Source organism: Pristis pectinata, chromosome 30 (genome assembly GCF_009764475.1).
Source record: "Pristis pectinata isolate sPriPec2 chromosome 30, sPriPec2.1.pri, whole genome shotgun sequence".
NCBI lineage: Eukaryota > Metazoa > Chordata > Chondrichthyes > Rhinopristiformes > Pristidae > Pristis > Pristis pectinata.
The window spans coordinates 6,501,640-6,573,728 of NC_067434.1; the positions used below are offsets into that span (position 1 = coordinate 6,501,640).

General features: G+C 45.4%; 1 protein-coding gene and 1 non-coding gene across 2 annotated transcripts; one reads left to right on the plus strand and one right to left on the minus strand.

Annotated features, from left to right (window-relative positions):
• The first annotated feature begins 7,134 nt into the window (after positions 1 to 7,134).
• si:ch1073-126c3.2 (uncharacterized protein LOC555816 homolog) lies at positions 7,135 to 25,545 on the plus strand. Its single transcript, XM_052041434.1, has 6 exons — positions 7,135 to 7,264; positions 9,077 to 9,159; positions 14,406 to 14,520; positions 17,569 to 17,681; positions 24,323 to 24,437; positions 24,891 to 25,545. The coding sequence occupies exons 1-6, from the start codon at positions 7,207 to 7,209 to the stop codon at positions 25,064 to 25,066; spliced, it is 660 nt and encodes a 219-aa protein (XP_051897394.1). The 5' UTR covers positions 7,135 to 7,206; the 3' UTR covers positions 25,067 to 25,545.
• Positions 25,546 to 37,056: 11,511 nt separating this feature from the next.
• Positions 37,057 to 37,129, minus strand: trnak-uuu (transfer RNA lysine (anticodon UUU)). Its single transcript has one exon. It is a non-coding gene; the product is annotated as a tRNA-Lys (tRNA).
• Between the last annotated feature and the right edge of the window lie 34,960 nt (positions 37,130 to 72,089).

Here is a 72,089-nt window from a genome sequence, read left to right on the forward strand (position 1 = left end):
CCAGGAGTCACACGTTGTATCAGCCTGGAGACTGGGGTTGGAGGGGTTCACACTCCAACCTCCTCTGAGTAGAAGACAACACTACTGAGCTTTGTTGGGTATGCAATCTTTCAGATGAGATATTAACTGGAATAGTCTTTCCACGGATGAAAAAGATAATGTTATCCCAGCTACCTGTTCCCCTCAACCACCAGGCTAAAACCAGATTACCTCATTATTATTTCATTGCTGCTGCTGGGAGTTTGCTCTGCACAAATTGATTGAAGTGTTTCCTAACTTTCAACAGAGGCTATGTTTCAAAACTCACTCAACTGGCTGTAAAGCAGTTCTGGTGACCCAAGGTTGTGAAAGCCACAGTCTAAATATAAATCTTTCATCCTTCTTCACTGGTTGTTCTGGGTGGATGCATGTTGGACTTCAGAGAATTGTTCAGGAGAAAACTCGGGTCCCAATTAATCCCACTCATTTTAAAAGAATGACCTGCTTTTCTATTCTTCCCAATAACATGAATAACCTCACACCTCCCTGATGTTTTAGTGCAGCTGGGACCTTCTTGCCTGTTTAACTGGTCTCTGTCCCCATGCAACCTCTTTGAACCCTGCTCATAGCTTACTCTCGCTGCTAGTGTTGTATCATCAGCAAACCTTAAATCAAACTTGTTCGCCTCATTAAGTCTTTGATAAAGATTGTAAAGGCCAAACATGTAAACCTGAAGGGAAAACAAAATCAATAAAAGATTATGGGATCAGACTGTAAACTGTCTGTCTGTCTCAATGACAATAATGTGTAAAGAAGCTTCACACATATCTCCAGGGGTACAGTAACATAACAATTCTGTTGCCGGACTGGAAATCAGAAGTCTAGACTAATTGAGTGAACATTGCTCTCATCCTGCAATGATAGGTTGAGAATTTGGATTCGGTTTAAAAGTTATAAAATTTTTGTAAAAGTGCACAATTCCTGTAAAAGCCAAATGGTCCTTGACTAGTCTGGATGAAATATGGAGTTCTGTAGACCTTTTATTCCCACTAAACCCCTGGTTTTTCATAAATTCGGTTATCATTTTATGTACTACTGTGAAGGCAGACAAAAAGTATTTATTTAATGGCCTTACCATTTTCTTATTCCCTTCCCTCCCTGACATATGCACCTGCTAACATAAGCTTTTGCCATCCGTTTTCATGACTCAGCCTAATTTACTCCCAAATTCTAGAATATTACTCCATTGATTTCTTGGTCATCTTTTTATTGAATTATAAAACTCACACAATCCTCAAGCTTCCCACTCTGATTTGGCAGGGATCCCAATGGCTAAAGGCAGCAGTTTAGAATGGAACTGATGGTGTTTAAACAGCAGCAAGTCTGGGATTTCTGCACAAGTGCTTTCAAACACAAAGTCCCAGGATTACTGACAGTCTCGGAATGTTGAATCCGTCGGTCCGCTCCACTGCTAGATCCCACATAGAGTTCGGAGACAGTGCCGGAATTCTCCTGCCTAATGGACTTACCGACTGGATCCTGTGCCAGATGTGACCCTTGATTCCGAGGAGGATCTCTGTGGAATGGAACATCGATCACCTGCTACGTTCCTTAAGGTAAGATGCCCTTCCCTAAAATTATTTTTCATTTGCTAAATATTTTTAATTATTGATAGGCAATTGTAGATGATTCAATTTACTTTTGCTATTTTTAAATTAGTGTATTAATATCTTTTTGGTGTATTTTATTTCAATATTAAAATTTTAAATGTCAGAAACCATTCGCAGCTTTGATAGTCATTGGAGACAGGGGTGGGGCTTTGCCACCAGTCACAGCTTTTAGTGTGTTTGGAGGTGGGGCTTGCTGACTGTGCTGCTCATCATGATGCCCTCCTGACCATGCCACTGGAGGACAGGATGCATGGAGCTAATGAGATTATCCCCCTGCATCAGGGCCAGTTATGTATGGTTATTGGGGGTTGGGTGGGGACGTGTGTGTGTGTGTGTGTGTGTGTGTGTGTGTGTGTGTGTGTGTGTGTGTGTGTGTGTGTGTGTGTGTGTGTGTGTGTGTGTGTGTGTGTGTGTGTACACAAATGGTGATTCTGGGCAAATGGTCAACACAATTTGGCCCATAAGTCCCATCCTTTAATCAATGCTGTCTTTAACTTCTCCAGTTTGCCACTGGAGACACAAGGGATCCTGCAGATGCTGGAATCTGGAGCAACACGCACAAAATGCTAGAGGAACTCAGCAGGTCAGACAGCATCTATGGAGGGAAATAAACAGTCAATGTTTCAGGTCGAGACCCTTCATCAGGACTAGTTTGCCACTTTCACACGGGGTTTTCATTCCTTCATGCAAATCATGAACTTATTCGTTGAGACTAATTTGAAGCAGGTACGGAAGTGTGGCGGTTAGCATAACACTATTATAACGCCAGTGACCCGGGTTCAATTCTGGCCACTGTCTGTAAGGAATTTGTACGTTCTCCCCATGTCTGCGTGGATTTCCTCTGGGTGCTCTGGTTTCCTCCCACATTCCAAAGACGTACGTGTTAGGAAGTTGTGGGCATGCTATGTTGGCACTGGAAATGTGGTGACACTTGCAGGCTGCCCCCAGAACACCCTACGGAAAAGATGCATTTCACTGTGTGTTTCGATGTACATGTGACTAATAAAGAAATCTTAATATTGAATATTTTCCATTCATTTTATCTTCTATTTTAAATCTAACTTCCCAATCCACTTTAGCTTTTTCAGCCCTTCTATCTACATGAACTCACAGAGGGGACACAAGAAAACAGGAGCAGGAATAGGCCACTCGGCCCCTCAAGCCTGGCTGATCAACCCCAGGCGTCACCTCCTCTTCTGTGCCAGTTCCCTCTTGTGCACCCAATCCCCTGATCTTTCAAAAAATTTATATACCTCCTCTTTAAATACCAACAATGACCTAGCCTCCACAATCCTCCCAGGTAGAGAATTCCAGGGATTCACCACCTTCTGTGAGAAGAAATTCTTACTCACCTCACTTTTCAATGACTGCCCCCTGTTTTGCTTAGTTCAGATCAAGTGCCAGGTTTAGAACTTTAAATCACTTCCAAACTCAGTATGAAAGTTCTTCCTAATAGGGCACTCCTATCCAAGGTCTTTGCTACAAGATAATTAATTAATTCTCTCATTGCGTAATACTGGGCCTAAAACATTGGTTCTTTAACATGTTGATCTAAAAAACTATCTTCAAAGACTTCCATTGAGTCTGCCCCGACACATTTGCTAAGCACAGGTAAGCAAGGTGCCCATGAATGCTGTCAACCCTCTTACATGCAGCTCCAATTTCCTGATTTATACTCTGCCCAATACCACCACTCCTACAGTTTAACCTGTAATGTCTCACATCAGTGTTTTCTGCATCTTATGTTTTCTTACCTCCAACCTAACCATCACTACACCATGATTTCCTATCCTCGCCATGTTTCCTGTATAGATATTATCAAAGCTCTCTCTCCCCAACACAGCCACAATCATCCAAACACAAACCCGTCTTTTCTGTCATGTTCCTCTCTCCTAAAACAAGAATATTTAGCTCCCAATCTGCAAACACAATTTATAATGGCAATCAGATCGAGCCCATTCATTTTCATCAGTGCTACCAATTCATCTGTTTTTTGTAACTGCTTCGCATACGTAGACACAATCTCTTCATCTTTAATCTATTAAAGAGACACAGGAGACTGCAGATGCTGGAATCTGGAGCAACGCAAAAGACGCTGGAGGAACCCAGCGGGTCAGGCAGCATCTATGGAAGGAAATGGACATTCCATGATTTGGGTGAAGACCCTTCATCTGATCCAAGATTTTAAATTTCTCAATATTGACTGGGATTGCTTTAGTGCAAGGGGCTTACATGAGGAAAGAGTTTGTAAAAAGCCTTCAAGAGGGTTGTCTGAAGCAGTATGTAGGGAGTCCTGCTAGGGAGGGGACTGTACTTGATCTTATCTTGGGGAATGAGGATGAGAAAATGATTGAAGTGTGTGAGGAACCCCTTGGGAACAGTGACCATAGTTCAGTAAGCTTCAGGATAGCCATGGAAACAGATGGAGTCGGTACTTGATTTAGGGCCATAAGCTGGGGGAAGGTGGATTTCTGTAGTGTAAGACAGGAGAGGTAGATCGGGAGCAGCTGTTAGAGGGGAAAACAGCAACTGATAAGTGGGAGTAAAAGCAAGACAGGAAGAGTTCAGAGTCAGCGTGACCCTGTAAGGGTAGGAGGTAAGTTTAAGGAACACTGTTTAACAAAAGACATTGATGGTTTGATCAGGGAAAAGAAGGAAGTATATGTCAGGGAAAGGAAATGGTTTATAGGGGATATAGGAGAAAATATATGAAAGAAATTTGGAGGGTAGAAAGGGGCCACAGAATGACCTTGGAAAGTAAGATTAAAGAGGAATAGGTCCTGTCAGGGACCTCACATTTACCAACATTGTACTCCATCTGCCAGACCCTTGCCCACTCACTTAACCTATCTATATCTCTCTGTAGACTCTCCGCATCCTCTGCTACATCTACTTCTTGGTTTATTGCCTGTGCCGCTGTAATGTTATTATGTGGCGGCCTGTAGACAACTCCCACCAGTGATTTTTTCCCTTTACTCTTCCTAAGGGCAGGCGCGGTAGTGTAGAGGCTGGCTTAGCACTACTACAGCACCAGCGATCCGGGTTCAGTTCTGGCTGCTGTCTGTGGAAAGTTTGTGCGTTCTCCCCACGTCCTCCGGGTGCTCCGGTTTCCTCCCACATTCCAGAGACACACAGGTTATGAAGTTGTAGGTGTGCTATGTTGGCGCCGGAAGCGTGGCGACACTTGCGGGCTGCCCCCAGAACACTCTACGTAAAAGATGCATTTCACTGTGTGTTTTGATGTACTTGTGACTAATAAAGAAATCTTGTCTTGTCTTGTCAAAGGGATAATTTGTGAATGGAGCCAAGAGAGCTGAACAAGATCCTTGTTGAATACTTCTCTGGTGTTCACCAGGAAGAAGGTTGTGGAGGCTGGAGATTTAAGGGAGGGGTACACTGATATTCTGGAGCATGACTGTATCAGGAAGGAGGACATTCTACAAATATTGGAGCACGTTAGAGTGGATAAATCCCCAGGGCCAGATAGGATCTTATCCGAGGATGTTAAGGAAAGCAAGGGTGAAGAATACTGGGGCTAGAGTGGATATTTTTACAACTTTGTTAGCCATGGTTGAGATATCAGAAGACTGGAGGATAGCGAATGTTGTCCCCTTATTCAGAAAGGGTAGTAAGGATAAGCCTGGAAACTACAGACCAACTACAGATGGAATTTAGTAAAGACAAGTGTGAGATAGTGCACTTTGGGAGGTCAAATTCTAGTAGGACATATAGAGTAAATGGCAGGGACCTTCAGAGTGTTGACGTACAGAGGGATCTAGAGGTGCAGCTTGCTAAAAGTGACGACACTGGTAGATAGGGTAGTGGAAATGGCATTTGGTAAGCTTGTCTTCATAGGTCGAGGCATTGAGAATTAGAGTTGGGACGTCATGTTGCAGTTTGCAAAACATTGGTTAGACCACACTTAAGAGTACTGTGTACAGCCTGGTCACCACACTATGGGAAGGATGCGGTAGAAACAGAGAGAGTACAGAAGAGATTCACCAGGGTGTTGCCTGGAACGGAGGGCTGCAGTTATAAGGAGAAATCGGACAGTCTGGGTTAGTTCTCACTGGTACTAGAATTTATTTATACTCACTAGATAATGAGAAGATAGAAATTGAAGGGAGATCTCAGAGATAAATTTTTCACCCAGAGGGTGGCGGTTATCTGGAATGAACTGCCAGAGGAGGTGGTGGGGGCAGACAAAATGACAACATTTAAAAGACAGGTACTTCGATAGGAAAGACATAGAGGGACATGGGCCTCATGCAGGCAAATGGGATTAGATAGGTGTCTGGTCCAACAATGTATCAAGGTCATGCCAACGTGGTGCACTTATTTTTAAGGTTTCTGTACTATAATTAGCCTGGAAATTCATTCTCACTGAGCCTTGTGTGGCAGATGGTGTGCTGCTCACATTGAGGACCAGATCTCCATTTTTACCAGGACTCATTTATAGGAACTGCAGGGAAGGGCTAGGCTTGAGTTATGAAACTCAGAAAAAAAACTGCAGATGCTAGGTATCTGAAATAAAAGCAGAAAGTTCTGGAAACACTCAGCAGGTCAACTTAGATTCATAGATCCACAGCACGGAAACAGGCACTCCAACCCAACTCATCCCTGTCAACCAAGATGCTTATCAATGCAAATCCCACTTGCCTGCGCTTGGCCCATATCCCTCTAAACCCTTCCTATCCATGTACCTGTCCAAATGTCTTTTAAACTGAGCAATTATACCTACCTCTACCACTTCCTCTGGCAGCTCGTTCCACATACCTGCCACTCTCTGTGTGAAAAACGTGCACCTCAGGTCCCCTTTAAAGTTTCCTCTCTCACCTTAAACCTATGCTGTCTAGTTTTAGACTCCCCTACCCTGGAAAAAGGACTGTGACCATCCATCTTATCTATGCCTCTCATGGGCTCATCCCTCAGCCTCCTTCACTCCACAGAAAACAGTCCCAGCCTGTCCAGTCTCTCCTTAGAGTTCAAACTCTCCGTAGGACGAGAAACAGTTAAGGTGAAGCCGGCTGAAGGGAATTGAGGGAGAGGTTGTTTTAGACGCCCCCTTTGCTTTCCATAATAACCACAGTGACTTGCCCGTGCAGGGTCAATAGATGATTGAGAGGCTTTTTCCAAAACTGTACTGTTCTGATTAGTCACAGTGGAGGCACATCCCACAGTCACAAGGTAACAACAAGTCTTTCTCTCTCCCATTGGGTCTTCTTTCCTACCACTTAATCAACCCAAAATTGCTTTCTCCTTTACAGACCTGCACTGTTACACTTTCGCAGCTTGGCCATCTCTTCCACGGTAGATCTCTGCCCTTGAGCAATGTGTGTGATCTTCCAGAAGTGAAAACCTCCCCCTCGAAATCAAAGACCACATGGACTTTCCAAATCCATTTTCCTGCATCGAACAATCAATTGTTGAAGGGATTTCTCAACCTGTTTAATGATTAACAGTTTCTTTGCTCTGTCTGTCTCCCAGCCCTGTACAATATAAACGCCAGCCCCCAGAACAAGTCAGGGGTCAGTGAGCGGGAATCAGACAAGCAGACATGGCTCGCACACCTGCCGTCCTCAGACTGGTCGGCTTCATCTGCATTCTCACCCCAGGTACAGTGCGTTTAAACTGGGTCGCTGCAAGCAGCCCTGCAACAAGGGGTGAGGGGGAAAAGGGGGAAGATGGGGTGAGACCTCTGGAACTCTAGAAAGTGCGGGTGAAAACATTACCAGAACAGGAATTGCAATCGGAGCTACTCAGAGGTTTTAGCTTTCTCGGTATCAAGAACAATCCCTATAAAGGGAATTAGGCAGCAGCTTGAGAAAGTCTATAAAGGGTAAAAGATATGAGCAGGAGGGAGAGATTGAATTAATAGCAATTGATTGATTAGGATGCAGGGATCATGACACAGCATTTGCCAGCTATTGCCTCATTGTCAGTGCGTTGGACTCCTACTCAGGTATGTATCCAGGCCAGCCCTGTAGTCATAGAGCTGAACAGCACAGACACAGGCCCTTTGGCCCACCACCTCCATGCTGACCTTTCTGCCCATCTAGAGTAATCACACTTGTCTGCATTAGGTCCATATCCTTCGCTGTTTTGCCTATTTAAGTGCCTGTCTAAATGTCTCTTAAACATAGTGATTGTCTCTGATTCTACCACCTCCTCTGGCAATGGGTTCCTAATATCACACACTCTCCGTGAGGAAAACTTACCCCTCAGATCCCCTTTAAAACCCCTTGGCCTCAAACGCATGTCCTCTTATTTTTTGGTACCCCCACCATGGAAAAGTGTGATGTTCCAGGAGGCCTGCACCGCTACATAAGGGACTTAAACTCAAAGCTGATCACCTCATAATGGCAGGTCCTTGGCACATGAGTTGCACCCTTTCGAAACGTTGTTCTGCATCCGTGTGTGAATTATGGGTCACACAACATGCAGAAGTCACTCAACGTCATGTGAGCATTGAGACCTGTGGACAGCACGTTACATGTTGAAGAGGTCGTACAAGAAGGGTTGGGCTGGCATTAGGTAAAGGAGACCTCACTGAGCTCGTCATCCGATCATCTTATTATCATCATCATTACCCTGTCTTTTGGTTGATGTTCACCATTATGGTTCCGCCCATTAAATAATATGGATGTGGTATGCAATGCATACCCACCACCACCCCCCCAAGTACTGGGAACCACACACACCTCCAACCCCCCACACTCCCCAATCCTCATCACGACTGACCACCACAACCGGTCACACATCACGCCGCAGCGTTCCTCTCCTCAACGCTTCACCTTCCCCCCCAAACCATCCATTCTCTCAACATTGTTCCTTCTGTTGACATCTCAACCCCTTGATATCCTGGACCAACCGTCACACAGTGCAATCCCATTCCTCCACTAATTTTCCTTGTAACCAATTCTCCCCACATTCCCATCAACTCTACCCCAAATACCTCCCACCTACACCAAGGGGAATTTACAGTGACCCTTTAACCCCACAGCTTTGGGATGTGGCATGAGTCTGGAAACTAGAGTTTAATAACAATATTTAAAAGACAGCTGGACAGGTACGTGGATAGGACAAATTTAGAGGGAGATGGGCTTCTTGTCAGCATGGACCAGTTGGACCGAAGTGCCTGCTTCTGTGCTTAGTGACGCTATGAGTCTATGACTAGACTGCAAAAGGTACTGAACTTGCTGTAAAGTACTGTGGATAGGATGGAAGGGAGCAGGAATTGCAAATCTTTGCACGGTAACAGGCACAGGATCAGTATGTATTATAGAGGTTGCAGGTACAGCCCATTAAGTACTATGGCTGTGGTATGCAATGTACTGGATGCATAGTGTATACTATGCATGAGCAAGAGTAGTAAATATTCTGAGACCACTTTTATGAGTTTTGATGAAATAACTTTTTTGCTTTAGGTGCATATGTAATGAAGGATGCTGGCACTTGTCAAAATGCGTTTGGCCTTGATACCTACCTAAACTTTACCAGCGGCCTACAGGTACGAGTTTTATTAGCACATTGAGTACTGATTAGCTTCCTCAGTCAGACCGGGCAAAAAGATCGTTCAGGCATTGGAAGCTGGAGCTGAATTATCAGAAAATGCCATTGGGTATCAACTGGTTCAGTGATTGGGAGGCTTGGAGCTCCACTAATTCAAAAGGCAGAACTGAGGGACTAGTGAGGGAGAACACACTGCCTTTCACCTCGGGGGTATATCTAATATTGGTTGGGAACACTCAAAAGTGTTGCAAGGTGATACCACTTGAAGGATTATGACTATTAATACAAAGGACTAACTGCTCTGTGCTGTTGCAACAATGTTTAGTGTGGGAGGATCCAGAGTCTGTCTGCCTCAGTGGAGGAGGTCACAGGAAGAAATCCTGTCCTGAAATTGTCAGCATTGCTTTTCTTTCATGAAATATCCTGGTTGTTAGCTTGGATTATCAACTATTTTCCAGTCTTAAGTGAGACTTACTGAGACATGGTGTCAGAAGTACTGGTTGATTGAACTGAAATTTAAATACCAAGCCTCCATCAGAACTCCAAATTCCGGGTGTGATCCCACCCAGTTGAGATAAACATAGAACAGCATGACTTAAGTTGGGATTTTGTAATGTTCGTAGGTGTATATAACATTACATGTACTATCAGTCCAGAGAGATTTAACAATAGGACATCCTTTGGTGAAAGCAGCTATTGTCAAGCCGACAGCAGAGTCTGGAACAAGAAAGCTTCAAGGTCATACCAAGTGATATACCAAGTTCTTAAAGGTACACACATATTTATATTTACCAAATTGTTTTCCCTTTAAAAAAGATAATGAACCCATGCAGACCATTACCTATTTACAAACATTGACTTACATCGACAGATAACTATCTACATTTTTGAATTTATGCTATCAACTAATTATTTACATAAAATGTCCACATATATAATTGTCCGAGGCGCAGAAAGATATGAACCTAATGTGGGTAAATGGGATTGGTGTAGATAGGTATACAGGCAGCATGGGGATGATGGGCTGAAGGGCCTGTTTCTGTTACGTATGGACTCCATGACTCAAATGACTGTACAGTTATCAAATATAAATATGCTCATTTCATAGATTCATCTACAGGTTCCTCACTGCCAGATGTACTTAACATCTCCATAATTGTCACATTAATGTTAATTATCTCCAGAACTTTAAGCACTATATGAAGTACACAGATTACATAAACAACACATACATCTAATAGTCCTAATTAATAACTACAACCAATCCAATTATACAACGTATCTGGTACACTACCAAAGAGCGTGACTTGACAATAACAGTCTCTGGTTGCCTTTTAGCACTCCTTATCTTCTCTTTCTTGTCCTCACATTGTCTTACATGTAGACTTTCCTTCTTTTCCATTTCCAAACATGTTTCTCCCCCTTACTTTTTTCCCTTTTTGGACCCATCCACTGCTTTTCCCTCTGAAGCCTGTATCTTGGGCTCTGCCTCTGCACTGTAGTCCACTCTACCTACAGTCTTGCTGTGCTAACGCACAGCACTCTGAGAGCACCCATGGTCCACGAATAACCTCAGGTGTGGTCTTCCATTGCCCAAAAAATGAATGCTTCATTTACCGCGATGCCTTGTTCATGAACAAAGTGATCTCAATGTGAAGTTCCCGAAGCAACATTGATCACTGAGTGGTGCTAACCTGAATAATGGAAGTCAGGTAACAACAGAAACGTTGGAAGAACTCAGCCAGTCAAGCAGCATCTGTGGAAAGAGACACCAGTCAATGTTTCAGATCAGCGATCTTTCCTCAGAGCTGGGGGGAGAGTAGAGGGGTTGTGGGTTTCAAACTGGAACTCTGTAATTTTATTTGTTTTCCATTAATGCAAGTCATGGACTTGTATCAATCTCTGTCAACAGATTTTTTTTGCACCAAGGCTTCTGGATGTAAACTTCTTCTAGTCTCCACCCTATGAAAGCTTCTAACACTGCCTCCACTGGCAGAGTCCATATTAGTTTTGGCCCAGTCTCACCAATCTGCTGCTCTGCTCTTTTTCCCAACTGGTGGTGCTTGTTTTCTTGTTCAAGTCTTCCTTTGGCTCTGCAGCTCTCCATTTTGTCTTCCTCATCATTTCCATTTTGGAACTGAATTTCGGAGGTGCAAAGAGACTTGGGAGTCCTAGTGCAGGATTCCCTAAAGGTGAACTTCCAGGTTGAGTCGGTAGTAAGGAAGCCAAATGCAATGTTAGCATTCATTTCGAGAGGACTAGAATATAAAAGCAAGGACGTAATGCTGAGGCTTTATAAGGTGTTGGTCAGACCACATTTGGAGTATTGTGATCAGTTTTGAGCCCCGTATCTAAGGAAGGATGTGCTGGCATTGGAGACGGTCCAGAGGAGGTTTACAAGATGATCCCGGGAATGAGAGGATTAGCACATGAGGAGCGTTTGATGGCTCTGGGCCTGTACTCATTGGAGTTTAGAAGGATCTCAGTGAAACCTGCCGAATATTGAAAGGCCGGGATAGAGTGGACATGGAGAGGATGTTTCCAGTAGTGGGAGAGTCCACGACCAGAGGGCACAGCCTCAGAATAGAAGGATGTCCCTTTAGAACAGAGATGAGGAGGAATTTCTTCAGCCAGAGGGTGGTGAATCTGTGGAATTCATTGCCACAGACGGCTGTGGAGGCCAAGTCATTGGGTATATTTAAAGTGGAGATTGATAGGTTCTTGATTAGTTAGGGCGTCAAAGGTTATGGGGAGAAGGCAGGAGAATGGGGTTGAGAGGGAAAAATAAATCAGCCATGATCGAATGGCAGAGCAGACTCGAAGGGCTGAATGGCCTAATTCTGCTCCCATGTCTAATGGTCTTATGGAATCTTCCCTGCCAAACCCACGATCTCTACCAACTAGAAGGACAAAGGGCAGCAAAACCATGGGGAACACCACCCCCTGGAAGTTGCCCTCCAAGGCACACACCATCCTGACCTGGAAATATATTGCCGTTCCTTCACCGTTGCTGGGTCAAAATCCTGGAACTCCCTCCCTCACAACACTGTGGGTACACCCACACCTCAAGGACTGTAGCGGTTCAAGAAGGCAGCTCACCGCCACCTTCTCAAAGGACGTGCAATTAAGTGCTGGCTCAGCCTGCGAAGCTCACAACCCTTGAATGAATAAAACAAAAGATCTGAATTCTGAGTCTAAATCCTGAAGTTGACCTCCCAGCAGCATTTCATGAGCACCTTCACCAGGACTGGGGTGCTTCACGAAGACAGCTCATTCCAGCCTTTTCAAGGACACTTAAGGATGGACAATGAATGCCAGCCAAGGCCACAGAGTCCAGAATTGCTCCTGCACAGCAGAAGCCCATCAAGGTCATGCCAGTGTTTTGCAAGAGCAAACTTGTTAGCCCCGTGTCCTGCCTCTTTCCCTGTATCCCTGAAATTAATTTTTCAAGAACACATTGACTTCCTTTTTGAACTGAACCATCACAGCCTTAGACAGTCTATTCCAAATCACAGAAATTCACTGCAATTTCCATGTTGTTAAGTACAGCTCCAATGGAAATGCTGATCAGAGTCTGATGTGCTCAGTGACCCTGACTGGAGATTATCCAAACCTTAAGGAGAAGCAATTACGGCTTTTCCATCAGGATAAGAGAGCAGACGAAGAGAAAGCCTGAACAGCTCTGCATGGATTTTTTCCAAACTCTTTCACCACAATGCCCCATACCCCTGCACAGGACCGTCCTGAAATTGTTGAAACTCCTGAAACCCTCCCTTGCTATTCACAACCATTCCATGGCATTTGCCAGCAAGTCCTTACCATCGTGGACTCCATCCCCACACATCTGGCAACAGAAGCCTGAGAGAGGAAGAAGTAAAGTTGTCTGAAGTCACCAAGTTCTCAGCCCACAGTGTGGAAGCATCTCACCATATATAGGTGAGCAGCTGTGGTCAATGGACAGAGGCACAACCTTAAAACTTGAACTCATCCATTTGGAAATGATGTCAGAGAACACCCAAGGATTCATAGAGTCTCTCTGCTGTTCTGGTTCAGCCTCAATGAAAATATTGAAAACTGAGATTAATAAATTTTCCAGGCAATGATTTTCAGAATCATCAAGGAGGTTAGATGGTCAAAATATTGGTTAGGCTTGATCTAACTGATGGAATGCTGTTGAGGGGCTGAATGGCCTCCACTTGTTGCTATATTCCTCTAATGATATGAATAGGATATAGTCCACCCTCAATAAGAACATCTCATCCCAGACAATATGAGACTCTGTTTCTCCAATGCCACAATCCATGGGGATGGAGCCTTAACATGTCCACTCTGTGCACTTCAGTCATCGCGGTTAATAACTAGTGACTCATAGAGGTATTGTAGAGTTGGCATTTTGCCAACTGAGCAAATATGCAAACCTGTTCTGTCCTCCTGGCTCTACCCTCTAGCGCTGATTAATTTGGTGAAACTCCCTCTTTTATGTATCCTTGCATAATATATTCATTGTAACCAGATGTCACATGATGATTTAAAGAAGCTTGTCTCTCAATCTCTGCACAGACTTGAGTTGATTCATTCTCTGCAGCATTACCTGGCAGCACAGTGGCACAGCTGGTATAGCCACTGCCCCTCTGCGTCAGAGACTCGGGTTCAATCCTGACCTCCGGTGCTGTCTGTGTGGAGCCCGCACGTTCTCCCTGTGATTAATGTAGAATTTGTGTGAATGGGTGGTTGATGGCTGGCGTGGACTGGGTGGGTCGAAGAGCCTCTTTCTGTGCTGTATGACTCGATGAACAGTTCCCTTGTTCAGACAGGGAGCGAGAAGAGGTGCCTCCAAGTACGTTGGCAGTTCAAAGCCCATGGTCACTTCGAGTTACAGAGCGGAAACAGTCCCTTCAGCCCACTGAGTCCGTGCCAACCACCCACCACCCATTTACACTAATCCGACATTACTCTCATCTTTTATTCTCTCCACATTCTCATCAACTCCCCCCAGATTCTACCCCTCACCTACATACTCTTGGGGCAATTTACAGTGGCCAATTATCCTACCAGCCCACACATCGTTGGGATGTTGGAGAAAACCATAACACCTGGTGGAAACTCATATGGTCACAGGAAGAATGTGCAAACTCCACCCAGACAGCTCCTGAGGTCAGGTTCGAACTCAGGTCTCTGGATCTGTGAGGCGGAGGCTCTACATCTACATCCTACATCTGACATTGTTTCTCACTCCCTCTACAGTCATTCATCAACTGTACTAACCAGTTCATCAAGGAGTTGGAGCCCGCGAAGCGCAGTGAACTCTACAGGCTGTTGCAGACTGCTGCTGACAACCTGAGGTCCATCCATAGAAAAGGTACCAACCTTTACTTCCATGAAATTCCAGTGTCTGAACCCTGGTGATCCAGCCCATTGCTACCTGCACCTGTGTCCCTCACTCCTTGTTGCATTCAGTTGGGACGGGCCAACCTTTTCGTATTGTCTCTCTGATAAATTTAAGTCAGAGCACCCAATGTCCTTTTGGAACAGCAACTTAATGGGACGTGGGTTGAGCTTTGAATGAGGGACAAGGTTCTGTGGTTCTCATCTTTGTATTCAACCTAAACCAACCAAAAAGGTGAGAGGCATTACTGCCAGTGCAGTAACTTCATGAGTTCTCCATCTCCACATTATCCAAATAGAGAAATATTCTGCTTTTAAGCTGGGATGTTACGAGAGCTGACCGATGCAAGAGTGCATCCAGTGTGAGATTAGGCCAGGAACTGCTCCCATCACTCTCTCCGTACATTGAGGGTCACAGCTGTTTCGGTGAAAGCTGGCAGCTCCATCCCCTCCTCTCTGCCTCATTTTACAGATCGTTTCAAATCGGACAGAATCGCTCATGCAGTCAGGTACAAGGTAGATTTCGCTGATCACAAAATCTTTCACCTTAGTCAACCAGTCATATAGACCACTACAGCAGAGAAACAGGCCCTTTGGCCCATCTAGTCCATGCTAATCTGATCTTCTGCCTAGTCCCATCTACCTGCACCCTGACCATATCCCTCTAAACCCCTTCCATCCATGTACCTATCCAAACTTCTCTTCACTCTGGAAATCTGGAGGCCTTTGTGGAAAAGAGGACGCAATGGGCCAGATCATGCCAATGAGAGCATCATCAGGAGCCCGCCAACTCCCATTGCTTTTTCAAACACACCGCCTGCAATCCACTTTCCGTAAAGACTCCATTCCATCCTCCCAGTCTCTGTGTTGTATCTGCTCTGATGAGACGGCGCGCCAGTGTCTTCCTTTCCCCTTAACCATGGCTTCCCCTCTACCATCGCCGACAGGACTCTTCATCTTATCATCTCTATCTCCTGCGCTTCTGCTCTCAACCCCTCTCCCCCCAGCTAGTACACAGATAGGTTTGCCTTTATCTTCACTTTCCAACCCACCAAGCCTCCACATTCAACCAGTCATCCTCCATAATTTCCATCTTCTCCAATGAGATTCCATCATCAGATGTATCTTCTCTCTCCTCCCCTTTCGTCATTCCGAAGTGCCTCTTCCCTCTTCAGCTCCCTGCTCCATCTTCACCAACCGCTCCCTATCTCACCACTTTCCCACGCAGCTGTAGGAGGTGGTACACCTGCCCTTTGCTTCTTCCATCCCCACAGTCCAGAGGTCACAATATGGTCCCCCCTACATTGGAAAAACCAGGCACAGATTAAGTGACCACTTTGCAGAACGTCCTCGTTCAGTCCTCAAGAGGGACCATGAGTTTCCAATCATCCTTACTTTAATTCTCTGTCCCATTCCCAATACGACCCCTCCAACTTCCCATATTGTTCCAGCGTAAGCTCAAGGAATAGCATACATCTTCCAACTAGGCACATTACATCCCTTGGAACTTAACACTGAGTTTAATAATTGCAGGTAAGCCCCCTTTTCTCCACTGACGTGGATGTACTTTGGTCTCAAATTGTTAAGTTTCAGATTGTTTCCGTATCATTTTGTTCCAAAAACTAGTTTGTAAAGTAATTGTTACTTCAACAACTTTGGTCTGCCCCACCACTGATATTCCCTCCGTTCTCTTCTCCCTCTGTGACTGTGACTCTTGTCTTCTCATTTTTTTCTAATTTGGTGAAAGGATCCCCGACCCAAAATATTAACTGCAGTTCTCTCCCCAGAGGTGCTGCCTGATCTGCTGAGAGCTTCTAGCATTCTCTGTCTTCATTTTGAATTTCCAGCATCTGCAGTATTTTTTGCTTTTTGATTTGTATTTTGACACATTTATCTTGAAGCTACTTCTACAGTGGCACAATACAGAGCAATTCTGATAATCCAGCACCTTCTGGATATTGGAGGTTCCAGACTGACAGGTTTTCCAGAACTTTGGATATTACACTGATTAATACCCTAAAACACTTTTAATTCACTCTTTTTTAAATGATACACAAATATAATACATTTTCCAGTGAAGCTCTTGAATCTAAAGGGAGTGCAGGAAACAGAGCCCCAGGGAGAGTAAGGGGAGGAGGGAACCAGGGCTGTGGCAGGATTAAAGGGAGCGCAGGAACTAATATTTCCTGACTTGGAAGTGTCTCAGTGCCGTTGGTTCAGAGTCCTGGAACTCCCTCCCTAACAACACTGTGGGTACACCCACACCTCAAGGACCGCAGTGGTTCTAGAAGGCAGCTCGCCACCACCTTCTCAAAGGCAACAAGGGACGGGCAATTAAATGCTGGCTCAGCCTGCGAAGCCCACATCCCTTGAATGAATATAAGAAAAAAGAAATGGGGCTCCGGTGAGATTAAAAGGAGTTCAGGAAATGGGCCCCAATGGGTTTAAAGGGAGAGTGGGAACCAGTGCCCTGTGAGTTTAATAGGGGCACAGGAACTGGGGCCCTGGTGAGATTGAAGAGAGCACGGGAACTGGGGCTCTGGTGAGATTGAAGGGAGCACGGGAACTGGGGCTCTGGTGAGATTGAAGGGAGCACGGGAACTGGGGCTCTGGTGAGATTGAAGGGAGCACGGGAACTGGGGCTCTGGTGATATTGAAGGGAGCACGGGAACTGGGGCTCTGGTGAGATTGAAGGGAGCACGGGAACTGGGGCTCTGGTGAGATTGAAGGGAGCACGGGAACTGGGGCTCTGGTGAGATTGAAGGGAGCACGGGAACTGGGGCTCTGGTGAGATTGAAAGGAGCACGGGAACTGGGGCTCTGGTGAGATTGAAGGGAGCACGGGAACTGGGGCTCTGGTGAGATTGAAGGGAGCACGGGAACTGGGGCTCTGCTGAGCCAAGCACCAAACCATCGGAATTTCCAAACAGTCGGATAGCGGATTATCAGAGTTTGGCTAATTTGGTGCAGAATCTCTTGCCCTTTCTAAGTTTGCAAATGCAATATTTGTGCTTCCTTTAAAGATTGTCAGGGTGTCATCCCCAGGAACTGCAGCTCACCCATTGTTCCCACTGGCGGTGGCCTGGTATGTCTCACCCTGAACAAGACCCGCTATTGCAAGCCGATGTGTAACAAGGTAGGGAATCCGTGCCGCGCACAGCGTGAACTTTAGCCGCCTCGGTGAGTGTTCTCGACCTTCATCGCTCTCTCGCCTGCATCAGTGATGCATGGCAACTCCGCAGACCACGGGTGTCAACTCTCCTGGTCGTTCACTCAGTGATACCTTCTTCGTGTGTAACTGTCTGCTCCCAGGCACACGTCATTGTTAGTGTGATCGCTCAGTAGCATGGAGGGAACCAATGGCCTTTCAGGAAGTAGTCCTTCAGATCAAAGTCATTTAAGATGCTCACTTAGGCTGTTGTCTTTGGTGAGTAAACTTTAGAGTCATCCAAACTCAGAAACAGGCCTTTCAGCCGAATGTAACACACAGAATGCTGGAGGAACTCAGCAGGTCAGGCAGCGTCTGTGGAGGGAGATGAACAGTCGACGTTTCAGGTCGAGACCCTTCATCGGGACTGGAAAGGAAGAGGGCAGAAGCCAGAATAAAAGGGCGTGGGGAGGGGGAGGTGCACGAGCTGGCAGGTGATAGGTGAGTCCAAGTAGGTGGGACGGGGCAGGGGTAAAAGGGAGTGATGTGAGAAGCTGAGACGTGATAGGTGGAAGAGACAAAAGGCTGAAGAAGGAGGAATCTGATAGGAGAGGACAGTTGACCATGGAATAAAGGGAAGGAGGTGGGGAGGTCGTGAGGGTGGGGGAGGAGAAAGAGAAGGGGTGAAGGGGCCACAGGAATGAGGGAAAGCAAGTGGGGGGAGGAAAACAGTGGGGAGGGGTTACCGGAAATCAATGTTGATGCCGTTGGGTTGGAGACTGAATATAAGGTGTTGCTCCTCCAGCCTGCGTCTGGCCTCAGCGTGACAGTAGAGGAGACCGTGGACAGACATGTCAGTGTGGGTAGTCTGCACCAGCCATCAAGCACAGAAAGCTTACATTAATGCCATTTTATTCTCCCAACTTTCTCACAAACTCCCTCCAGAATTCTACCACACATCGGGGGCGATTTACGGCTGCCAATTAACCTACCAACCAGCACATCTTTGGGACGTGGAAGGAACCCAGAGAACCAGGGGGGGAAACCTTTGTGGTCACAGGGAGAACGTGCAACCTCCACACAGACAGCACCCAAAGTCAGGATTGAACCTGGGCCTCTGGAGCTCTGAGGTAGCAGCTCTATTAACTGGGCTACTGTACCATCCTGTCACCAACCTTACGTAGAGTCATAAAGTTATACAGCATGGAAACAGGCTCTTCAGCCCATCTGGTCCAGGCCGACCCAGATTCCCATCTAAGCTAGTCCCAATTGCTCGCTTTTGGCCCATATCCCTCTAAACCTTTCCGATCCATGTACCTGTCCAAGTACCTATTGAATATTATTAATGTACCTGCCTCAACCACTTCCTCTGGCAGCTCATTCCAGATACTGACCACACTCTGGCTGAAAAAGTTGCCCCTCAGATAGCACCACTTCAAGCTTAGTTAATCTGTAAAGTACTTTGGGACCACTGAGGCTGTGATAGATGCTATATAAATGTAGGAAAAAGGTGCCTACATCTGATATTGGGAATCAGAGGAGAGTGTATAGGAAGGAAATGATGTCTCTTCTTATTGATCCAGGTTAGGCCTCCAGGATTAAGATGTTTCCTTTAGAGGCAACCTGAAACTGAACAACTAGAGAGCTAGAAGGGTTTGGAGTCAAGTCGGACAGAGAAACACTAGTAAAGGGAGCAGCAGAAAAAATGAGAGAAAATCGAGGATTGTGTGATCAGCTTACGGCAGTGCTCCCACCTGGATCTCCATTTCCCTGCGCCCCACAGCTACCTCTGCCTCCCTCAGGAGATCATGTGGTTACAGCTGGGTCAGAGCACACACAGTTGCATCACACCCCAATTGGTGGGCTCGAAGGTTGTTTTCTTCCAATCACAAATCGGAATAAATGTTTGAGGATTTGGAATGTGAGGTCTCCTGACGTTCATAGATGCACACTTGCCCAGAGGAGTCATTCATCGAATTAGTCAGTGAGGAGGATACTGGTTGACTTCCCCTTTCCACAGTTGAGTGAAAGGGGAGAGGGGGACAGAGGTCAGAAGTTGAATAGACTAGGCCTGTGTTCTCTAGAACATTGAAAAACGAGAGGAGATCTCATTGAGACATACAAACCTTTCATCCTAAGCTCTCCTTCGAACCTTGATCTCCCTCTCTCCTCTTCGCTCAAAAACACCAGGCAGGCAGCTTCACCCCATACCCGGTCAATGACATGAGTATCTCTGAAGGACAGCCTTGCATCAAAGTGGGCGTTGTGGGGAATCACACCTTGTTCCCCTGCCAGAGGAAGTGGTAGTGACGGGTACGGTCACAACATTTGGACAGGTCCACGGATAGGAAAGGTTTAGAGGGATATGGGCCAAACGCAGGCAAATGGGACTGGCTTGGTCAGGTAACTTGGTCAGCATGGATGAGTTGGGCCAAAGGGCCTGCTTCCTTGCTGCATAACTCTATGGAAGGCTGTGTGTGATATAGCAAGAAAGAGCATAATCTTAGAAATAGAAGCAGGAGAATATCGTCTGACCCTTCAAGCTTGCTCCACCATACATCAAGACCATAGCTATCTTCAACCATTTTTTAGCACAATTAAGGGGTGTATTTAAGGCAGAGATTGATAGATCCTTGATTGGTGAGGGGGTTAAGGGTTACAGGGAGAAGGCGGAGGAATGGGGTTAAAAAAATGAGCCATGATTGAATGGTGGAGCAGACTTGATGGGCCAAGTGGCCTGATTCTGCTCCTGTATTTATATCTTATGATCCATCCCCATAGCCACCCATTCCCTTAATATCAAGGACTTCATCCACCTCTGTTCTAAACCATCTCAGTGATTGAACCTCCGCAGCCTCCCAGGGTAAAGAATTCTAAAGAATCACCACCATCTAAAGGAAGAAACTTCACCTCAGTTTGATTCTAAATGGCCAACCCCTTACTCTGAGATGTGACCCCTGGTTCTTGGCTCCTCAGCCAAGGGAACCATCCTCCTGGCATCCGGTCTATTTAGGTGTGCAGGTTAGATCTCCTCTCATTCTTCTAAACTCTACAGAATACAGGCCGAGTTTACTCAACCTCTCCTCCAGTGACAATCCCACCATCCCAAGAATCAGTTGAATGAATCCTCACAGCACTCCCTCTATGTCAGGTCTATCATTTTGTAGGTGAATAGGTCACAACTGTGCACATGCACCTGCAGTGGTCTCACCAGGGCTCTATACAATTGCAGCAACCTTGGTTTCTGATTAACCTGCATCACATTCAAACTCAGTGTAAAAGAAACCAAACTGCTGCATCAAAGCATCTACAGAAGTTTCATGGGAGGTGAATAGAGGTAGAGGGTTCTTCGGTGAGGAAGAACCCAAGTGTGGCAGCAGCTGGTTGGATTGTGGAGAGCTGAAGTTCTCCTGTCTTCGGAAAACGCAAGGAATGTGATTGTCCCATGAAGTGGCCTGAGATTGGAAAAGAGAATGAGGGTCTGTATTGGCGGATGAGTGTACAGAGAATGTGCAAATGAATGGAATTATCTGAAAGAGGTTGGGGTATTTGAGAGGTTGAGTGTTGTCTGGAGGAGAACATGAATAGGGAGGACAAATAAGCCAGGCATGTTATTTTCTGCAGTGACAGATATCACAGGTGATAGTACAGCATCAGAGCAGGTACACTGCTGGAGTGGTACACTACTGTGACTGGTATACTATGGGAGTGGTACACGATAAGGACAGGAATACTACTGGAGTGGTACACTACTCTGAGTGGTATACTACTGGAGTGCTACTCTACCAGAGCAGGGATACCACTGGAGGTATACACTACTGGGACAGGTATACTACTGCAGTGGTGCACTGCCAGGGCATGTATACTACTGGAGTGGTTCACTACCCGGACAGGTGCAGTAGTGGAGTGGTACACAACTAGGGCAGGTATACTAGAGAGACAAAGGACCGCAGATGCTGGAATCTGGATGAAAAACACGATGATGCTGGAGGAACTCAGCAGGCCAGGTAGCATCTGCAGAGAATAGCAGGCGGTCAACGTTTCGGGTCAGGACCCTTCTTCAGGACTGAAGATAGGAAAAGGGGAAGCCCGATATATAGGAGGGAAAAGCAGAGCAGTGATAGGTGGACAAAAGAGGGGAGGTGGGGTGGACACAAGGTGGTGATAGGTAGATGCAGGTAAGAGATGGTGATAGGCAGGTGTGGGGGAGGAGGGGAGAGCAGATCCACCGGGGAACAACCAAAGGCAAGAAGGGAAAGGAAAAAGAGGTAGAAAAAAAGAGACTAGGAAAGGGAAGAAGAGAAGAAGCGCGGTGGGGGGGAGGTCTGTGGAGGGGGGGTGAGGGGATTACTTAAAGTGGGAGAATTCAATGTTCATGCCGTTAGGCTGTAAGATTCCAAGACGGAAAATGAGCTGCTGTTCCTCCAGTTTGCGCTTGGAATTCTCCTGGCAGTGGAGGAGGCCGAGGACTGACATATCAGTGATAGTGTGGGAGGGGGAGTCGAAGTGACCGGCAACGGGGAGATGCAGATCGCGGTTACGGACGGAGTGCAGGTGTTCTGCGAAATGGTCACCTAGTCTGCGTTTGGTCTCACCAATGTAGAGGAGGCCACACTCGGAGCACCGAATGCAGTAGATGATATTAAGGGAGGTGCAGGTGAATCTCTGTCTCACCTGAAAGGACTGTTTGGGTCGCTGGATGGAGGTGATGGAGGTGGTGTAGGGGCAGGTGTTGCACGTACGGCGGGGGCAGTGGAAAGTTCCCGGAGTGAGAGTGAGATGGGTGGGGGGGGAGAGGGAGGAGTGAACTAGGGAATCACGGACAGAGTTGTCCCTGCGAAAGGCAGAAAGGTGTGGGGAGGGGAAGATATGCTTGGTGGTGGGTCCCATTGGAGATGGCGGAAGTGGCGGAAAATGATATGTTGGATACGTAGGCTGGTGGGAAGAAATTTGAGGACAAAGGGTCCCTATCCCTGTGGGAGGGGTGGGGGAGAGAGCAGAGGTGCCAGAAATGGCAGAGATGCGGGTACGAGCTCTCTCGACCGCAGTCGGGGGGAAGCCCCAGCTAGAAAAGAAGTTGGACATCTCGGATGTCCTGGAGTGGAAAACCTCATCATGGGAACAGATGCGGCAGACGAGGAGAGATTGAGAAAAAGGGATCGCGTCCTTGCAAGAGCCAGGGTGGGAGGAGCTGTAATCGAGGTAGCTGTGGGCGTCAGTGGGTTTGTAGAAAATGTCAGTGGATAAGGAATCTCCTGAGATGGAGACAGAAAGATCGAGGAAGGAGTGAGAGGTGTCAGAGATAGTCCAAGTGAATTGGAGAGCTGGGTGAAAATTAGTGGTGAATTTATAAAACTGTCGTGTTCCACACGGGTACAAGAGGTGGCACCAATGCAGTCGTCGATATAGCAGAGAAAGAGTTGAGGAAGGGGGCCGGGGTAGGCTTGGAACAGAGACTGTTCAACGTTATGAAACTGTCGAGTTCAACTGTCAAGTGGTACACTACAAGACAGGTATGCTCCTGGAGTGGTACCCTACTAGGGTGGGTATACTACTAGAGTGGTACACCAGCAGTACAGGTATACTACTGAAGTGGTACACTACCAGGACAGGTATACTAGTGGAGTCTTACACTACCAGGTCAGGTCAGTACTGGAGTGGTACACTACTTGGACAGGTGCAGTATTGAAGTGGTACACCATTCGAATTTCTGCACCTACAGAGTGATTATCCTTTGAGTCAGGTATAGTGCTGTAGTGAGCACACTGCTGGAATGACCGAGGTATTTGTGATGATGGGGATGAGATGATGGCTTTAGCCTCCCTGATGTCCATTTGACTGGTGTTACTGATTCATAACAAGTGTTGCTTCAGCAGCATAACGTGGTCACAGGATCAAGGAAAGAATTGGTGAGATGAGCTTCATTACTGCTGGGATCATGAGACTGTCAAAGGCATGTACATACATACATACATAGGATTATAGTAAGCAAACAAACAGGGAGGCATGAACACACAGGTGTGTGTGGTCAGGTGAAACATCAGGCTTTTACAGTATTGTTCATGAACTCAGTGAAAGTACTTTTGGAACGTGGTCACTGTTACAACATGGGAAACGTGGCAGGCAAGCTGCTCACAGCAAGGGTCACAAACAGCAATGTGACGATGGCCAAATTATCTGTTACAGAGACAGTGGTTGATGGATAATTGATCGGCTGGGACTAATTAACCCCACTGTTCTTCAGAATTGACACACATGTCTGCACTTACACAGCTGTGTGCTTATTACATATATACATAGACACATACACATGGACAGGATGCACACACACACACACACGTGTGCGCGCACACACACACATATGTGTGCACACACGTACACACACATGCACACACCCTTCTATATTAAATTACCTGCCAGTCACAATGAGAAAGAGTAATGAAATGCCTGGGAGATCCCGATGCTGGATGCATGAGATGAGCGTTACCTTGGTGATCCTTGACATTGTGTTCCATACCCTTGACTTGTGAGCTGGACTTTGAGAGCACACAGTACCTGGATACATTGTAGAGGGAGAGGTTTCTTCATGTGGAGATAAACCATCACTAATGTCACTTTACTCTGCACAGGGTTTTGACTTCCAGTTCCTTAGGTTGAGTCGACCGTATGAGAGGTGTGGAGAAGCAACAGAATATAAATGGACCACTCAGTACGTTGGAGGGAATCAGCTGGCTGTCTGCACAGGTGGGTCCCCCAGGCTAACTTTCTGCAGAGGATTTGAACTGAAGATGTCACTGAGGGATATTCCCAGGGACACCGGACATGTGGGAGAGCTGGATGGAGGGGATGGGTCTGTTTTCCCGAGGAGGTGTCCTGACTGAGGTGTACAACTTTGTGAGGATCACTAGTAGGGAGGTTTTCCCCATTTCTAAAACCAGAGGGTGTAAATTTTGGGTAAGGGGTAAGAGTTTTAGAGGGGATATGAGAAAGAAATTGTTCACCCAGAGGGTGGCTGGGATCCAGGACACACTGGAGGCCGTGGAGACAGGTGCTCCCATATATTTGAATCACCAACATGGAGAACCAGTGCATAGCTCAGTGCACATGTTGACTGACTGTTGTTGAAGTCTTCTGGACAGTGAAACCACAGAACAGTGGGCTCACTTCAGCTCATAAATCCATTTGTTCCGTTCACAGAACACCCTACAGCAGTAAGTGCACAACCATCTCATTACTTCCTTGAGCACTGTCGAGATGCACTGTACAACTACAGCCATGAGACTGACATAACTTCAACCTTTGAAAGGGAACTCAAGGAAAAACTCCGAGGGAGAATCAAGAGTAAAAACACCTGCTTATTGTGTGGAGATTAATCCTCCCATCCAACACTGCGGTGTGGGAATCCAGGCATTCTGTATCATAATTACTCAGAATCCACTGAAAACGGCAAAGATCAAGAACATGTCACAACCATATGTTATAACGCTGATTCAGCCTGTGTCATGACTCAGAGCTTCACCATATTACAGTCCTGAGCTTCACCTTATATTACGACTCAGAGCTTCACATTGTATTACATTCCTGAGCTTCACCTTGCATTATATTCTTGAGCTTCACCTAATGTTATAGTCCTAAGCTTCGTCCTGTTTAGAATACTGAACTTTCCCCTTTTCTCCTGTATTATAACAGTGTAAATTGCCTTTCTCTGTATTCTATTGCTGAGACTTCTCCTGCATTACAATCTTGAGTTTTACCCTGTATTCCAATGCCTAGCTTCCTGCTGTATTACATTGCTGAGTCTCCTGTTGGATTATAAAATTAATAAAAGTGTGTCAATGAATTGACCAATGCACCGGTTGCTTTAGTCACTATTTTTATGTAGGTTGTCTCACTAAACAGAAGAATTGAAGTTTTCTTGAACAGATTATCATTGCACATAAGAGAAATAGAAGACAAACTGATGCCTCAGAAGTTTATGTAAATTAGAATTCTTTTAATATTTGGGTTGATTTGTGTCAGCTGCCATTTAGCTGCAGTATCAACTGACTGCCTCTGGGGGGAAGCACCTTCCCTTTAAAACAAAGTGGAGTGCCCAGTGAGTTAAAGGAACAACAGATTGTTTCCTTGTGTCAAAGCAACTGACTGAAGCTGCTCTGTCTCCCCTGTGTACCCACCCCAGGCCTTAGGATCAACCTCTGTTCCAGAAGATGTGAATGCCCTCTGTGACTTGGCCCTCTGATCAATGATTGAAGCAGGCAGCAACGATACCTGTCTCACTTTTTCAATGTGTACTCTCCGGCCGTTCTCGAATCAGAATCAGGTTTATTATCACTGACGTATGTTGTGAAATTTGTTGCTTTGCGGCAGCAGTACAGTGCAAGACATAAAAATTACTATAAGTCACAAAAATAAATAAATAGTGCAAAAGAGGAATAACGAGGTAGTGTTCATGGGATTACGGACCATTCAGAAATCTGATGGCGGAGAGGAAGAAGCTGTCCCTGAATCGTTGAGTGTGGGTCTTCAGGCTCCTGTACCTCCTCCCTGATGGTAGTAATGAGAAGAGGGCATGTCCCAGCTGGTGAGGGTCCTTAGTGATGGATGCCGCCCTCTTGAGGTGTTGCCTCTTGAAGATGTCCACAATGGCGGGGAGGGTTGTGCCCGTGATGGAGCTGGCTGAGTCTACAACCCTCTGCAGCCTCTTTCGATCCTGCACACTGGAGCCTCCATACCAGGCAGTACTGCAACCAGTCAGAATGCTCTCCACCATACATCTATAGAAATTTGCAGGAATCTCTGGTGACATACCAAATCTCAAATTCCTAATGAAGTAAAGCCGCTGGCATGCCTTCTTCATGATTGCATCAATATGTTGGGCCCAAGATAGATCCTCTGAGATGTTGACGCCCAGGAACTTGAAGCTGCTCACCCCTTCAACCGCTGACCCCTCAATGAGTATTGGTGTGTGTTCACTGGTGATCAACCATTCCCAACGGGGATCCGGACTGTAATGTTCTGAACAGTCCTTTATCCGATCTGCCAGAACACTTTGGCTTAATTAAAATTTTAGATGTCATATTTCCTTATGCCACAGAAATGTGAGATATTACAACATATACAGCCCACTGAATTTAGACCATCTCTCAGAGCAATCCCATTCCCCCACATTTGTCCCGGTGACTGTTTTCCCTGACCTGGACTATTGATCTGAACATGAGTTCAAATACTGCCATGGAAATGGAGTAGGTTAAATTCAAATAGCCACACAAGTAAAGAAGGCATATGGTATGCTTGCCTTCATTGGTCAGGGCACTGAGCGTAAGAGTAAGGAAGTCATGTTGCAGCTGTATATAACTTAGATTAGGCCGCACTTGGGGTATTGTTTGCAGGAAGGATGTGGAGGCTTTGGAAAGGGTACAGAAGAGGTTCACCAGGATGCTGCCTTGACTAGAGGGCATGAGCTACAAGGAGAGGTTTGGCAAACTTGGGTTGTTTTCTCTGGAGTGTCGGAGGCTGGGGGGAGACTTGATTGAGGTTTATAAAATTATGAGAGGCATAGACAGGGTAGACGGTCAGAATCGTTTTCCCAGGGAAGAAATGTCAAGTACTAATGGACATGCATTTAAGGTGAGAGGGGGAAAATTTAATGAAGATGTGCAGGGCAAGTTTTTTACAGAGTGGTGGGTGCCTGGAACAAGCACCCAGGGGTGGTGGTGGAAGCAGATACAATAGTAGTGTTTCAGAGGTTGTTAGACAGACACATCGATCGGCAGGGAATGGAGGGATACCGACCATGTACAGGCAGAAGAGATTAGTTTAATTCAGCATCATGTTCCATGCAGACAAGATCAGTTCCTCGATAAATGTTCCTTGATTCCTCAACAATATTAGAGAATTAGAAGACTGGTAAGCAATTTAAAAAAGGCGTAAGGGGTGGACAGAGTAATCACCAAGTTTGGTTGTGGGCAGATCACTGGAAAATAACAAGTTGGATCAGCAGCAGGGAGCAATGATTAACTGTTGTTTGGATGACCAAGAACTTGTTTGCAATAATATTTGTCCAGACTCTACATTGTGAGCCCTGTGGAATCTCACTGGGAACAATGTTCCAGTCAAAAAACACTCATCAAACATCATCCTTGCTTCCTGCCACTGAGTCAACTTTGGATTCAGTTTGCTACTCTCCTAAGAGCTCAGGGGTTCTTACTTTTTTGGCCATAGTACCATGTGGAACTTTATCAAAAGCCTTACTGACGTTCATGTAGACCACATCAAAAGCATTACGTCATCAACCTTCCTTGCTACCTCCTCAAAAATTCAATCAAGGCAGGCATGGGCTTCCCTTAACAAATCCATACGGACTGTCCCTGATTTAACCTGTGTCTTTCTAAAAGGAGGTTTGTGCTGACCCTTAGAATGAATTCTGATAATTTACCTATCACTTTAGTTAAACCAAATTACTTGGTTTATCCCCACCTCCCTTTTTAAACAACTGTATAAGTTAGCAGCCCTCCAATCCTCTGGGACCATTTCTGCAGCCAGAGAAGACTGAAAAAAGATGGTAAATCTCCAGCAGCAAACAATCTGCTGAGGGAACTCAGAGGGTCGAGAAGAAAAGGAATTGTCGACGTTTCAGGTTGAAACCCTCCATCAGGAGGGGATCAGATTCTCCTTATCCTTCTTGGAGAAAGTATTTAGGTCGGTACAGTAGCTTCTGCAACTTCAGGGCACCCAAAATGTTTCAACCCGTGGCCACAGCTTGTGAGGTTAAAACTAAGATCAATGTCCTTTCGGTCTGTACATGCGGGATGTGTAAGAGGGGAGATGGCCAGTATAAGGAGGAGTGGGGGAGTGGTCAAACAGAAGTCCGAGGTGATTGGTGGACCGAAAAGGGGTGAAAGATGACGGGCAGGTTGTGCCAGGATTGGGGGTGGGGTGGGGGGGGGGGTGGATTTGGGAGACAGTAGCAGGTGGATGATGGATGGAAATTTCCACCTTTGCTTCTTTTATCAGATTGGCACATGTGCTACCAGGGCTGGAGAATCGGAGTTATGATGACAGTTTGGATAAGCCAGGTTTTTCTCCTTGCGAATGAAGATTTAATTGAGGACTATAAAACGATGAATAGTCTAGATAGGATGGATAGTGAGGACCTGTTTTCCATTGCAGAGAGGTTAATTACCAGCAGACATAGATTTAAGGTGATTAGTGGGATGATTAGAGTAGATCGAAGAACATCTTACCGAGGGTGATGGTGGTCTGTAACTCATTGTCTCAAAGAATGATAGAGGTGGAATGCCTGGATGTCCACTGGATGTGTGGCCACCTACAGGGATACGTGCCAAAAGTTGGGGAATGGGATTAGCCTCAGTTGTTCCTTTTCAGAGGCATGGACAAGATGGGCCATTAGTTTCCCTAACTTTCAGTGATGCTCTAGTTGTGTAAATGATCAACTCTACCCATTGGCATTGAGGAAGACTTGTTCACAGAGGAAGACTGCTTGACCTTGTCTCAGGGCTCCATTCCAGAATAAGACTTGTGCAAATAGATCTGCTAGAGTTTGTACTGTGGCCCTTGCTGATGGAGAGCAGAGCCAGGAATGAGTTTAACTCCTCCAATCACAGCTTAGTTTCTGTTTAGAAATTCACACTCTATTTGCAGAATCACTAAACTGCCGAAAGTGAAAACCATCAATGTCTGAGGCCAGATTCCAAAACAGATAATCCTGGCAGAGTTCAGTTCTTCCTTATCCTTCCTGGAGAAAGTATTTGGTCGGTACAGCAGTTTCTGCAACTTCAGGGCACCCAAAGTGTTTCAAACTGTGACCACAGCTTGTGAGGTTAAAACTAAGATCAATGTCCTTTCAGTTTGTATGTGCGGGATGTGCGATAAGATTGATGTGCCTGGATTGTGGCTTCATCCTGCACCATGTGGTGACAGGTGTGAGGGGCAACCTCAGTCACCCAGTGAGGGTTTCTGTATTTCACTGCTGTCAGACTGTGCACCAGTGACCTGCTGTATTCTCTGGCAAATTGTTCCCAGGCTGCAATTCTGGATTTAATCAAAGCAACCACACCATGGTATCAATTTGATTACCCTGACACTACATTGGTTAGATCAACATTCTCTAGATCACTGTGACATTGATTATAATAGTTTCTTTTCAATGCACTAAAGCTTTGATCGATCCTGTTCAAGGGGACTGTGGAGAGAATGGGTGTATGGTACTGAGATAGAGGGATAGCCATGATCATATCGACTGGCAAAGCAGTGTTGAAGGGCTGAATGGCCTTCTTCTGCTCCCATTTCCTATGTTTCTACATTTCTATGTTAGCTAGGTTTCTGTTCTGAGCTTCCAATGATCATTGACTAGTTAGCTGACAAGAAGGCGTTTGGCATGTTTACCTTCATCAGTCAGGGCACTGAGTACAAGAGTTGGGATGTCGTGTTACATCTCCACAAGACGTTGGTGAGATTGCACTTGGAGTATTGTGTGCAGTTCTGGTGGCCCAGCTATAGGAAGGATGTTATTAAGCTGGAAAAGGTGCAGAAAAGATTCACAAGGATGTTACCAGGATTGGAAGGCTTGAGTAGAGGCTGGATAGGCTGTGAGTTCTCTCCCAGGCACGTAGGAGGCTGAGGGGTGACCTTATAGAGGTATATAAAATCATGAGGGGCATAGATAAGGTGAATGTTCACAGTCTGTTTTCCCAAAGTAGGGGAGTCTAAAACTAGAGAACATAAGTTTAAGGTGAGAGAGGAAAGATTTAAAAGGGACCTGAGGAGCAACTTTTTCACATGGTGGGTATATGGAATGAGCTGCCAGAGGAAGTGGTAGAGACAGGTACAATTAAGATAAGTTGAGACAAGATATCTTTATTCATCACATGTACATCAAAACACACAGTGAAATGCATCTTTTGCATAGAGTGTTCTGGGGGCAGCCCGCAGGTGTCGCCACACTTCCAGCGGCAACATAGCACGCCCACAACTTCCTAACCCGTACGTCTTTTGGAATGTGGGAGGAAACCGGAGCACCCGGAGGAAACCCACGCAGACACGGGGAGAACGTACAAACTCCTTACAGACAGCGGCCGGAATTGAACCCGGCTCGCTGGCACTGTAGTAGCGTTACGCTAACCGCTGCACTACTGTTAAAAGACATTTAGGCAGATAGATGGATGGGAAAGATTTGAAGGAATATGGGCCAAGGAATGAGATTCAGTCCCTTGCAAGGGGGGGACATTGAATCAGGAGAAGTAGAGTCAGTGTGGATAGGACTGAGGAACTGTAAGGGCAAAAAGACCCTAATGGGTGTTATCTACAGGCCTCCGAACAGTGGCATGGATATTGGGTGCAAGCTGAATAGTGAGTTAATGTTGGCATGTGGCAAAGGTAATGTCACAGTAGTTATGGGGGATTTCAATATGCAAGTGGACTGGGAAAATCAGGCTGGTACTGGACCCCAGGAAAGGGAGTTTATAGAGTGCCTCCAGGATGCATTCTTGGAGCAGCTGGTATGAGAGCCGACCAGGGAGAGGGCTATTCTGGATTTAGTGCTGTGTAATGAGCAGGATTTGATAAGAGAACTCGAAGTAAAGGAGCCATTGGGAGGTAGTGACCATAACATGATAAATTTTTATCTGCAATTGGAGAGGGAAAAGGGCAAATCAGAAGGGTCAATTTTGCAGTTGAGCAAAGGAGACTATGGAGCCATGAGGGAGGAGCTGGCTAAAGTTGACTGGGCGGGCATCCTAGCAGAATTGTCAATGGAACAGCAATGGCAGGTATTCTCGGGAATAATGCACAAGGTGCAGGATCAGTTTATTCCCCAGAGAAGGAAAGACTCAAAGAGGGGAAAGGGGCCACCGTGGCTGACAAAGGAAGTCAGAGATAGCATTGTGTTAAAAAGGAAGAAGTATGGCAGAGCCAAGCTGAGTGGGAAGATAGAAGATTGGGAAATTTTTAAGGTGCAGCAGAATTTAACTAAAAAGGTAATTTGGGAAGAGAAAATGAGGTACGAAGGCAAGCTAGCCAGGAATATTAAGGAGGATAGCAAAAGCGTTTTTAGGTATGTGAAGGGAAAGAAGTTAGTTAGGAACAATGTTGGGCCCTTGAAGACCTAATCGGGTGAAATTATTACGGGAAACAGGGAGACGGCAGTCGAATTTAATAAGTACTTTGGATCTGACTTCACGGGGGAAGACGTAAGAAATCTCCCAGAGGTAAGGATGGACAAAAGGCAGAGGGTGACAGAGGAACTGAAGTGGATTGACATTAGGAAAGAAATGGTGATGGGTAGACTAATGGGGCTGAAGACTGACAAATCCCCAGGTCCAGATGGTCTGCATCCCAGGGTACTAAAGGAGGTGGCTCTAGAAATTGTGGATGCATTGGTGATCATTTTCCGATGTTCCTTAGATTCGGGGTCAGTTCCTGAGGATTGGAGAATGGCTAATGTTATCCCACTTTTTAAGAAAGGAGGGAGGGAGAAAACGGGGAACTATCGTCCAGTTAGCCTAACATCTGTGGTGGGGAAGATGCTAGAGTCCATTATTAAGGATGAAATAGCGGCATATTTGGATAGCAATGATAGGATTGGGTCGAGTCAACATGGATTTGCCAAGGGTAAATCATGCTTGACTAATCTACTGGAGTTTTTTGAGGATGTAACCAGGAAAATAGACGAGGGAGATTCAGTGGATGTTGTATACCTCGACCTTCAGAAGGCATTTGATGAAGTGCCGCACAGGAGATTGGTGGGTAAAATTAGGGCTCATGGAATTTGGGGGCGGGTATTAACATGGATAGAAAACTGGTTGGCGGATAGGAAACAAAGGGTAGGGGTGAATGGATGTTTCTCAGAATGGCAGGCCGTCACTAGTGGGGTGCCACAGGGCTCGGTGCTGGGACCACAGCTGTTTACGATCTATGTTGATGATTTAGATGAAGGCATTGTGAATAACATTAGCAAGTTTGCTGATGATACAAAGTTGAGTGGCAGTGCGACATGTGTAGAGGAAGTTAGGAGAATTCAAGGTGATTTGGATAGGTTGGGTAAGTGGGCAGATACTTGGCAGATGAAGTTTAATGTGGATAAGTGTGAGGTTCTCCACTTTGGGAGCAGGAACAGGAAGGCGGATTATTATCTGAATGGTGTGGAGTTAGGTTAAGGGGGAAATACAAAGGGATCTAGGAGTCCTTGTTCATCAGTCACTGAAAGTGAATGAGCAAGTGCAGCAGCCAGTGATGAAGGCTAATGGAATGTTGGCTGTATTACAAGGGAATTGAGTACAAAAGCAAAGAGATTCTTTTGCATTTGTACAGGGCCCTGGTGAGACCACTCCTGGAGTATTTTGTACAGTTTTGGTCTCCAGGGTTAAGGAAGGATATCCTGGCTATAGAGTGCGTGCAGTGTAGGTTTACGAGGTTAATTCCGGGGATGTCGGGACTGTCTTATGCTGAGAGGTTGGAGAGACTGGGATTGTACACGCTGGAATTGAGAAGATGGAGAGGGATCTGATTGAAACATACAGGATTATTAAGGGATTGGACAAGATAGAGACAGGAATATGTCCAGATGTTGGGGAAGTCCAGGACCAGGGGCATGATTTAAGAATAAGGGCTAGGCCATTTAGAACAGAGGTGAGGAAAAACCTTCGCTTCTCCAGAGGGTTGTGAATTTGTGGAATGCACTGCCTCAGAGGTCAGTGGAGGCCAATTCTCTGGGCACTTTCAAGAAGGAGCTAGATAGGTTTCTTATAGATAGGGGAATCAAGGGATATGGGGACAAGGCAGGAACAGGATATTGACTGTTGAGAATCAGCCATGATCTCAAAATGGCAGTGCAGACTCGAAGGGCCGAATGGTCTACTTCTGCTCCTATTGTCTATTGTCTATTGTCTAAATGTAACCAAATGGGACTCCTCAGGTAGACAACTTTGTCAGCGTGGGCAAGTTGGACCGAAGGGCCTATGGTGTATACCTATGACGCTATGACTCTGTGACATCACTGAGTGTTGATGGATGCCCAGACCACCATGTGTCTCTGATTTCAGGCACTGAAATCCATTACACGGCATTAACATGTTGGAGCCGAGAGAATAAAATGATTCTAAATTGAAAGGGAAGTGGATATAATTGGCCTGACCTTGGCCACTGTAGTCAATGGCTGTTTACATCACGTTGCAAGTTTCCCAGCATCCAGCCAAGTAACACCAACACAATTCATCCATGGAGGGTGACGTGAGTGGGGGTCAGTGCGGGAAAGGATGGGAGGAAGTCTAACCAGAAACTATTTCTGCAAACAGTAAAAACCAAGCAAATAAGTGAGATGTGATTATCCATCAGCAACATTAATCTCTCTAAGCACGACCCACATTACTGGAGACTTTGTTGTTCTGAATAGACAGGAGCATTTTACAATGTAATATGTTGTTGCTGTATAGACTGCCACAGGATTACAGACGCCTGACTTACAGATACCTGTACATGCATGTAGTGGTTAGCACGTAAGGCTATTACAGCGCCAGCGACCCAGGTTCAATTAAGGCCACTGTCTGTAAGGAGTTCGTGCATTCTCCCCGTGTCTGCATGGGTTTCCTCCAGGTGCTCTGGTTTCCTCCCACATTCCAAAGACATACGGGTTAGGAGCTGTGGGCACGTTGGCATCAGAAGAGTGGCGACACTTGCGGGCTGCCCCCAGCATATTCTCAGTAACACAAAAAGATGTATTTCACTGTGTGTTTTGATGTACATGTGACTAATAAATAAATATCTTATCTTATCTTACATGCGAACGAGCGCCCATAATATTTTTAAATGGAAAAGTCTAACGTACATACATATGTTCATTCCTACAAATGGCAGAACTGGTGTCCTCTCTCTCTCCACTTTTAGTAATTGTCCTTTCTTATCAGTCTGATGTGGTTTTGATGCTACTCATTACAACACAGTGGAGGTGTGTTTCCTGTATCAAGTGATTTTTGTGTATTTTCTGTCTTTACGTAAAAACTGACTTAAGGACGTCTGTGAAAATGGAACCCATTCATTACCTGGGGGCAGCCTGCAGTCAGGCTGGCTGGTGTCCTTCTCAGACCAACACAACACGGGGAACATTGAGCTATTGCAATGAAACTTATTACGATACCCTTGTTTTCATGTTGTTTCTTGCTTTAATATTAACCCTCTCTGGGTGTGGATGTGAAGTAGTCAGCCAGCTTCACCACCCATTTTATGCCACTGGAAGATACAAACCCTTGATCATGTGAACTGAGGGCAAGAGGTGTTATGTAAGTGCAACCACTGACTTGCTGGTGTGTGTGAGCAGCTATCTCCCTCCCCTGTCCCCTGGGATCTGCCTCAACCTGTCCCGGCAGGGTAAAAGTAGTCACAGCTCACAGAACTGCACAGCCCAGAACTCGTTTAAAACTTTGTTAAGACTGACCAAGTGTCACAAAAAAAATATATAAATATAGGAACATGCGAGTAATAGAACATTGAAACTGCCAAAGGTTATAAGAAAAGCTGCACAATACTGTGCACTACCATGATCTCCATGCTCTAACACCATTACCCAGCTTCAACCTTTCTCTGTAACTCAGCTCACATACACACACTCTGAGTGCAACTCACTCTGGCGATCAATCAAATCCCCTTGTGTATAAGTGATCATCTCTGTGACAGCTTCCTTGCAATCTATTCTTTATCTTTAAATATTGCTGATAATTGTCACACTTTATTCTGCATTCTGTTATTGTTTCCCCTTGTACTACCTGAATGCACTTGTAATGAAATGATCTGTATGGATGGCATGCAAAACAAAGTTTTTCATTGTACCTTGGTACACGTGACAATAATAAACCAATTTACCGATTTATATGCACAGTGCTCTTTAGCTCTAATTGACGTCAAACATAACTCAGTGTGGCTTTCACCCAGTGGAGTGTGTTCAATCCTTCAAGGGATCAATCCTTCCATACATCCTCACAAATTGGTTGAGTTTGACCTGAACACTCCTAATTTTATAAACAAAAGTTACAATTTATTTCACAGCAACATCACCAGGGCTGGAGATCTTGAGTCATAAGGAAAGATTGGATAGGTTGGCACTCACCAACTTTTATCGATGCACCATAGAAAGCATCTTATCTGGATGCATCATGGCTTGGTCTGGCAACTGCTCTGCCCAAGACCGCAAGAAACTGCAGTGAGTTGTGGACACAGCCCAGCACTTCAGGGAAACCAGCCTCCCCTCCATGGACTCTGTCTATACCTCTCACTGCCTTGGTGAAGCCGCCAACATAATCAAAGACCCCACCCACCCAGGTCATTCTCTCTTCTCCCCTCTCCCATCAGGCAGAAGATACAGGAGCCTGAGGGCACATACCACCAGGCTCAAGGACAGCTTCTATCCCATTGTGATGACTATTGAACGGTTCCCTTATACGATGAGATGGACTCTTAACCTCACGATCTACCTTGTTGTGACCTTGCACCTTGTTGTCTACCTGCGCTGCATTTCCTCTGTAGCTGTGACACTTTACTCTGTATTCTGCTTTTGTTTTACCCTGTACTACCTCAATGCACTGTGTAATGAATTGATCTGTACAAACAGTGTACAAGACAAATTTTTCATTGTACCTCGGTACAAGTGACAATAATATTCCAATACTGCTACCAATCTCAACATTTTCCTGGAGGGAAGGAGACTGAGGAGTGACCATATAGAGGTTTATAAAATCTTGAGGGGCATACATAAGGTAGATGGTCACATTGTTTTTCCTAGGGTACGGGAGTCTAAAACTAGGGGGTGCATGTTTAAGGTGAGAGGGGAAAGGTTTAAAGGGGATCTAAGGAGCAGTTTTTCATACAGAGGGTGGTAGGAAAATGGAACGAGCTGCCAGAGGAAGTTGTAGAGGTGGATACAACTACAACATTTAAAAGTCAGTTGGACAGATACATGGATAATGGACAGGGACAGGGATTAATGTAGATAGGCACCTTGGTTAGCATGGACAAGTTGGGCTGAAGGGCCTGTTTCAGTGCTGTATACTGAGAATGTGCTGGGGGCAGCCTGCAAATGTCGCCACTCTTCCAGCGCCAACATAGCACGCCCACAGCTCCTAACCTGTACGTCTTTTGGAATATGGGAAGAAACCGGAGCACCCGGAGGAAACCCACGCAGACACGGGGAGAACGTACAAACTCCTTACAGACAGCGGCGGGAATTGAACCCGGGTCGCTGGTGCTGTAATAATATTAAGCCGACCGCTACACTACTGTGCCGCCCTAGAATTCTTGTACAAGATCAGCAAAAGTTCTGGTATTGAATGCAGGTGTAAAGCTTGTGATGTAAAGTTAGCACCTGAACAGGGACTTGAACCCTGGACCCTCAGATTAAAAGTCTGATGCTCTACCAACTGAGCTACCCAGGCTCTGTGTACAGATATTCCAAAACCTTACACTTCTTAGCATCCTACCATTCATCCTGACTTCCCTCACTTTGTCCTCCTCAATTGCATTAATTCACACTGCTGTGGATTGAATTCCATTGACCACTTTTGTGACCACCTAACTAGTGCACTGATATCATCCCAGAGCTTAGAACTTGTTTTTTCACTCAACCACACTACCAATTTTGTTATTATTTAAACAGGGCTCATACCTTTAAATTCTAGTCGCTAAAAGATATAACGAAAAGGAACAAATCTAATACTGAAGATACAACAGGCTGCAGATGTTGGAGTCCAGAACAAAAGACAAACTGCTGGGGGAATTCGGCAGGTCAGGCAGCATCTGTGGAGGGAAATGGACGGTCAACATTTTGGGTCAAGACCCTTCCTCAAGTTCAAATGAAATCCAGATGATGGATCTCAACCCAAAACATTGACTGTCCAATTCTCTCTACAGATGCTGTCTGACAAGCTGAGTTCCTCCAAAAGTTTGTTTTCTTCACTAAATCTAATAATGAACCCTGCAGAACCCCACTATACAGCCCTCCAGTCACTACAATTCCCAGTAATGATTATGCTTTGCTTTTTGTCACTGAGTCGCCTTTTAATCCAACTTGCCACTTTTCTTGGATCCTATGGGCTTTACTTGTAGATTGCTAAAATACATGGATGCTACATCAAATGGTCTACCCCTATTGACATTTCTTGTTACCTGCTCGAAAATATTCAAATGTTAAGCCCTGCACATCCTTTCCTATCTAAACCTTGCTGACTTTCTTTAATTAACCTGAGCTTCTCTAATTATTGATTTATGCCGTCCTTCAGAACGTTGTCCAGCAATTTGACCAACACCAATGTTAGCCTAACTGGCCTTAAGTGATTTATTGAACAAGTGACTTGTTCAATATCTCTCTCCTTTTAAACAATTCCACTGTATTTGCCACATTCCAGTCCTCTGACATCACATTGTAGTTAAACAAAGATGGTAATAAAATAGTCAGACCCTTACAGGACAATCAGACGTTAATGATTATGGGACTAAATTTCCACATGGTTCAGTCAAGATTGAAGCAAAACTTACAAGGTTTCAGCCTACAAATTGGCTTCAGAGCAACATTTGACAAAGGAACAGTGTTCTGTACTGAGTGGGATAACGCCAAAAATTCATTGTAACTTGTTAATTAATAACTGACTCAGTGTTGACCTCCTTTGTGATCTACAATGAAGCCCTCAGCACCATCCTACATAACTGTGTGGAAGTTATTCACTAAACTTGATAACTCGTTAGAACAGTTGAAAAAACACACCTGGTCTAAAGAAAGAGTATGTTTTAACAGGCCATTCTTAGGTAACAAACAAGTTACGTTTTTGCAGACATCCAAAAATCGATTTTGTCCCTAAGATGGAAAATACACAAAAATCACTCAATATGGTAACCGTGCATTGGGGACCATGAGGACACTGGTCCTCATTGAGGGGTCAGCGGTGGAAAGGGTGAGCAGCTTCAAGTTCTTGGGCGTCGACATCTCAGAGGATCTATCCTGGGCCCAACACATTGATGCAATCACGAAGAAGGAATGCCAGCGGCTCTACTTCATTAGGAGTTTGAGGAGACTGTATGTCACCAAAGACTCTTGTAAATTTCTACAGATGTACGGTGGAGAGCATTCTGACTGGTTGCATCACCGCCTGGTACGGAGGCTCCAATGCACAGGATCGAAAGAGACTGCAGAGGGTTGTAGACTCAGCCAGCTCCATCACGGACACAACCCTCCCCACCGTCGAGGACATCTTCAAGAGGCGACGCCTCAAGAAGGTGGCATCCATTATTAAGGACCCTCACCATCCGGGACATGCCCTCTTCTCGTTACTGCCATCGGGGAAGAGGTACAGAAGCCTGAAGACCCACACTCAACACTTTAGGAACAGCCTCTTCCCCTCCGCCATCAGACTTCCGAACGGTCCATGAACCCATGAACACTACCTCGTTATTCCTCTTTTGCATTTTTTTTTGTAACTTATAGTAAGTTTTTATGTCTTGCACTGTACTGCTGCTACAAAACAACAAATTTCACGACATATGTCAGTGATAATAAACCTGATTTTGATTCTGATTCTGAACCATGCCTCCACAGTGCTGTAATGAATGGCATCAAAACCACATAAGACTGAGAAGAAAAAACAATTACTGGAAGTGGAGATAGAGAGGAAACTAGTTCTGCCTTTCATAGGAACAAATATATGTATGTACGACCAACCTCTGAATTTAATAATATCATGAGAGTTAGCTCGTATGTGCAGGTGTCCATAAATCAGGTGTTCATAACCCCAGGAATGGCTTGTATTGATAATGGTGCCAAATGTGGAGGGTCAGTGTGTTTCTAACCAATATATCTGAAGGGGGTTCACCTTTCCTCAGACAATTTTCACCCTTTTGTCTATTTTACAAAGGTTTTACCTGCTTCTCAGCAAACAGTCCCAACAGCATCAAGTGCTTCGCATGCTCACTTCTTGCTGGGATTCAGTTCCACGAGCATCACGTAGCCTCCAGTACCTCACCTTGAAGGTCAAACAGGACTCACTTGTAACATTTGAAATGGTCATGTTTTTCAGCTCTAAGAAGCATCATTAGACCTGGACAGTGAACTGTGTTTTAGGCCTTTTCTCTGGCTAGTAGTGGAAGACATGGGTTGGTGCATGACCTCATATATTTACTACTTATATAAATGATTTGGGTTAAGTTGACCTTCTAAATGGCGAGAGTTTTAAGAGCTCTGAGATTCAAGGGGAGTCCGGCTACCCTAGGGCAAGATTCACAAAAGACTGGTATGTAGGTACATCAAGTAATTGGGAAAGCTAATAGAATGTTATTGTTTATTATTAAAGGAACTGAATGTTCAAACAAGGAAGTTTTGCCTCAGATATACAGATGATCCCACATTACGGGAGGGTTTGCACTCCTGGAAAATGGTCTGTATCTCGATTTTCTGTAACACATGACCACATCAAGAAATGTGAGTTGAAAAAAAATTGTGTTTATCTATCTACTTTTTTCACAATAATTTAATTCCGTATCTCAGATTTTTTGGTAGTGACTTGTGGATTCTGTAAGGGCAAATTTCTATTACCAAACTGCCGTAACACTGGGATCACATGCTTAGGATGTTGGTGTGACACATCTGGAGTCCTGTGTACAGTACCCGTCTACTTATTTAAGGAAGGAGGTAAATGTGTTGTCCATAGTTCAGAGGAAGTTTACCCAGACTGATGCCTAACGTGTGTCTTATGAGGAAAGGTTAGGCACATGGTCTTGTGGAGTTTAGAAGGTTTGGGGCATATGTGTGTGTTTGTGTGTGCATGTATATGTGTGTGTGTGCACATGTGTGTGTGGATGAGGATATGTATACATGCGTTTGTGTGTAAAGTCCATTCAGCAGAACCCAGTCTCCAATAGTCTTGGAACTCTTCACCATTGGACTGTTGTGTAACAGATTTGAGGGTCTCGAGGGACAAGGACTCTGGACACAGTCTTTGGAGTTAAAATGATTTATTTATAAAAGACAAACACGGGACACGATAAATGGGAGCAATGCACACATACACACACGCACACTGGTGATCGCGAACGTGGGGGGAATCGCAAACAAGGGTGAGAAGCACACACGCACACACAACAAACTGGGTACAAACATCAAGGAAGAAACAATACGATGCCTGCCACCCCTCAACTCAGTGCGGCATGGCTCTACGCTACCGGGAATATACTTAGGACGCTCTTAACCTTTGTGGAAGTGCACACTCTACCAATGGTCTCTTCAGCGTTGTTTCACGATTCCTCGGAGCAATCAAGAGAGAGTGAACCACACACATGTGGCGTTCTTTATAGTGCTGGAGGGCTGGGTGGTCCAACCCAGGTAGTTCAACAAGCCGATGGACCCAAGGCCAGGTACACAGGTATTTACAGAGGCCAATGGTCAAGTGCGGACTAATGGGTGGGTGGGGCCAGACCTTGATTGACAGTGATGTGACCCTTCAACCAGGTGATCAGTGGTGTCATGTGACAGCCATGACTCTTCACAATGGATTCATGCAGGAGGCACATTCCACTCTAAAAACAAACTATCCTCAAACCAGAGGGAACTGTCTCAGAAGGAGATTAGAGGTCACTAATGCTCTTTGCTCAAGGGAAAGAGTCTCCTTTTGCTTCCACAGAGACCGAGGGTGAATACAGAAATGCAAGGATTGGACTGGGATAAGACTCCAGTCGGGATCCTCTGAGACCCTGGAGACCCACGTAGATCTCAAGGAGGTTTACTCATTGAACACACAACCTGGACATAATGCTGTGTATTTTTAACCATGGAACATGTTGTTTGCTCAACATCTGTGTATGTGTCCACCTGATGATCATCTTGGCCTATGATGAGCCTGCTTCACAGCTTCACTGACATCAGTGTACGTCACAGCTCAAAGACTTGAGCATGTGCGCTGTCTTGTAGGTAAAGCTCTGCTCCTTTGAATACATGTGAATTCTCAGTGCATTCCTGACATTTCCTATATGGGAAGAACATTCCCATGTCTCCCCATGTATCCACGGATTCTGCATGGCTCTTTTACTCTGAGGCAGACGACCCTGTCTGCATATTTCCGCTGCCAGATGACATGGAGGGCTGAATCTTGGGGAATAAAAGAGATATTCCTTCCTTCCCCATCTCTGGCTTTATAACGATTCCCACAGGATACCAGGAGCTTGTCCTAAGATGAGATTCAGGTGTTGGTTGCTATAGGAGCAGCCTGCAGTGATCTCATGCAGTGTTGGATCTTGTGTCCTCACCTGCTGAATCTTTCGTGAGGAGGACTCGGCCTTTCCTGGGGCACAGCAGCAGGAGAAGGGAGAGGCGAACGGGGGGGGAGGGGAGGGGGGGGGGGGGGGGGGGGGGGGGGGGGGGGGGGGGGGGGGGGGGGGGGGGGTGAAGGGGGGAGAGAGAGCAACCCTTCTGCACTGTCTCCCTTACAGGTATTGAAATGCTGATGAAAGAGGGAAAAACAAGCTTGTGCGAAAGGTGCAATGTTGGAGGACCAGGTGTCAGTATTTCCGATACCTTAGCCACTGGCCACAAGCGGCCAATTAGAAATTCAGAATGGGGATAAATGAATTTCTGTTGGTAAAGAAATATGATTAACATCCAACACACACAAAATGTTGAAGGAACTCAGCGGGTCAGGCAGTATCTATGGAGGGAAATAAGCAGTCGATATTTTTGGGTCAAGGGCCCTTCGTCAGGATTGCAGTCCTGATGAAGGGTCTCGACCCAAACATCGACTGGTTTATTTCCTTCCATAGATGCTGCCTGACCCGCTGAGTCCCTCCGGCATTTTGTGTGTGTTTCTCCAAGATTCCAGCATCTGCAGAATCTCTTGTGTCTCTGATTAACATCCAAGTTGCTGACCATATGAGTTCAAAACCTTTGTGCACTTCTTGGTGAAACGTTAAGATGGAAGCAGATATCATAAGTGATCGTTCTGGTTGCTTTGCTTCTCTGGTCACTGAATGGTGGTAAATACTTGTTCACTGAAGAGTGCATTTGCCCCACAAGGTGTGAGTGCTGGGAACTTCCCACTAAAGTTGTTACGTGGGGTAAAACATTTCCATTGTCACCAGGTGAGTCTCTTGTTCTTAAGCAGGAAGTCTCTAAGAATTTCATAACACATACAGCACAAACCTGGCCATTCAATCCAACCTCTCAAGTTCAAGTTTAAGCTTATTGTTGTCACAGGCATACACACACGGGGTATAAATGCCATGAAAATTAGCTTTTTGCAGCAGCAGCTCAGTACATTACAAGACGAGGACAAACATAAGCTAACATAAACGTCACTTCACATAAGTTATACATAACTTACACATGTTCATAATAAGCAGCTAATAAGCACAACAAAATAAAGATTGCAAGATTGAGAGAGAGAAAAAAATATAGTCTGAGGTAATTTTCCAATCAGTTCAAGAACCTGATGGCAGTGAGGAAGAAACTGTTCTTGAACCTTGAGGTATGGGTCTTCAGGCTCCTGTACCTCCTGCCTGATGGCAGCATCAAGGAAAGGGCATGGCCTGGATGGTGGGGGTCACCGATGATGGGTGTAGCCTTCCTGAGACATCGCCTCTTGTAGATGTCCTCGATGGTGGGTTGAGCTGTACCCATTATGCAACTGGCTGAGCCCACCACTTTCTGTAGCCTTTCTGTAGATTCCATGCAGGCAATGATATTGTGCCAGAAATAAGCTTCAAGAAAATTAAAATTTGAAGTAAACAAGATTAAAGTTGTGAGGGGAAATTCCAATAGGTGTGAAAGTAGAGAAAAACAGTGCTGTTGGTCCAACATCTGTTACAGGAAAGTTGATACCTCCTATAATCAAGGACAATGGGACTGATCACGAAGAGAAATTTGATCGCATTGAACAGAACCAATGTGAATTTGCAAAGGACAAAACTTGTCTGAATTGAATTCTTTGTGAAAATAGCTGAAATAACAAGCAGACAAGTGAGCTGGGATGTGGGGTGATAAAGACTTTTGGAGGAGATTCAGCAAGATTCAATAAGGTCAGACGGAAGGACATCTGCTGATGGTAACACGATTTTCAATTCCACTTGCAAATTCTCAGCTAATGAAGCAGCCCATGCCTGCATGTAGCAAGACATAGACAACGTTCAGGCATGGGCTGGTAACAAGCACCTCCATGAGAATAGCGTCAGGCATATCATTCAAGAGAGATTCTAACCACCAACCTTGGACATTCAATGACATTACCATCATGTCCCTCATCCGCAACATTCTGGCATTGACTGATGAGTGGCAGGTGACATTCATGTCACAAAAGTGCCAGTCAATGACTTTTGCCGACAATAGAACGTCCAACCATCCACCCAAAATTCCCCGCCATTAAGATTCTGGTGGTCACTACTATCCAGATACTCAGGTGGATCAGCTGCAATCAAAGTTGTGGCTGCAAGAGCAGATCAGAGGCTGGGTGTGCTGTGGTGAGAGGTTCATCTCCGAACATCTCCCAAAACCTTTTCACCATCTACAAGGCACATCAGCAGTGCGATGGAATACTTTCCATTTTCCCAGATCAGTGCAGCTCCGAGACCCTCCAGCACATAGGAGCCCATTTGGTTGGTACTCCATGTGCCAACCTCAACATTCAATCTCTCCACCAGCGACACATTGTGGTTTCAGTGTATACCATCTAGATAGTGCATTGTTACTCTAGCAGCATCCCCCAAACCCACAATCTCTACCATTACAAAGGTCGAGGGTAGCATGCTCAAGGAGCACCACCACCTACAGGTTCCCTCCAAGTTGCATACCTCCCTTCCTGACTTGGAAATATATCATCGTTCCTTCATCATCTCTGGGTCTAAGTCCCCGACAGCGCCGTGGGAGCACCTTCTCCAGAAGGACCGCAGCATTTCAAGATGTCTGCTCGTCACCTCTGGATGGACAACAAATGCTGACCTTCCCAGTGATGCCAAGATCCCATAACTGAATAAATAATAAAAATTCAGGATAAGAGACTGCTAGCCAAAATGTGAACAGGTAATGGAATGCAAGTTATTGATCAGCTTAAGAGATTGGTTGGGCAACAGGAGACAGAGGATAGGAATAAAGGGATGAGTCACAGAAGGAGACAGCACAGAATAGACTCATTTTGTCCCTTGTGTCTTCATCACTTCTTTGCCCAGTTAGTCCCATTCTCTTCTGATGTTACCAATTTTTACAGATGCACCACAGAAAGCATCCTATCCAGATGCACCGCAGCTGGGTATGGCAACTGCTCTGCCATACCAAGCTGTGGTGCATCTGGATAGATGCTCCGCTCTGCTTCTTGTGACCACAAGAAATCCCAGAGTGGTGGATACACTCCGGGCTATCACGAAAACCAGCCTCCCCTTCATTGACTCCGTCAACAGTTCCCACTTCCTTGGGAAAGCAGCCGACATAATTAAGGACACCTCTCATCCCAGTCCTCTCCCGTCAGACAGAAGACATGAAAGCTTGGAAGTACGTATCATCAGACTCAAGGACAGTTTCTGTCCCACTGTAATCAGATTCTTGAATGGGACTCTCATACGCTAAAGATGAATTCTTGATCTCCCAATCTACCTCACTGCAGCCCTTGCACTTTATTTGTCTACCTGCACTGCACTTTCTCTATAGCTGCAACACCCCATTCTGCATTCTGTTTTCTTCTCTCGATGTACTTATGTATGGCATGACCTGCCTGGATGGCACGCAGACGTATTTCACTATATCTCAGTACACGTGACAATAATAAAGCAATAATAAACTAATAATTATGTCTGATTCCCATTTGGTCATGAGGGAATCTGACTCCCCCACCGGTCAGGCAACACACTCTGGATCATAGCTCACTGCAGCCAGATTCTTGTCATCAGATTTCTTTTTGTTTCTTCAGGAAAACACCTTAAAGCTATTTCTTCGAGTATCAATACTATGGCTGCTGCAAACAAGCACCTTGTTATTTACTCTTATTATAAGCTTTGATAAATCTTCTGCTGAATCTTCTCTTTGGAGACCAACCCATTAATGCAATCAGGAAGAAGGCACGCCAGTGGCCCTACTTCATTAGGAGTTTGAGGAGATTCGGTTTGTGACCAAGGACTCTTACAAATTTCTATAGATGTACAGTGAAGAGCATTCCGACTGGTTGCACCACAGCCTGGTATGGAGGCTCCAATGCGCAGCATCGCAAGAGGCTTCAGAGGGCTGTAGACTCAGCCAGCTCCATCTTGGGCACAACCCTCCCCACCATCGAGGACGTCTTTAAGAGGCGGTGCTTAAAGAAGGTGGCATCCTTCACAAGGGACCCCCACCAACCAGGACATGACCTCTTCTCATTACTGCCATCAGGGAGGAGGTACAGGACCCTGAAGACCCACACTCAACGATTCAGGAACAGTTTCTTCCCCTTCACCATTAGATTCTGAACGATCCATGAACCCATGAACACTACCTCATTATTACTATTTATTTATTTTTGGTATTGAAAGTAATTCTATGTCTTTGCACTATACCACTGCCACAAAACAACAAATTTCACGTCATATAAGTCACTGATAATAAATCTGATTCTGATTATGATTCAACCCCATCTACTCCAGTCTTGATAATCCTTATTGCCACTCCCAAAAATCTGGAAGAGCATGGTATCCTGGCTGGAGTGTGGTGACCAGAGCTGAACATTTAACTCCAGCGAAGGCCTGACCAGTGATAATAAAGAAAGATGAGTTGGGCAGAAGGGACCGTTTCTGTGTTGTATAACTCTGTGACATAACTTCCCTAATTTTAAACATTTAATAAAGGCCAGCATCACAGCAGGCTAGTGCCTTCAAACATCCATCCTCTGATTCCTGCACCCCTTGTAAAACTGCAGCATTATTCACAAATTGCTGCAGAAGATTTCATCGGCCATGTGTCAGGGTGTTTTACCACACCGTTCATGCCCTGCTGGAGTCTACCCTCTACACTATTTATTACAGTTCCAAGTCTGAGAGGGTAATGAGTCTTTGGAAGTTTGGACAGTGGAAGAAGAACCTTTGGATGTGTTTAAGGCAGAGGGGATGACAGGTTACTGGGGATGGACAGGAATGCAGAGCTCAGGTTACAATCAGTTCAGCCATTAACTTATTAAATAGTCAAACAGGCTTGAGGAGCTGAGTGACCTACTCCTGCCCCCTATTCACAAGCCCAACTGCAGGGTACTAAAGTATCAAAATAAATCAATGGTCCTGGTAACAATCCCAGGCCAACATAGTGTCCCAGCAATCTGAAAAACACCTGTTCAACAGTACCATCCCTTGGCTAACTTCAAATCCATTCTGCCGCTAATTCTTTAAATTGGTAAATTGATTTATTATTCTCACATGTACTAAGGTACAGTGAAAAACTTTGTTTTGCATGCCATCATTTCATTACAACAGTGCATTGACGTAGTACAAGGGAAAACAATAACAGAATCCACTGTTACAGATTACAGAGAAAGTGCAGCGCAGGCAGACAATAAGGTGCGAGGTCATCACGATGTAGATTGTGAGGTCAAGAGTTCATCTAGGGGACCATTCAATAGTCTTATAACATTGGGATAGAAGCTGTCCTTGAGCCTGGTTGCACTTGCTTTCAGGCTTTTGTATCTTCTGCCCAATGGGAGGGGGGAGAAGAGAGAGTGTCCGAGGTGAGTGGGTCTTTGATTATGTTGGCTGCTTTACTGAGGCAGCAAGAAGTATAGACAGAGTCCATGGAAGGGAGGCTGGTTTCCGTGATATGCTAAACTGTGTCCACAACTCTGCAGTTTCTTGCGGACTCGGGCAGAGCTGTCACCATACTAAGCCGTGATACATCCAGATAGGATAGGATCGATAAAAATTGGTGAGAGTCAAAGGTTACATGCCGAATTTCTTCAGCCTCCGGAGGAAGTAGAGGCACTAGTGTGCTTTCTTGGCCGTGGTGTCTATGTGGTTAATCTCGGAGATTCCATTTTATCAAATATCTTTTAAACACCCATACACACACGGTCAAATAACCTCCCTCTCCATTATTTCATCCAAGAATCCAATTATTAGTCAAATACAATTCACTTTAATTAAACTTCTACTGGCTTTAGTTAATCAGCCTGTCATTAATATTACCACAGGATGGATGCATGATTGGTTAACTAGCAGTGAGTAGGAATGGGGGGGGGGGGGGCATTTTCAGGCTGGTAACCTGTGACCCACAGAATGAGATCAGTACTGGGAACGCAGAAGTTTATATTGTATATTAACCATGTAGGTGAAGGAAGGGGATTCCTTTGTGGATGATACAAAGCAGGGGGAAGCAAGGTGTGAGTGGGATGCGAACAGTTTGCAGAGAGAGATTGATGAGAGAAGAGGGTAGGCAAAAAAATGGAAAATGGAGTATAATGTGGAAAAAATGTGAAGTTATTCACATTGGAAGGATGACAAAACTGATGGACGAGAACTGTATTGTGAGCAGTTCTGGTCACCACACTGTAGGAAGGATATGGTTGTGCTGGAGAGGGTGCAGAGGTGATTCCCCCAGATGTTGCCTGGATTGGAGGACTTTAGTTATAGAGAGAGACTGGACAGGCTGGGCTTGTTTTTCCTGGAGCAAAGGAGGCTGAGGGGCGACCTGATAGAAGTACATAAGATTATGAGGGGCTTAGATGGGGTAGATAGTCAAAATCTTTTCCCCATGATCAGGGTGTCAAAAACAAGAAAACCTAGGTCAAGGTGAGAGGGAGTATTAAAGAGGATCTGAGGGGGAGGTTTATTTTACACAGAGAGAGGTTGATATCTGGAACACGCTGCCAGAGGAGGTGGTGAAATCAGATACAATTACTACATTTAAGAGAGATGTAGACAGGGACTTAAATAGGCAGAGCATTGAGGATAAGGACCTAATATGGGTAAATAAGATTGATGTAGATGGGTAGAAAGGTCGGCATGGATGGTGTGTGGCTGTACAACTCTTTGACTCTTAAAGCTGCAGTACAGAGAGATTTGCAGTCCTCTTACTTGCAATATAGAAAGAGGTGCAGAAGGTAATCAGGAAGGCCAATGGAATGCTGGGGTTAGATTTTAAACGTAGGGAAGCCTTACTGCAGCAATACAGGGCATTAGTGATACCACATCTGGAGAACTGTGTCCCACCATTAAGGAAGGTTCATTAGGATGATCCCAGGTATGGGGAGAATGTCTAATTCTCCTGTCTAATTTCTGTTCAAAAGGTTGAACAGGTTGGGTCTGCACTCACTGGAGCTTAGAAGAATGAGAGGCAATCTTAGTGAAACATAGAAGCTTCCTAATGGGCTTGACAGAGTAAATCTGCTCATGGGAGATTAGACCGGAGGACATAGTCTCTGAATGAGGTAGTGCACACTTAAGGCTAAATTGAGGCAGAGTTTATTCTCTCAAAGGGTTGTGAATCTTTGGAACCCTTGTGCCAGAAAGGGGTAGAGGTTGAATCCTTGAATATCTTCAAATCTGGGATAAACCTTACATCAGTAGGGGAATCAACAGTACAGAGATAGAGTGGGAAAGTGGGCTTGAGGAAAGTTGGATCAGCCATGATCTTATTGAATGATGGAGTAGGCTGGAGGGGCCGAATAGCTACTCTGATCCTACTCCCTATGCTCTTATGGTGATCAATATTCTCCAAATGCTCCCCCACTGAAATATGCTCTACATTCCTGGATCTAGATTCCTTTCTCATTATATTGAAACCATGGAGATTTTCTTATCCATATTTCAGTATCTCCTCCCTTTACTTGTCCTTTATACTGTCATTATCCCAGTCCACATTAGGATGAATGAGGTCCTTTTTCATCACTTTATTTATGTAGCACCTTTCTGCAACTTTCCCCTCGATTTTGTTTCTGCTTTCGGTTGAAAGGTAACTCCTGTAGTTATGGCCTTAAGTCGAAACAGTGACCAATAGCATCTCACAGGGTTTGTGAAAAGGTCTCTGCTATCTACTATGGCCTAGTTGTTCCAGTCAATGGTGGAAAAGGTGACACTGATCTCAAAAAATCTGCTCCGTGGGCATGGATTCCCCATTTACTCCAAGATAGACATTGAAGGACCAACTAGAGAGTACCCATGACATCCAGACACGATGATGTTATCGAGCAAACCCAGCAGACAATCAGTTTGAAGGGTTCTGTAGACAACAAACCAGGAAATAAAAATCACTCATTTTATTTAACTGTGCAAATATTTTGCAGCAAGTGTAAATGAGATACAAAATTGTATGTGGACTTCAGGTGAGGAATTAAACATCAACAGAACTACATAAAAAAATTAATACTTATAGGATTTTTAATCAAGAACGTGGGAAGTGACACCACACAAAGATCAATATTTTAACTAGGAAGGTTCTTCAGCAGAAAGTACTTCAGTAGAGCAATAAAATCATAGTCACAGCTCACTAAGTGATGTATAAAATATTCAGTGGTCTTTACAGTGAGAATACGGCAAAAAAAATGAAGATTCTTTTATAGACATTTACAGAATTCATTGCCCATTCATTATTGCCCCTGCTACAGTTATAGTCAGCCTTCTTCGTCCACTGCAGCCCTGGTGAAGGGTCTCCCACAACGATGCTTGGGGTTAGGGTTAGGGTGACCGAGCAATGGTGAAGAAATGGTGAACTTCCTCCACGTCAGGGTGGCGTGTGATTTGGAGGAGGATCTACAGCCGCCTGCAGTCCTTGTCTTTCTCGTGGCAGAGGCTACAAGTCTGGGAGCTGCTGAAGAAGCCTTGGTGAGTAGCTGTAGTGCATCTGTAGATGGCACACACTACTGGCAGTGAGACCTGTACAGGATGGGGTGGGGGAGTGGGAACAGCAGGGGACAGGCCTCTCATAACTTGGGTGTATGCCCATAATATGTGACAATTAAAGTGCCCCTACAAGAACAGATGTCTACCTTGGTGTACCATCCCTGGCTGTCAAAGTCCACCAGTGGTGGAGGGAATAAATGCTTCAGGATAGTAAGTAGACTCCCTCTTGGATGGCATCAAGTTTCATGAGTCATTGGAGCAATGTTCATTCAAGCAAGTGGAGAAGATTCAATCCCGTTCCTGATTGAATTGTAGATGATGGAAAGGCTTTGAGGAGTCAGGGGTTGAGTCGATTGTGGAAATCTGACTTGCTCTTGTAGCCTCAGTATACACGTGGCCGGTATGTATCGAGACAAGCATCAAGTGCTGCTGGAAAATCATTATCTCTCGGTGAAAGACACAATTTGGCCTCCCGAAACTTGTTGGTCTTCCAGTACAATGAGATAAGGAATGTCCATAAGGGAATGCTGCCAGCTGGCACATTTCAGGGTGCAGGGTATGAGCTGAGGACACACTGAAGCTCAGTACAGCCAATGCAAAGGCTCTGTGGGGAAGGACTGCAGTCTAAGGTCTGATTGCCACTAGACATTAAGGGGCCACACCCTGTGTTAAAACCTATCAGGGTGTCACCCCAAGAGTGACAATGGACTCTCAGACACTTCCTCTTACCTACCCTGAACCATGACCCCACCAAGGACTACCAGGACATTATCTCCTGCACTATCACTGACCACAACACCTCAGGAGATCTCCCCCCCCCACAGCTACCAACCGGCCATGTGACAGTGGTGCTCTGCATACAGAACGAGTTCAGACTATATCACCAATAGCCTGGTCCAACCACATAGATGTCACAGTGAAGAAAGTGTACCAGCGTCTCTACTTCCTCAGGAGGTTTAAGGAAATTTGGCATGTCCCCATTGATCCTCACCAATTTCTATATATGCACCAGAGAAAGCATCCTATCCTTGGTATGGCAACTGTTCTGCACAAGACTGCAAGAAACTGCAGAGAGTTGTGGACACAGCTCAGTCCATCATGAAAACCAGCCTCCCCTCCATGGACTCTGCCAACACTTCCCGCTGCCTTGGTAAAGCAGCCAACATAATCAAAGACCCCCTCCCACCCTGGACATTCTCTCTTCTCCCATCCTCCCATTGGGCAAAAGATACAAAAGCCTGAAGATACAAACCTGCAGGACAATGACAAAGGATCAGATATCTCCACCTCCAGTCTACCCCTCTGTCTGTCTCACTCAGACCTTACAGACAGAATCCCTGAAGCAATGACTTAAAGTGCTGAGATGTTGACGCATTGAATGAGATGCTGAGGATCACTGATGAGCTGATTGATAAGCTGCGGTACTGATGGAAGTTCTGACTCATTGATTAACGTATTAAGGCACCGTGTGGACTTCTGCGGCACATGCCGAGGCACTGAATTGGACATTGATGCATTGAGTGATGTACTGAGGAAATGGTTGACAATCAGGCTTCGATCAAAGTGCTAATGCAGTGAGCTAATGCTGCACTGATAAATGCGCAGCGGTCTTTGTTGAGATTCTGAGGAGTTAATTGCCATACTGAGGCACTGATCGAAAGTCTGAGGCAATGCACTGATTGACATGCAAAGGCATTGCAAGAAATGCTGAGGCATTGGATGAAGTTCAAAAGGCACTGGGTGAAAATGAGTCCTTAACTGGAGTGCAAACACTTTGGCAAGAAATGGCACTGGGAGACGTGTTGTGGCATTGACTGAAATTCAAAGGAACTGGGTAATGTGCTGATGAACTACTGGACGTACAAGAGCACTGACAGATGTACCACCAGGCTCAAGGACAGCTTCTATCCCACTGTTATAAGACAATTGAAAGGACCTCTTCTACGATAAGATGGACTCTTGACCTCACAATCTACCTCATCATGGTCTTGCACCTTATTGTCTGCCTGCACTGCACTTTCTCTGTAACGATAACACTATATTCTGCATTCTGTTATCACTTTTCCCTTATATTACCTTGATTTACTGACGTGATGAAATGATCTGTATGTACATGTGACAATATTAAACCAATTACCAATTACCACTACAAATGTAGAGAACTGGTAACACTATGAATGCATAGACTGAACAACACTATGAATGTAATGAAAGCCACGTACTGTTTGCAATTCTTGCATATACTTTTATGAAGAAAGCTTATTTTGAAATAAAAAAATTCTCATGTCTGGTCCAGAGGTTTCTGGTTAACGGTGAGTCCTCCCAGGACATTGATGGTGGGAGACTCCGTAATGGTAATGCCATTGTTTGACAAGAGCAGGTGTTTGACCCCTTCTTGTTGGAGGGGATTGCCTCAGCATAGGTTGGAACAGGGCATCCCATGTCAGAGCAGAGCTTTACTTCAGCAGCTTCTCCACATCACAGAGTAATGGCAGCAAATGTTCATTTTGCCTTCATTCGTACACAAGTTCCAAGCATCGACATGAGGTTCCCACAAGTTGAGAAGAGCAAGCAAGAGCCATCAATATCAGATAGTCATAAAGAAAGAAAGCAGGGAATTAGGGAAACCAGAGGATGGTGAGAATGTGGAACATGTCACCACTGAGAGTGGTTGAGGTGAAGAGCGGCGATGCATTTAAGGGCAGGTTAAATGGACACAGGTAGAGCAGAATGGAGGATTATGCTGGTAGGCACAGATGAGTAAGGTTGAGAGGAACTTCAAGTGGGCCATAAATATTGCAGAGACTGCTTGGACAGAATGGACTAGTTGGACTGAATGACCTTTCTCCCTGTTATATATTCTAGAACTTACATCGTGAGTTCAGAAGGGAAGAATATCTTGATTTATATTTCAACCCAATGGTAAGCCAAGGCTGCAGCTTCCTACGAGAGGTTACATGATTCACTTCTCAAAGCAATCCCATCAGTTCCATTCCCCTGTCCATGTTTTCCCTGCAGCCCTGCACCTTATCTCTCTCACGCATTTTGGTATTGTTTTATTATTCTCACTTGTACCGAGGTACAGTGAAAAACTTGTCTTGCATACCGATCATACAAGTCAATTCATTACACAGTGCAGATACATTGAGTTAGTACAGAGTGCATTGAGATAGTACAGGTAAAAACAATAACAGTACAGAGTAAAGTGTCACAGCTACAGAGAAAGTGCAGCGCTGGTAGACAATAAGGTGAAAGGTCACAATAAGGTAAATCGTGAAGTCAAGAGTCCATCTCATCGTATAAGGGAGCCATTCAATAGTCTTATCACAGTGGGATAGAAACTGTCCTTGAGCCTGGTGGTACGTGCCTTCAGGCTCCTGTATCTTCTACCTGATGGAAGAGGAGAGAAGAGAGAATGGCCCGGGTGAGTGGGGTCTTTCATTATGCTGGCTTCTACACCAAGGCAGTGAGAGGCAAAGACATAGTCCATGGAAGGGAGGCTGGTTTCCGTAATTCACTGAGCTGTGTCCACAACTCTCTGCAGTTTCTTGCAGTCCTGGGCAGAGCAGTTGCCGTACCAAGCCATGATGCATCCAGATAGGATACTTTCTATGGTGCATCGATAAAAGTTGGTGATAGTCAAAGGGAACATGCCAAAGTTCTTTAGCCTCCTGAGGAAGTAGAGGTGCTGGTGAGCTTTCTTGCCTGTGGCATCTCATCTACTCCCCTTTCATTCTTTTTCTTGCCACTTACCTACACCAAGGCCCAGTTAACCCACCAGCACAGATTCGTGATCTCTGGAGACCAGGAGAACAGAATCTGTAACATGCAGTGGCAGGTCTTGGACAACTCTCCCACAAACATCACTCAGGTTAATCTTACAGGCTATCATACTACCATACTATCATACTATCATACTATCAGAACCTTTCTTTCACCCGGTGCTGAGTTACAAAAGCATTCACCACTGCTGTTGTGAGTTTAAGCCTCTCAATATATTCTTCCTCACCCATATTCAACTTTCCCCAGGGGTCACAGAGCAGTCAGAGGCAATATCAGAAATCACAGATGTAGTAACTGTTGAACAGCTCGACAAGCTTAATGAGGAAAGGCCCAAGGGGTCCTCAAATCTCCTGACTTCATCTGTATTTTTGCTTAAGGTCTAAAGTTTTTGTGGAGCATCTTGGCCAGAGCAACTCTGGATCAAAGAACTTGGGAAGGAGCGGGAGGGATTTTTAACCCGATCTGTCCGGTGAGGGACTGCCTGTTCTACAATCCGCCTGTTTACACTCACCTGTTATACATTCTGCCTGTTTTACATCCATTTGTTACACACTCCACCTGTGTTATGTCCACCCATTATACACCCTGCCTGTTTATTCCCACTCACTATGCACTACTTTGTAACCTGCATTTTTAATACCCTGCAGGTAAATAATCTACACCCACTCCCACTTACACTCTACCATTTCCTGTTTAGCTGCAATATAGGATCTTGCGACACTGTCCCAAGAGGAGGGGTGTTACCCCTAATGTCCGGTCCAATATTTTTCCTTGAACCACATCACCAAAACGGTTTATCTGGTTGTAATTATGCTTGTGGAACCTTGCTGTGCACTAAATTGCAGTCACTTTTCCTAAATTACAACAATGACTCTGATGCAAGTAACTATTTAATTGGCCTTCAACTGCCGATAGTAGCTGTGAAAGGCTCTAATAACCTAGGTCTCCCTTCCTGCCTTGATGCTGAATTGTCCCCATCACTGGAAGCACAAACAGCAAATTAATTAAATCAGGAAATCATGTAGAATTTCTGACTATGGAGGAAGTGAATTGGAGCTCAAACTTGTTTGACTAAAACTCCTTCACTGCTCCTAAAATTATTTTCTTCTTAATCTTCAGCAGTTGCTAGGTGACATCACTTCAAGCCTGTTGTAATGCTTTTCATTGCTGTTTCTGTGACAATGATCTGGACAAATGCAACTCCAGTAACACTTAATATCATAGAGACATACAGCACAGAAGCAGGACCTTCGGCCCATCATATCCATACTGACCCTCCAATACCAATCCCACTTACCAGCGCTCGGTCTATCACCTTGGTAATTCCAATAAGATAAGATAAGATATCTTTATTAGTCACATGTACATCGAAACACACAGTGAAATGCATCTTTTGCGTAGAGTGTCCTTGGGGCAGCCCGCAAGTGTCGCCACGCTTCAGGCGCCAACATATCATGCCCACAACTTCCTAACCCGTATGTCTTTGGAATGTGGGAGGAAACCGGAGCACCCGGAGAAAACCCACGCAGACACGGGGAGAATGTACAAACTCCTCGCAGACGGTGGCCGGAATTGAACCCGGGTCACTGGCTCTGTAATAGCGTTATGCTAACCACTACATTATGCTAACTCTTAAATGCCTCCACCACACCCTCAGGCAATGTATTCCAGATTCCTACCATCTTCTGCATAAGAAGGAAGCTGAAGGCACAGACTGCAGCATTGGGATGATTAGATCCAGGGATGACCGAGAGTCAGAATTGGAGAGGACAGAGTTCTCAAAGGTCGGAAGGTGGAAGGGATTACAGAGATGGGAAGGGGTGAAGCCATAGGACCGAGAACCTTGACACAGAGGTACTGTCTAATGGGAGACTAATGCCAGAGAGGAAAGCCCAGGAGTGGGAGAGGCTGCATGTGGCAGTGCCTTGGGAATGAGGCAGTCATGACCAGAGGTAAAGAGGGTGGTGCGGAGGGTGAGAGGTGGGGGGAGTGGGTGAGAAGTGCAGGGGACTCCCACTGCAACTGGGCACCAGGTCTCCTGCCCATGGTTAGCATTTGGTGATTGCTTGATCTTGGCATTAAACAACCTTGCAGGCAGACTGATATTTCCGAGTGCCCTTTCTGTACACCTACACGATGCCTGAGTGATGCTTCCATCTGCAGAGCTATTCAGTTGACAAGAAGCACAAGTCACGCTAAAGATGGAACCCAGTTTCACACCCTCGATCCTGTCATTTACTCAGCTACTTGTGCCAGAATTTTGCCTGGACTTGAGGAACTGAGATGGAGAGTGGTTGAGCAGGTTGGGACTTTTTCCATTGGAGCGTAGAAGACTGAAGTCTGTAAAGTCATGAGGGGCATAGATAGGGTGAATGTGTCTTTTTCGCAGGGTTGGGGAATCAAGAACAAGAGAACAGTACATCTACTAGTATACCTTTGGGATGCGGGAACAAACTGTGCAGTCACAGGGAGAACGTGAAACTCCACACAGACAACACCCAGGGTCAGGATCGAACCAGGGTTGGTGGAGCGGTGGGGCAGGAGCAGGATCTGCTGGCTCACCGTGCCAAACCTCTTTCACTGTTGTTTTGGGTTAGCTACCTTTTCAGGACTTCAATCATCGCACAATAAACGTGATCTTGCATGCATTCCTGTTAAAGTGAAGACATTTCGGCTTCTGTTACCACTTCATGGCACAAACAGGAAATAATTGCTCTGTTCTGTCAGAAAGGATCAAAGGAACACCTGGCTATCTGCTCTCCTTGCTGAAATGCTGGCTGGCAGCTGTTGCTTCACAGAATATAATCAGCAGCAGATGCAAAACACATCAGGCCTTACCTATGACTGCACTGGTCTTTGCAATGACATGTTCTTTAATTGCTTAAGTCAGATTTTTTTTTTGTTCTAGTTGTACTGGGCTGCAGTTATGAGACAAGAGCATTATCAGGTCACTGAACATAGTATCTGTGACAGAAGGTTAAACCTGGGGATTATCCAGTGTAATTTTCTGTCTCTTACCTCAGTGCAAAGGCCGATAGCACACTGCTGAGGAAGGAGCTTCAGGGAGTAGAATGTATTTAAACAGGTTCGTTTCTGAGCCTTCACCTATTCCACACCTGTTTTCCCAAAGGAAGACCTTCATTTATGTAGTGCCTCGGGACAACCTAACCAATGCGGTTAAAGTACAATGAATTCCCCAAAACAATCATGAGATAAGGACCAGAAACCAAGCCGACATGAAGGAGAATTACTGGCCGGGACTCCAGCAGTAATCCCCTCCTTGAGATGTCTCGCATCAGCCTTTATGTCCACCTAAACCAGCAGGTGGGGCCTGGGAATTCATGATTCAAAGCGTGGCAGCTTCAGCACTGTGTGTTCACATTGCTTGAACCATCTGTCTCAGAGCTGGAAGTGCCTTCATAAAGCCAAGGTTGTCAGCTAGTGAATACTTCCGAAACTTCTACATACTACCAGAATCAGCCACATAAAGTCGTAGGGTGAGTCACAGAGAGATACAGCATGGAAACAGGCCCTTCGGCCCACAGAGCCTATCTCCACCAGCAGGCACCCATTTACACTAATGCTATACCGATCGCATTTTATTCTCCCCACATTCCCATCAATTCCCCCCAGAACCTACCTCTCACCCACACACTACAGGCAATTACAGTGAACTTTTAACCCACCAACCTGCAAGGCTTTCAGACAAGGGTGAAACCCACACGGTCACAGGGAGAACGTGCAAACTCCACGTAGACATGACTGGAGGTCCTCTTGAGACTGAGAACTGGTGCTCTCTGGATTTCCAATACCATTGAACAGCCAGTGTTGGACAGTGGTGAGGTAGCCGGGAACAGAGTTATGGAGTCACAGAGTCATGCGGTATCGAAACAGGCCATTTGGCCCACTGTATCCACATTGGTCAGTATTAATCCCATCTTCTGTAGCCTTCTATGCCGAGGCCAGACAAGTTCCTGCCTAGACACCTCTTAAATGCTATCAGCAACTCTACTTCGACCACTCTCTCAGGCAGTGTGTTCCAGGTACTCACCACTCTCTGGGTGAGAAAGGTCTCCCTCAGATCCCTTCTAGATCTCTCACTCCTTTCCCTAAATCCATGCCCTCTAGTTTTATCTGTCTCTGATATGGGGAAAAGTTTCCTGCAGTCTATTCTATCTATACCCCTCATAATTTTATATGCCTCAATCATGTCCCATCTTAATCTCCTCTGTTTCAGGGAGAACAGACCCAGCCTCTCCAGTCTCTCCTCATTACTGAAACGCTCCATCCCAGGCAACATCCTGGTGAATCTCCTCCGCACTCTCTCCAGTGCAACCACATCCTCCTGATAGGGTGGGAACTAGAACTGCACACGATACTCCAAGTGCAGCCTAACCAGTGTTCTGGATAAATAAATTACTTCAAGGGGCCCCAGCATTAGCTTGTGCCTCAGTCAGGGAGCTGCCCTTTATATCACACTTAAGCAAGGGCCTCACATGCACCCTACTTAAGGAGCCCAGTCAGACTCATGGAGGACCTGGAATTCAAATCATGGATTTACTATCCATACAGTAAGTCCCTAACTTTCAGCTACATGCTATTTTGCATAAATGTTGGATCCCACAGTGCAGAGATACAGATATATACCCTGTAAGGGTAGCATTGGAACCAGGAGCACCAGTACTTTAAGCTGTTTCCTCCACCAGCCTCTTCCCCCATAATCTCCACTAGAATCAAACATACCAGTGGTTTGAGGTTTGGAAGCCCTGTAAGTGACCGCATTATGTCTCTCACTGCATCTAACTGCAGTCACCTGACATGTCTCATTCCTCCTTCTTATTGTGAACATCCAACACCAACAGCCTTGATTCACATCTCCACATGTTGTGGAGGTTCTCAATAGCAAATGTAATAAAAATGATATTAAATACTCAACCACATTGAGATCGTTGTCAAAACATTTCCTGAGGGCAGCTGCTCAGTAGTATTTATTTTTAAGAGGCTTTTATAAGACTGTCATTGTAAGACTATTGAATGGACCTCTTGTACAATAAGATGGACTCCTGACCTCACAATCTACCTTGTCATGGCCTTGCACCTTATTGTCTGCCCGCACTGCACTTTCTCTGTACCTGTAACACTTTGTTCTGCATTCTGTTGTTTCTTTTCCATGTACTATCTCAATGTACTGATGTGGTGAAATGATATGAACAACGTTTTTCACTGCACCTCAATACATGTGACAATAATAAACCAACTACCAATTACCGATTTTATTAAGAAGCCATTCCAGAGTTCTGAAGCTTAGACTGCACACCAAGATAGCAGCCTGTGCTGTGCATGTAGACCCAGAATGGGGGTGGAGTCCATAATCCTCTGAACTGCATCTCATTTCATTCATAGCAGGAGTTCACTCAACTCTCTGACTCAGGACCTTTAGCTTTGACATTTTGAGAAGACATTAAGTTGGTAATGCTGACTTTAAGACCCAGGGTTCTGCAGTTTGAGAGTTTGTACAAGTGAGTTTATGAGTTTGGTTTACCAACCTGTGCAGATGGGTCTCCCATGTTGGTTTTCAGTGGGACCCAGGTGGCTTGGAAAGGACCTAGAAGTATAAAGAGTGCTCAGCAACATTAGGCCGTGATACATCATGTGCAGGGGCAATTATGGAGGAACTAGAAAAAGTCAGGAGAAAATGCCACTAATTAACTGATGCACGAGCAGCTCTTACATTGTCTGTAAATTGCCTGAAGTTTTGTCAGAGTTTCTTAAACACATTAAGCAGAGTTTTAGTCACACTGGCAACTGTCAAACCTTATAAGTTTGTGAATTGGGATGCAATTAAGTAAAATTATCTCCCTGATCAGCGCTGATATTCATATTGTTATTACCTTATTAAAGGATTATCTTGGCACTGTTACTACTTGGCATCTGCTCACTGTGGACATTAGTGACACATAACGAGGTGATGTGACAGTGGGGCTGAACTCAGTGCAGAATGTATTTCACCATCTCCCCAGCCGCAACTGCCACATTTCGAAGGATATAGGAATGCAACGGAGATTTTCTACTTCTGGTTTCTACTTCAGCTGTTTTACATATTTCCCTTACAACAGAGAAGGAGACCATTCAGCCCATTGAGTCTATGCCAGCCCTCAGAGCAATCCCATCATTCCTATTCTCCCACTTATTTCCCAATAAACTATTCTATCACACTTGCCATTAACACGTCCACCTCCAAATCTCCCCTCAGTCACCCACACTGGCCTATTAACCAACCAATCAGCATACCTTTGGGATTTGGGAGGAAGCTAGTGCACCCCAGCCATGCAGTCACAGGGAGAACATGCAAACTCCATGCAGACAGCACCAGAGGAATTGGAGCAGTAAGACAGGTGCATTACCCACAGCCCCACTGCACCACCCCGTTCTCTATGGTACGAACAGCAGGCCTGTGCCAACAAGCACAAAGGTAACCCTAAGACTCAGGCAACTTCTTGAATGCTCAGTTTGCTTTGAGTTTCATCAAGCAATAAGGACCAGTGAGACTGACTTAAACCTTTTCCTCCCATTCTTCAATTTATCCTAATTTCATGCCTGACTTTTCTTGGCTTTCATCTTTGAGTGTAAATAGAAAATAGAAATGTAATTTATATCTTAAAATTTATGTTATCGCTTGTTAGCACAATAACTGTCAATCTGCCACTTTACATAATGGAATCTATTAACACTGAATAAGTCAAGACAAGCAACAGAGAGTGAATCTAAACAAAAAGGACCAACTAACATTATTCAGAGGGTTTGGTCATGGTGGGAGTAAGGGTTATATGAGATTTACTCAACCTCTCGATGCAAGGATCTCCAGCTCTGTGTGGGTGATGTGAGTGTAGTATTTCCTTTCCTGGCCATAGCTGAGGGACCTGTGAATGAGTTATCTGCAAATCGGATATAAAAGGGGGGAAGGATGTGAAGGTAGTAGGGGAGAAGGACAGTCATCCAAGGGCTGGAAAAATAACCAGAGAAAAATAGGATGAGATTTCTTCATTAGTCACATGTCCATCGAAACACACAGTGAAATGCATCTTTTGCGTAGAGTGTTCTGGGTGCAGCCCACAAGTGTCGCCACGCTTCCAGCGCCAACATAGCACGCCCACAACTTCCTAACCTGTACGTCTTTTGGAATATGGGAAGAAACCGGAGCACCCGGAGGAAACCCACACAGACACAGGGAGAACGTACAAACTCCTTGCAGACAGAGGCCGGAATTGAACCCGGGTCGCTGGTGCTATACTAGCATTATGCTAACCGCTACACTACCGTGCCTGCCCATAAATAAGAAATAAGAAGAGTGGGGCAAGGAGTTATACAGGGCAGTTTTTTTACACAGAGAATCACAGGTGCCTGGAACAAGCTGTCAGCGGTAATGGTGGGGGCTGATACTATAGTGCAGTTTAAGAGGCTTTTAAATAGTGTAGTGGTTAGCATAACGCTATTACAGCACTAGCGACCCGGGTTCAATTCCAGCCACTGTCTGTAAGGAGTTTGTAGGTCCTCCCCGTGTCTGCGTGGGTTTCTTCCGTGTGTTCCAGTTTCCCCACATTCTAAAGACGTACAGGTTAGGAAGTTGCGGGCGTGCTATGTTGGCGCCGGAAGCGTGGCGACACTAGCGGGCTGCCCCCAGAACACTCTATGCAAAAAGATGCATTTCACTGTTTCGATGTACATGTGACTAACAAAGGTATTTCATCTCATCTTATATAGACACATGAATGTGCAGGGAATGGAGTGATATGGATCATGTGCAGGCAGAAAATAGTCAGTTTAATTTGGCATCGTTTTCAGCACAGACATTGTGGGCCAAAGGGCCTGTTCCCCTGCTGTGCTGTTCTCTGTTCTATGTTCTAAAATTATGAGAGGCATAGATAGGATGGATGGTCAGAGTCCTTTTAACAGGGGGGAAATGTCAAATACAAAAGGGAATAGTTTAAGATGAGAGGGAGAAAGTTTCAACGGGATTGACGTGGCATTTTTGTTTACACAGAGTGTAGTTGATGCCTGGGACGGGCTGCCAGAGGAGCTGGTGGAAACAGATACAATGGTAACGTTTAAGAGGCATTTGGACAGACACGAAAAGGCAAGGAATAGGGTGATTTGGCCATGTGCAGGGATTAGTTAGGTTGGCATCAGAGTTGGCACAGATATGGTGAGCCTGTTCCTGCACTGTACTGTTCTATGTTCTGTGTTCTACATGTCAATAATATGAGTGAACATGAGTGTCAGGGCAATGGGTCAATGCATCCACTGGTAGAATAACGCATTGCCCATACATCTCACACACTCATCGCATAAAGTAGTGGCATACATATGGACTAATCTTACACTTACTTCAAGTGATTAACAATATAACGTTATGCAGTAATTCTTTAGGTACTATTATCTTAGGGGATGGGCTGAGCTCTCTTGCTTTAAGTCAGATGTCTTTATCTCTTTATGTGGATCACTGTCAAATGTGGCTTGGAAATGTTTTGTGAAGGCATGCGTCACTCTGTTAAAAATCTGCAAATTGTTATTGAGTCATTCCCATCACCGACAATGAGTCATTAACTCTGTAAAACATATGTGATGGTAATCCCTAGAGATGTTGAAATAGAAATGAGAAGTGTCAAAATGATTGTTAAATTACTTAGAAGATACAGAAAGCAATGCTGTGCTGGGAGCAAATTCCTTTTAATTTCAAACATTTGCCTTTGTGAACGACCCTATTTCTAACTCAGACAATGCATCGTGTAAGGGCAGCAATGTGTAACCCATGTCATGCACAATCTTTCTCCTCCTTTGCTTCTAAAGTCAGGTTCTAATTCCTTGCACCCATTCTGTACAACACCTGATCTTTTCCAAAAAGTTTTCCTACTTTCTGTGCTTGTAGAGGCCACAAGATGTGAGTTAAAGATGAATGGTGTTTATTGCCACTCAGCACCAATTCCCTGTGCTGGCGATGGGTGCAGACAACACATGAAAGACCCGCCACTGGTATCCTGTGCTGCTATTTAGGTTTTATCTTCTTCACTCCTGATGTCGGAGAAATGGTTTTAAAATGTTGGGACCCGATGATAAACATAGTGATGTAGAAAGTGGATCTTTATAGCTGCTTTTTCCAGGACTATGTCCCATAATGGGCAGCAGAGTGGCACAGCCAGCAAAGCTGGTGTCTCATGGCTCCAGAGACCCAGGTTCAATCCTGACCTCTGGTGCTGTCTGCGTGGATTCTGCACGTTCTTCCTGTGACCATGTGAGTTCCTCTAGATGCTCCGGTTCCCTCCCACGTCCCAAAGCTGAGCAGGTTGGAAGGTTAATTAGCTGCTGTAAATCGCTGATTCGTGTATAGGCCAGTGGTAGAACCTGGAGGGGGACGGATGGAAGTGTGGGGAGAATAAAATGGGATTAGTGCAGGATTGGTGTAAACGGGTGCGTGATGGTCAGTGCGGACTTGGTGTGCTGAAGGGTCTGTTTCCGTGCTATAACGAGTTGTACCTGGAGTTATTCACAGTAGTCACCATTTCTGGGGCAATCAGGTCCATCACAAAACTGGACCGGACACTCCCAGTTGTGATCCACATTAGCCCAGTGTCAGACCCACACCCAATGATGGTGCCTCACACACCTCACCTCAACCACTCAACGTTGCCTAAAACAATCATTGTAGAACAGTCAGAGGAGGGCAAGAAGCACGGGGCACTGGCTTCTTCATTTGTTTGTGATTCTGTCAACATCGGGATACCTCACAAGGCAGCTTCAGAACTGACTGCAGTAAGGAATTCACCCTCTGCAGTCATTGACTCTCCTTGTCAAGCAAGTGACTGTCCCAATTCCACACATTACCACCACCACCATTGACACCTAAGGGAGCCCAAATGATGCATGATATTCCAACACACTTGCTTTGTTGGTCCACCTGTCCAACCTTGATAAGTTGGTGAATTGGTTTATTATTGTCACATGTACCGAGGTACAGTGAAAAACTTTGTTTTGCATACCGTCCATACAGATCATTTCATGACATCAGTGCATTGAGATAGTACAAGGGAAAACAATAACAGAACGCAGTATAAAGTATTACGGTTACAGAGAAAGTGCAATGCAGGCAGACAATAAGTGGCAAGGTTATAACAAGGTAAATTGTGAGGCCAAGTGTTTATCTTATCGTACTAGGGAACCGTTCAATAGCCTTATAACAGTGGGATAGAAGCTGTCCTTGAGCCGGGTGGTACGTGCTTTCAGGCTTTTGTATCTTCTGCCCAATGGGAGGGGGAGAAGAGGGAATGTCTGGGGTGGGTGGGGTCTTTGATCATGTTGGCTGCTTTACCAAATCAACGAGAAGTGTAGACAGAGTCCATGAAAGCAAGGCTGGTGTCCGTGATGTGCTGGGCTGTGCCCACTACTCTCTGCAGCTTCTTGCTGTCTCATGCAGAGCAGTTGCCGTACCAAGCCGTGATGCATCAAGGCGTGGCTCTCTGAAAAACAGGAGGAGAAAATCCAAAGATACAAATTGACTTTGTATTGAGGCCATATCATTTATTACAAGTAGTACAAAGCAATTATGGCATTGTTTTAATTATTTGACATTGTGTGCCATGCTGCAGTGAGGAATATCTTTATCTTTGAAGGTATTATTGGCCAGCTAGCAGCAATCAAGCATGAACTTCACCCGGTTAATCTGAAGTGAATCACTGGGTGATTGAATACCAGGTGTTCAGCAATGCCAGCAGTTGCCACACTATTGTGACTCATCTCTGCATGCTGATAAATGTTATTCTCCCAAAGGAGAATACATTGGAGCATTACTAACGTTGAGAATCATTTAGTAAAATAAGTGAACTTGAAAACTAAGTGAACAAAAAAACATGATATTTTTCTCAAATTAAAGCTGCTGATGCCTTCCCTTATGTCCATCTTGTTGCTGGGTTTTCATGTTCCCGCATTCTGCTGCTGAATCACAGTCTGGTTTCGGGAAGGTACCTCCTTCTCCCTTTGAGTCTGTGTAGATTTCCTTGGTGACCTACCATAAGCTCTATTCAAATTCCTTAAAACATAGAAGGAGGCCCTTCAGCCACTAAGTCTATGCTGGCCCTTAGAACAATTGCATCCATCCCATATCCCCACTCATTTCCCTGTAACCAATTCTCTGCAGGCATGGTAGTGTAGCAGTTAGTGTAACACTATTACAGCGCCAGCAACCCGGGTTCAATTCCAGCCACTGTCTGTAAGGAGTTTGTACGTTCTTCCCGTGTCTGCGTGGGTTTCCTCCAGGTGCTCTGGTTTCTTCCCATATTCCAAAGACGTACGGGTTAGGAAGTTGTGGGCGTGCTGTGTTGGCGCCAGAAGCGTGGCGACACTTGTGGGCTGCCCCCAGATCACTCGACGCAAAAGATGCATCTCACTGTGTGTTTCGATGTACATGTGACTAACAAAGAAATCTTATGTTATCCCTCTCCCTTTCCCATCAACTCCCCCCGATTTACCTACCACCCACCTACACTCGGAAGAACCTACAGTGGCCAATTAACCTGGCAACCAACTCATCACTGAGATGTGGGGGAACCACCCAGGGGAAACCCAAGCAGTCCCAAGGAGAACATGCAAACTCCACACAAACAGCCTAGGCTCACTTCAGACTTCTGGCTGCAGCCAATGGTAAAGGAGCAGTCTGGTTGGCTGGCTGTGGGACCACAGAGGGAGGTGATCTGCACACCACAAGAGCAAGAGAAGGACAGAAGGTAAAAGGCCACTCGGCCCCTCAATCCTGTCCCACCATTCAATGACTGATCTGCACCAGGCCTCAACTCCTCTTCTTTGCCAGTTCCCCCTCGCCCTCAGTTCCCTGATCTTTCAAAAAGGCATCTATCTCTTTAATAAATATGTACCTCCAGCAATCTGGCCCCCACAAGCCTCTGGGGTTCCAGAGATTCACCACCTCTGAGAGAAGAAATTCCAATGAACCTCAGTTTTAAATGGCTGCCCCCTTACCTTTACACTATAACACCTCCACCAAATGAAACATCTACCCTGTCATGCCCCCTGAGGATCTTATATGTTTCAATAAGATCACCCCTCATTTTCTAAATTCCGAAGAAGTCGCACACCACCAGGTTCAGGAGCAGCTACTTCCCTTCAACCATTCGGTTCTTGAACCAACCGGCACAACCCTAATCACTGTACTTTAGCAACACTATGGCCACTTTGATCACTTTGCACTAAAATGGACTTTGCTCTTTTTGTTCTAATTGTGTTACTTCTTGTAACAATTGTGTATAATTTATGTTTAATTTAAGTTTTTCTTGTGAATGCTGCTTATGTGATGCTCTGTGCCTGTGATGCTGCTGCAAGTAAGTTTTTCATTGCACCTGTGCACACATGGACTTGTGCTTATGACAATAAACTCCACTTTGAATACAGATCCAGCTTCTTTAGCACTGTGATAGGACCTCCCAGGAATTAGCCTAACAGACCTCCTTTGAACTGCCTCCAATGCTGGTATCTCAAGGCAACCTCTGAGAGGACTGGTGAATAATGGTGGCACCCAGCACACACCACCAGTGTTTCAGCCTTCAGATAAGCTGAAACAGCCGAATCGCAGGTGCCTGGTTCCTGTTACCTTCTTTGCTCTCCACAGGGTCAGCCTTCTGTGCCAAGTGAGCAAGACTGCACATTGGAGCAGTCTGTCAGCGGGAGGGGCACATCTCTCCTCCACAGGATTAGAGGCAAGTTCACATATCCCTGCTTGAGTGCAAAAGTGACATGCTCACTCATGGGATCTTCCTGATCGTGCAGCTGGGTGCAGCTTCCCTCTGTCCCTGGAGATTAGCCAGCACCCACACAGTGTCCCCCTGCTACTGGCAAACCGTGAAGCTGCTCAGGGTTACAAATTGCGTTCGCTGGGAGCAGTGATTTCATGAGTGGTGTCTCTGCACCTCTTTGGTGGCATCTCACTGTCCCTGAAGAGCTTCAGGCTGCTCCCATGTGCCAGAGACAAGAGCTCTGTCTGAATTACAGTGAGACTGCATACAAGCAGAAAGATGAAGCAGAAAGCCTTTGCCTGAGCCTCCACACCAGCCATCACCTGAACCAGTAGGCACTGTGTGACAGGACTGTTGCTGAGCCCGTGTGACCAAGCGTGGATCACCTGTGGACGGCACCGTGGCGCGGCCAGCAGAGCCGCTGTCTCACAGCGCCGGAGACCCAGGTTCGATCCTGACCTCCGGTGTTGCCTGCCTGTGGAGTTGGCACGTTCTCCCTGTGACCTCGTGGGTTTCTCCCCAAGTGCTCCGGGTTCGTCCCACATCCCACACGTAACAGGCGTGCAAGTTAGTAGGTTAATTTCCCGCTGTAACTTGCCCTCAGTCTGTAGATGAGTGGTAGAATCTGAAGGAGTTAATGGGAATGCGGGAAAAATACAAAATGGGATTGACGTAAGATTACTGTGGAATGGGTGGCTGAAAGTCCATTTGGACTCTTGGTAGAAGGGTGTTTCCCTGCTGTACCTCTCTATAACTCTACGGTTCTAATGGACACCATGTTGTCCTGTCTCCGCACAACCTTCTACAAGCACATGGTGAGGACTCCAAGACACTTCTTGTCATCTCTGCTGGGCAGGCTGGCAATGCGATAACCATTGCATTATGCATCTGCGTCCACCTTGTTGTGAAGGCCTCCCAGTCGTGATCCTTCACTGTGTCTGAGTCCTCTCACAGTACTTTACCTGCTGCAATCACCTGCTCCATAATACCAATACATGTAACTTTTCCCTCCAGCCACTGCAGAGCGCTGGTAAGCTCCTCCAGCAGCCCTTCAGCATGGCTGTGCTAGCACTATGGTAGCAGTCATACGATTGTGGGTTCGAGTCTCCTCCTAAATCCTGAGCACACTTTCCAGGCTGGCTCATCTGTGTAATCCAGAGGCTGGGGAAGGAGTCTCCCCTATTGGAGGTGCTGGCTTTCAATTGAACCAAAAGTTCTGTGTGTTATCCCAGGGAGTAAAGAATAAATAATGGCAACCTTTTGATGAAAAGAAGCAATGGGCGTGACAATGAACTTGACTTGACTTGATTCCACTCTTGGCTAACGACTGAAGCCTTTATCACACTAATGCTTGTGGCAGCTTCCTGTGTGCCAGCTGGCTGTAGTGTACAATGTGGAGACTACATTCAATGCTTCCTCATTAGGTGTTAAGTATTGTTGCGTTATTTTGAGATAACAAAAGATCAGGTGCTAGAGCAAGTTCTGCACTTCCCTTGGCACATCCTACACAACTCAGAATAACAAAGTTGGAGTGAGCTCACACCCGAGAGCAGGGGACGGGAACCTGTAACACCACAATATTGCTGTAGCCTCGATCTCATCTTCCTCATTGTCCTTGGCCGATCCCTCACAGATGTGCTTCACCCTGGCCTCTGGCTGCACCTTGTCAACATATCAGAACGGATCTTTGAAAACTTGAAACAAGTCCTTAGAACTCTGCAGACTGAAATACTTGTCTGGTGATGTCACTTTCCTTTCTCTTGAGTGAAGTTAAGAGTTATATGATTGTTTACACTGAGCAACGTTTACTTTGCGAAACTCTTGTTGCTCCAACACTCACTGATCAGTGACAGAGGATTAAATATCTTCCCCAAAACCCTGACTCTTTCGGGGAAAGCCAACCCCTATCCTTAAAAGCACACAGCCAGTCACTGAACTCACCACAGTCTGAGAGTCGCACCTCTGATGTCCTGCATTATGTGGCCAGCCATACAACCTTAGCAAATTGTCTCTTTCGCAAGAATATTGGCCAAGAACTTCAACTGCGTCATGTTTTTGCCAGTTTCGTGCAATGGAAAGTCAACTTTTTATTCCCAAGTTAAAAGTCAATAACAAACAATTCCAGGCTGTGTTATATCATGCAGAGATGCAATGGGGACTTCCTGGACTGTCCATGCAGCTGAAGTGCTTTGACATTTGGGCACATACTCATTGATGTCAGTTGCCGAGCAACACCTTGTTTCAGGCTCCATGGGTGAAATTTAATCACATTATTCTGCGATTGGTCACTCACACCGTTTGCTCTGCAGATATGGAATCTAAAGGAACACAGCTGCACAGATGTGACTGCTTCATCACCACAAAAAGACAACAGAGCTGCATTCAGAAGCTGAGGTCTTAGTTATAGAGTCAAAGAGTTGTACAGTACAGAATGGGTCTTTCAACCCAGCTCATCTATGCTGACCGAGATGCCTGACTGTACTAATCCCATTTGCCCACATTAAGCATGTATCCCTCTACGCCTTTCCTATCCAAGTACTCATCCAAATGCATTTTACACACTGTAATTGTATCTGCCTCCACTACCTCCTCTGGCAGTGCGTTCCAGATATTCACCACCCTCTGTGTGAAAAACTGACCCCTCAGATCTCCTTTAAATTTCTTCCCTCTCACCTTAAACTTATGCCCTCTAATTTTGGACATGACTACCCTGAGAAAAAGGCTATATCTATCCTATCTATGCTCATCATAATCTTATAAACCTCTATAAGGTCATCCCTCAGCCCCCAACACTCCAGTGAGACAATCCCAGCCTATCCAATCTCTCCTTATAAATAAAGCCTTCCATCCAAGGCAACATCCTGGTGAATCTCTTCTGCACTCTTTCTAATGCTACCACATCCTTCCTGGAGTGTGGTGCCAAAATTGTACACAATACTTGAGATGCAGTCTAACCAATGCTTTGTACAGCTGCAACATGACATCCCAGTTCTATACTCAATGCCTCAGCCTATGAAGGCAAGGGTACCAAACGCCTAGTATATTGTTGCACCAGGTTTTGGCAGAGTCCTACCTTCAACAAAGGATATTGTTAACTTATTCGTTCACAGGACGTGGACATTGCCGACAGCTATTGTCCATCCCAAATTCCCCAGACTGAAGGAAACTGTTGACCCAACCATACTGGTGAGTCCACAGTGTCCAATGGGCCAGACCTGCATTTGTGACTTCAGACCCTCCAATATGGCAGATTTCCTTCCCTAAAGAACTTTAGTGAACCAGATCTAGGATTTACAGTAATTGTTCCTGAGACCAGTTTTTGTTTAAATAAAATTATTTTATTTAATCACTTGGCAAGATGGGATTTGATCTTGTCTCCAGTCGAGAAATCTGGCTCCTGGGCCAACAACCATTACCTTACAATACCTTTCTGTTGGTAGTTGTACCCTTGTTACTTGCCTCAGTAAACAATAGCACTAAAGCCAAGGACACACCAGTGCTGAGGTATTTGGGATATTGCTGGGTGAGGAAGGAACAGAGCAAAGATCAGGTGTTAGTAAAGCAGTAGCCATGCCATCCTGTAACATGGCAGATTGAGTCATAGAGTCATACAGCCTGAAAACTGCCCCACTCTTGGAAAAAGGTGGTGACTATCCAATCTATGGCCTTCATAATTTTATAAATCTCTGTAAGGTCACTGCTCAGCTCCAGTGAGAACAATCTCAGCCTATGCAATGTCTCCTTGTACTTAAAGCCCTCCATTCCAGGCAACATCCCGGTGAATCTTTTCTGTGCTATTTCTAGCATTACCACAATAGTGTGGTGGCCAGAACTACACACAATACTCCAAGTGTGGCCTAACTAACATCTTGTACAGCTGCAATGTGATGTCCTAACTCTTATATTCAAGACCCTTGCCTACGCAGGCAAGCAAGCTAAACACCTTCTTCACAACCCTCTCCACTTGGTGTTGTCAATTTCAGGGAGCTACAAACTTGTACCCCAAGGTCCCTTTGTACATCAATGTTTCTAAGGTCCCTGTCATTTACTCTGTATGTCCGTCCAAGTATTAGATGACCCAAAATTCATTACATCACACTTGTCTCGATTAAATTCCACCGGGCTACTCAAGGGAAGATGGAAGGGAAGGCTACCTCGAGGGAGAATGCACTACATTGTGGTAATTCAAGAGTTCTGAAGATCCCATGAATGGTGTTCCCCTTGGTTTGGATTCACAGATGTTGGCTCAATGCAGTGTAGCCAAAGTGTGGCAAGGGAACCAGAATACAATGATGGCTGAGTTGTGGGCTCTGGAAACAACCTAGAGAGGTCATAGAGTCCTACAATGCAGAAAGCGAACGTTCAGTTCAGCAGGACAAGCCAACCATCACAGGTCCACACTCCCATCAAATCCCCACCCTGCCCCTCCAGATTCTACCCTTCACCGCACAGAAGGGCCGATTTACAGCAGAATATTAACCTACCACCTGCCCGACTTTGGGACATGGGATGAAACCAAAAGATGCAGTCACAGAGGGAGCGTGCAAACTCCACACAGACAGCATTGGAGATCAGAACTGAACCTGGGTTCCACGAGCTACAGCACTGTGTCAGCCTTAGTCTTGGCGTCCACAGGAAGCTTGAGTGGCAGTCAAGATGTGGGACAGATTAACATGGAGGAACAACAATGGGGACCTTATGAAGGATTTACAACAGGAGATGTTAGAACCAAGTTCATATTTGGGTATGCATTGAAAATGATGAATTGTTCTTGCCGTAGTAGTTAGCATGTATTATTAGCCTGTGTTGTGTTTTAGTGTTACAGCTTGGGTTTAGAGAATATGTTATACAATATATTTAGGGCTATGCATAGTTAGGGTAACAGATATAGTGTAGGATGTTGAATTAGTTATTTGGAGAAGTGACTTAAGGAAATTATCAGTATTTGCAATTATTCTGTAGAGATATTGTTTAATTTATTTGGTCGAATTTGTAGTGAAATGAACTA

Bases quoted from the DNA above. Each gene is read 5' to 3' on its own strand.
- si:ch1073-126c3.2 (XM_052041434.1), top strand. From the start codon at position 7,207: ATGGCTCGCACACCTGCCGTCCTCAGACTGGTCGGCTTCATCTGCATT. The intron at 7,265-9,076 runs GTACAGTGCGTT...TTTTTGCTTTAG, and splicing joins CATCTGCATTCTCACCCCAG to GTGCATATGTAATGAAGGAT. The intron at 9,160-14,405 runs GTACGAGTTTTA...CTCCCTCTACAG, and splicing joins ACTTTACCAGCGGCCTACAG to TCATTCATCAACTGTACTAA.